At 35.1% G+C, this 72089-nt stretch overlaps 2 protein-coding genes and 4 long non-coding RNA genes across 6 annotated transcripts; all 6 read right to left on the bottom strand.

Moving 5' to 3' along the window:
• Window positions 1-6236: 6236 nt before the first annotated feature.
• LOC147492338 (uncharacterized) lies at window positions 6237-7682 on the bottom strand. The gene has a single exon (XM_086568534.1). The coding sequence runs from the start codon at window positions 7389-7391 to the stop codon at window positions 6444-6446; it is 948 nt and encodes a 315-aa protein (XP_086424660.1). The 5' UTR covers window positions 7392-7682; the 3' UTR covers window positions 6237-6443.
• A 4409-nt stretch (window positions 7683-12091) lies between these two features.
• Window positions 12092-14339, bottom strand: LOC147492339 (uncharacterized). Its single transcript, XR_015198917.1, has 2 exons — window positions 13792-14339; window positions 12092-12714 (listed from the first exon to the last, which is right to left on the bottom strand). It is a non-coding gene; the product is annotated as an uncharacterized LOC147492339 (long non-coding RNA).
• A 403-nt stretch (window positions 14340-14742) lies between these two features.
• LOC147492340 (uncharacterized) lies at window positions 14743-15438 on the bottom strand. The gene is made up of 3 exons (XR_015199378.1): window positions 15311-15438; window positions 15072-15239; window positions 14743-14917 (listed from the first exon to the last, which is right to left on the bottom strand). It is a non-coding gene; the product is annotated as an uncharacterized LOC147492340 (long non-coding RNA).
• A 20592-nt stretch (window positions 15439-36030) lies between these two features.
• On the bottom strand, window positions 36031-38058 carry LOC147492341 (uncharacterized). The gene is made up of 3 exons (XR_015200038.1): window positions 38031-38058; window positions 36685-36796; window positions 36031-36252 (listed from the first exon to the last, which is right to left on the bottom strand). It is a non-coding gene; the product is annotated as an uncharacterized LOC147492341 (long non-coding RNA).
• A 1773-nt stretch (window positions 38059-39831) lies between these two features.
• Window positions 39832-41928, bottom strand: LOC147492342 (uncharacterized). The gene is made up of 4 exons (XR_015199287.1): window positions 41813-41928; window positions 41675-41735; window positions 40976-41098; window positions 39832-40882 (listed from the first exon to the last, which is right to left on the bottom strand). It is a non-coding gene; the product is annotated as an uncharacterized LOC147492342 (long non-coding RNA).
• Window positions 41929-47539: 5611 nt separating this feature from the next.
• Window positions 47540-51361, bottom strand: LOC147492343 (uncharacterized). The gene is made up of 11 exons (XM_086566794.1): window positions 51222-51361; window positions 51034-51131; window positions 50771-50878; window positions 50553-50669; window positions 49859-50398; window positions 49421-49773; window positions 49233-49332; window positions 48999-49058; window positions 48383-48466; window positions 48130-48246; window positions 47540-47969 (listed from the first exon to the last, which is right to left on the bottom strand). The coding sequence occupies exons 2-11, from the start codon at window positions 51091-51093 to the stop codon at window positions 47679-47681; spliced, it is 1830 nt and encodes a 609-aa protein (XP_086422920.1). The 5' UTR covers window positions 51094-51131; window positions 51222-51361; the 3' UTR covers window positions 47540-47678.
• Between the last annotated feature and the right edge of the window lie 20728 nt (window positions 51362-72089).

The following is a 72089-nucleotide window of genomic DNA, read 5'->3' on the forward strand; positions in this document are numbered from 1 at the left end:
TATCGGGGTAGAGTATGCATAATAACACATGTCATATAACATCAAGTGCTTCTAATGTATACATAAAGTACTTAGAAGTGCTTTCTGAGCTCGATAAAGTAAATAGTACGCATGCATAAAATAGAAGAGCTATAGAGCTCAGTAAATAAATTGTATGTGAGCTACATAGCTCAATATTACAGATCCATAGAATAATTGTTTAAAAATAATTGTTTATGTGAATTATCAACTGAAAAGCTTATGAAGCAGGAGTAGAATCAAACTTCGGTTCACCATCAGTGCTTGTTGTTGCACCATCGTCAGGAACTCGTGTTTCACTCTCAAGAACAGACTGTGTGGTTAGATTAGCTGGAACCATAGCTAGTAATTCGCCGAATTATTCACGAATTATTCGCGAATTATAAGGTTTGGCGAATAAAACGAATAATTCGTGAATTTTTTGAATGATCTGGTTTAATTAGCGAATTGGTTGGGTCGGGCTTATAATTGCCGAATTATTCGCGAATTATTCACGAATTATAAGGTTTGGCGAATAAAATGACATTTGTATTATTTTTTCATGAATAAAATTGTAAAAATAAAAATAAAAACGTTATATACTTATATATCAAAATTTTAAATGTAAAATATATAACCAAATTTTAAAGAAATATATTAAGTATTATACGGTTTAAAACACGATATATCGTATTTTTACCGTTAGCGTTTTATTGGACCGAATATTTAAAAGTATTATTGTTGAAAATTTCGAATCTTAGGCGAATAATTGACGTATCGAACTTTTGTCGTCCACGAATTTACTAGCTATGCCTGGAACGGTTGAAGGCTGAACAAAACACTCACCTGAAAATGGAACTAGCAGAAAAAGAAGTTGAACAGAAGGCATGTCATCATCGGTGTCTTCTTCAGAGGATAAGGAGGCATTAGGCATAAGTTCTTCCTGGATAGATAAGATACTGGTGTCTAGATTAGGAAACAAGATGAGACATATCCAGTAGCCTCAATAGCCTCCTCAAACTTAACTTGTCTGGCAGCATCGAAAGACTCTCGAGAAACATCAAGTACTCTCAGAGCAAAGCAAATGGCATTTTCAGCTGACCTCTTCTTCACCTCCTTCACCACTTGATAATAGAACTCAGAGGTCTCCACCAAGAGGTCACCATCCTTCTTATAAGAGCGAAGACGTTTCTCTTTTAGAGCCCTCTCATAACCTGACATGACCTCATTTGCATGGGAAATAGCTTGCCCAAGGGTCCTCATCTCAGTGTTCCTACGGTTAAGTTCTCCTTGAACTTGGTCATGTTTTGCTTGCAGGGTAGTGAAGTAGCTTCACTTTCCAAGTGGCAGCATCAGCAGCTCCTTTTTAGGGTTTCTCCATAGAGCTCCGAAGGGTGGAGATAGTGTCTCTCATATTCTTGAAGCCAGTATCAGATTTCTTCTCTTTCACCAAGAGTTGGTCAACCTGGATCTGCAACTCCGCAGTTCTCTTCTCAGCAGCCTCTTTCGCCCAGATCAGCTCACCGGTAGCCATGGCATCAGTGGATGAATCGGCGGAGGCCGCAAAGATAGGTTCTTCCATAGCCAAAAAGTTATTCACTAACTGGAGAAGAATATAGGATGTGTAAGAAACACAATGAGAGAAACCGAACACTTAACAGAGAAAAAGTCTTACCTTGGCAAGGTGAACAAATAGTCGGCAAAAGGACATGTCTAAGGTCCCAACTATGTTGAATTTCGGCCTTGTCAATAGGAAGTCGGCGTAGCTTCGAACTCAAGTCGCGATATCAACATCTTTAATAGAGTGCTTGTTGGTAACAGTAGTTCATCGGTTCATCCCCAACGTCTCATCTCCACAATCATCTCCCTCCGGGGAATTTGGAGATCTTGGCAAAAGGGAATGTCGTCACTCACTCCCCTCCTATCACCGGATCGAAGAGGAGGAGAGTGACGATTACAACAATAGTTTCAACAATACCGCTTCCCGCTGCGATTATCGGGGGGAGGAAGGGTCAACAATCGAAAGACATTATCACTAGTTTGTTGAACACGTAGAAGGATCCGAACCGATAGGGTGCAACTACATTCTTACAAGACTTAACAGGGGGGGCAATACTAGCGGGGACCTTGAAAAATGTTTCTTCATTTACTGTGAGAGGATGAAATTTTATTTTCTTACCAGATGGGGCAACATCAGAAGTAGTATCAGATCTCTTCAATCTATAACGGTTGGACACACGCGCTCCCCTTTTAAAATTGCTAGCCGCCAGCAGTTCAGGGCCCCTCCCGCCAGTGATCACACAATCATCACTGACAGCAGGCTCCTAAACTAAACCCGACATCGCAGCATCACTGGAGACGGCCACCGAACTCTTCTCCTTGTGGTTTCCTCTTCTTCTAGTAATCAAAGAGGATTCATCCTGAAATGGAGGAGGAAGAAGTCCGACATCCTGATCAACGGGGAGGAGGAAGTGTTGTCTTTATATAATTCCATGATGCTTATCCCAAAAGGGGAAAAGCCAGGGACAAGTTGTAGCAATTCTTCAGTAGACAAGTTGAAATATTCAAAAAGACGGGTGGGATCAAGAGCTATCACTCAAGGCATCCTCTGTTCCTTGGGGATCGACTTGATAATGTCCACTATAGCAGCATCAGTTGCAGTTAGTTGATTCTAGGGAGAACAATCATCTAAGGAATAATAACATAAATATTCAGTGAAGACTCTTATATCAAGTTATAAAGTACTTGAGTAGGAAGACTTACTGGTTGGAGCATGGGTGTGTTTTCTGGGAACAGGAATTCCCATTGGCTGACCATCAGCATCGGAGGAGCGAACGTCCCACGCATCACCGAACACGCGAAGGTGGTGATCAGCCCAGCCTTTGTCACTCTACTTCCCCTCAAAAAAGACAATCGGAGAATTCTTATCTCTAGTCATAAGGTAATAGTACGATTGGTCTCGAATATACCGGACCTCATAAAAGTAACTGAACACCCAACGGTTTAGAGCAAATATATGTCTCTTGGCAAGAAGGGCAGAGTACATAACAGTTCTGTAAAACAAGGGTGTTTGCGACCAAAAGCAAGATTGAAGTGAATCGACACTCTCTTAGCAATGGGTGGAGGGGAACAAATGAGTCCGCCCCTAGTCGACCCGATGATGATGAGTGTCACCTCCTTGTAGGCTAACTCATCAGATAACCTCCCCCACTCCATGGCCATATATTCAGGGATGTGAAATTTCTCGCGGATCAGTTCCAGGAAGAAAAGATCTCCGAAGTTTACAAGTGACCAGTTGGGATTCATGATCGAAAAAGAGGAAAAGTTTCAAGCTTTGGTTAAACCCTAACGGGAGATCAAAAGGTTCAGTATGCATAAAAAGGTAGCAGAAGAGATAATGAACGTTCTCTCACCAGATCCCTTAAATATAGATACGATGGACGGTTAGGATGAGCCCCAGCAGTGCGTCTTTTTGGGATGGAACTTCCATCATTACCTTTTTCGGGAAACAACGTGTCTGTTCGAGCCGTCTTTTCAGAGCCTTAATTAGTTGGATACGTCAGCAGTTCCAATAACAATTTTGGAAAAGGATTCTCGCGCCAAAAGCAATGTCGCTTCAAGCGCCCACGTGCTAGCTGGCACGAGAGGAGGCATCTGTAGGGGGATTTCCCGTCATTGAACAGATGACACATGTATGGGAAATAACCTAAGACTATAAATGTCCAGAATGAGACAAGGACCATCGGATCAGTTCTGTGAATAAGTGATCTCGTGCTTAGCACGAGTGTTTAGTGGACATATGTCAGGCACATGACTGACCGCCTTCAAACATAACAGTTACCAATCGTTAGGAACTAATATAGACAGTTCCCAAATATAAAGAAACTGAAGATGGCGATCTTTGATGATAAGGAAGGAATCGTGATGACATATCTTAGGAGTTACCTTTTAGATATAATCTTCACATACACGATGGGACATTATGATCAGCAAGGAAACTTACCTCTCATAAGATATGGTCTAGATTCAGACTTCCATAAGAAGAGGAATCCTAATAGGAAGGCAGAGTCCAAAGATGGAAGGAAACTCACAAGCGGTGAGGATAGCCCTAATCCTAGGACTCTCGTCGCCCTTCCTATATAAACATAGGGATTTGCTCTTAGAAACTACGTAAAATAGGGTTTCATTCTCCAATAGAACAAAGGAGATATGTAAGGAGCCGTCAGACGGTTCAACCCCTGAACTCATCATCATCATCATCCCTTCTATTCAAAGAAAGGATTCCGGATCACAAGGCACAAAGGAAGATCGGGGGGATACTCGAATTTTCCCTCAGAGTTGTCTTTGTCGTCAACGATTTCGACATCTCATTTGCTTTCGACTAGTCGATCTTCTAGTTCTTCAACTTTTTCACCTTCACCTTCAACATTTTGTGCCACTTCTTCACTTTCAATATTTCTTCTATTTTCTCCTTCTCTAATTTGTTGTTACACCTCAAGCATTACCTCAAATGCTTCTTCTTCATCTTCGTATTCCATTTAGGATTTTTATTGGGTATTCTGTGTAGAGAAACTTGAGTATTCTATGTAAGGAGTAAGAATTTTGATGAAAAAAGGAATAATGAGTAAATGAGAAACTTGAGTATTCTATGTAGAGATATTTAAAATTTTGATATATTTCGAATAATTGAGTGAAATATGTTTGTAAAACCTAAACCCCAAACTAGTTTATTATTCACAATTGAAAAAAAAAATGGAAAATGCAAGTTTAGATATAAAACAAATTATTATTTTAGATTTGGATAATTGAGTGAAATATGTTTGAAATTAAATTTTTTTTATGTCGGTAAATTTGTAAACCCTGAATCCTAAACCTTAAACCCTAAACCCCAAACCCCAAACTAGTTTATGATTTACAATTTGAAAAAGAAAATGAAAAATAACAAGTTTAGATATAAAACAAATTATTATTTTAGATTTGGATAATTGAATGAAATATATTTGAAATTAAATTTTTTTTATGTCGGTACGAAATTTGTAAACCCTGAATCTTAAACCCCAAACCCCAAACTAGTTTATGATTCACAATTTGAAAAAGAAAATGGAAAATAACAAGTTTAGATATAAAACAAATTATTATTTCGAATAATTAAGTGAAATATGTTGGTACGAAATTTGTAAACCCTGAACCCTAAATCCTAAACCCCAAACTAGTTTATAATTCACAATTTGAAAAGAAAAATAAAAAATAACAAGTTTAGATATAAAACAAATTATTATTTCAAATAATTAAGTGAAATATGTTAGTACAAAATTTGTAAACCCTGAACCCTAAACCCCAAACTAGTTTATGATTCACAATTGAAAAAGAAAATGAAAAATAACAAGTTTAGATATAAAACAAATTATTATTTTAGATTTTGGCATGTTTGATTACACATTTTAACTTGGTTATATAGATACTATGTCATAACAGATAAATAGTGTTGAGTGCATGTAATTGTGTTGGTGCAACTAATTGTGTTGTTCCTAATCCAATTTTTTAAATCGGATCTCAATTTTGCTAATTCAATTGGGATGCATTGATAATTGATCATTACTAATTCAATTTGCATATTATTGTTTAAATAAATTATTGTACAATTATTATCAATTAATGATTTTGTATTATAAGAAAAGTGTTCGGTATTTATGTATAAGGAAAATGTAATTGATGTTTATGTAATCAATTTTTATTGGTTAATCAGGCTAATCATTGGTTAATCAGGAATTTCCTTGGTTAATCGAGCTAATCAATTATTTTAGTCCAAACGACTCACACAGGTTGCCCCATAGTAGCCCCAAATCCGACCCAAAACCGTGACGCTTTCATGTGATATCAAACGATTCACAAGTTAAGTCATTTTGAGTGTACACTCAAATGACATTTAAGTAGATCGTTTGAGTGTATCTATAAAACAATATGGGCGTATAGTGTACACTCAAACGACCCGAAGGTTTTGTTATGGCGAGACCGGTTGAATTGGTTGTCGGGTCTGGACTTTGATGGCAAATTTGTAAAAAAAAAAAAATTGGGGTTGCCCAATTCAATTTGATGATTACCCAATTAAACTACCTTAAAAAATTGCAAAATAAACTAATTTTTACTTGACACGGGGATCATATCTACAGATTTAAAGTTAGCATAAACAAAATTTTCTAAATGGATTAACCATCTGCTAATATATCAAATTCAGATACGTCCACGAGACCATTTACTTTTGTATAATAGGTGACATGGAAATTTTACAAATTCGAAGTCTTCATTTGTGATGACTGATTAGAATCTGTACAGGTAGTAGCACACAACAAAATAAGAAACGCATACAAAATGAATAAACATGATTAACGTATCTAATCCACAAGACCCCAAATTAATTAAATCTTAAGAGTAACAAAAACTTTTAATCATCCACGTTTGATAGAATTAAGACCTCTAGCTAGTCCATCAACACTTGGACTAAACCCCACACACCCTAACAACCCCTTTTTATATGGCAAAAATGTTTTCCTCTTCAACTCATTCTGAACCGCCCGGTTCGATGTATAATGCAATTCATGAGCCGAAAGTGGTCCTTTTCTCCTTGAACCAGATAGTGAACTAGAACCCGAACCTGAACCACTAGACCTGAAGCTAGCATTCCTGCTTACATCTTCATGTTTCTTCCACAAAGCTGTATGTTTCTTTAATGGATGATTCTTGTTCGTTGCACTACCTTCTGATGCACTTCTAAATAACAGCTTGAAACTCCACTTTGCGAAAAATGAAGTAGAAGTAGGTTTTGAATTTGAAGCAATGTCTTCTGTGCTTTGTTGTTGTTGTTCTTCCCATGCAAACTCAGATAACCTTAATGGTGAAAATGATCTAGTACTTCTATGCTTCGAACTTGAAGATGAAAAAACCGCTACCCTTTCTCTTCCTCGTCCTCTTTCTTCCTTTGTCGGTGAGGAAACGGGACTGTTATTTTGAGTTTCGGTTTGTGACCGAGATGGAATTTCTAGTGGACGAATTTTTCCACCATCAAAAAGTTCATCAGCTGTTAAAGAAGTCTTATCTAGCTGTCCACTGAAATCAAAAGCGAAATCTTCGTTGGTACAACGATGTGTATCGTTAGATTTCGGTTCTGTACCGATTTTTTCTTGCCAATCCAATGAAGAACCATCACAACTAGTTCTTTGAACAAACGATATATTGTTGAAATCTCGATATATTGCTGATATTCGTATTGGACTTGTCGGAGCACTGAAATATAACTCACCAAAAGGTTTCGGACTAGCTGGTGCACTGATGAATGGAGTAGAACATGCACTATCGAAATTGAAATCGGTGGGTAGTACCGATATTATAACTTCCATATCGGGTTGCACTTGTATTGTTTCGGGAAATGGAGCAGAATGGGTTGAATTGTAGACGCTGTGTGGCTTTTATAAGAGAGAGAGTAAAAGGAAATGATTGACTAGTCGGACCATGGATGGCCTCTGTACGAGAGAGCCGCCTCTTCTCTATTACTATTTTATTGATTATTGATTTTTTTTTTTTTTTGGGCACTCCTAAAAGCACATGTTTTCTTTGCTTATCTTGCTATGTGTACTTAATCGGTGAATGTAATTGTCATGATGTTCCTTACAGAAAAGAAGAAACTATTGAGTTTTTAACACTTTAATAGTTTATGAAATTATGATTGATCTTTCATTAAGGTGCAATTTTTTTCCATACTATGCTCCCATTTCATGGAATTTAAAACTAAAGTGCTGATGAATAAAATTTGGAGTTTGATACTTCGTAAAACACACTTGGTGATGGATCAAAAGACGAGTAATATGTCTTTACCAAAAAAATATATACGAGAAATATGTAGCCAATGCATCGGATCTGTACCAAGAATAAAGACGCCCGTCTCTCAGTTTAAGAAGGATGAGGGTCTGTGGGATGCATAACTATTGGCCGGATCGTTTGTAAAAGGGCTGTCGTTGACTTGTATAATGAGTTAATGACACAATAAATCAACTAATCAACCATACAGATAAGGGCCCCAACTTGTTGGATCGCGAGCCTTGCCCAGTGCATTATGGGCCCCAAATTTCCCAACCTCGTGATCTTGCAATCTACTATGTCAGAAGTCAGAACCTGTTTTGACAGTGGCAATTAAGCAATGCCTTAAGCAAATTGAATTTAACTTTGTGTCAAGGGTTAATCGATCACCGTGCAAAGCTTACAACTAACGTTATAATTGCTTTGAGAAAGTCAGACTGCGTGTTTATCGAAAAGAAAAAGCAGTTGATTCTACCCATTTCTACCCTGGTGTTAGCGGCTGGTGGATCATTCCCACATTCCTTCAATAGTGTAATGGACTCCGTACTTAATTCCCCCAAGTCTTCCTTTTTATGATGCAGGTCCACCAAAGTTTTTCATCATTTGCATGGGAGCGTGAGAATAATGTTTAAATGACTAATCTATGTGTAAGTTGCCTCAGTGTATCCTTTTATTCTTAATACTCTTTAAAAAACACTTTGAAACATTTTTTTTTTGCATAAATGCAAAGTCATTCCTCAATACATATTACATATATATACATTGAAAAACTCCTTCTTTCAAGTTTTGAAAAATGATATATTGTGGAAAAGCAAATCTGGAACTTCATACACCATTTAGCGCAATCATTACAATTTAGCTTGCATAATATAAAATGAGCAACATAGCAGCGCAATTTAAGTCCTGCCCCTTTATTTGAAAAGGTTTTTAGAACAACTGAAAGTCACAAATTCAACCTACCCTGACTGAGCTCTTGCTGTCACTCTCTTTTGTTGCTTATCACGTCTATTTATATTACCTGATCCAAACACCTAATCCGCATGCAAATGTATATACGCAATATGTTAAGGATCAGATCTGTGCTTATAATATATTAAGGAGGTCTGTGCTTTCAAGAACATCAGTATCATCACACCTAATAGTTTACAGGTGTGATGAACCCAAAAGAGTTGCTCAACAGTCATAGAGAGTTCATTTATTTGATTGGATTTTCTCATTTACTATATGACTACTTTTATAAAAAGTAAACATGAGAATGCATTTTTATAGTATTTCAAATCTTCAATACAAATCTACAGGTCAATGAGGATGCACTCTCATAAGTTCTTTTCAATGAGGTTACCCAGCCTCTTTAAATCGTAATAGGGATAAAATGTGGTGAGGATATTTTTCAGTTTGAAAATATTAGAAAAAAAAATTACTAAAAAAAAAGTTTGAAAATAGTCAAAATACTAGAGAAAACAATTTTTTTATGTTGAAATTATTGAAAAAAACAAAGTTGAAATAAATAAATAAAATATAGTAAGTCGCCAATAGTAGGCCCGAGGAGCAATGTTAATATAAAACAGAGTTTTTCTGTTGATAATTTGCATAAATCTATCTTCGAGAAACAAAAAACCCAACTAATTGATATATATTAGTATGGCGGCACGTTGATTTTAACCAATACATTGAATGTGGTCTTTGCAGCTAATTAACTAATTTGCAATTTCTCACAACCAAGTAACCCATCATAGACTCTTTGAATGCTCTAGAATCTTTGAGATATTGCAAAAAAGGCAAATCTTAGTTGCTTCAGACTCTTTGAATGCGATTCATATTTTATTGGACAAGGAAATGGCTCCTTGGTGTTGTTGGGATCTTCACGTTGCTATTAAAGATGTAGTTTCTAGGATGCTTCATGTAGATTTCACACATATATTTCGAGAATGTAATAGGGCTGCTAATTACTTGGCAGCTCTAGAATCTTTTAATAGCTGTACCTACTTTGTACTTCCCCTTGAAGCTAGACTGCAAGCCATTGTGGGTGAGGACAAAGCAGGTCATGTGTATTTCAGATTTTAAACTAATAAACAGGAGTATGTAACCTCAAGCTTTATTTTAAAAAAAACTAATTTGCCATTGAAAACAAAGACCTTTGAGAAATATCTTAACTCCATGTTAAAATGATGAGGTACTTTAGTTTAGAATATAAATAATCTATATGTGTTGACCTATTTGTGATTAATTTCCGGCTTTCAGCACTAATGAATCCCAAAAAACGTGGTTATTACTCATGCAAATATTTTTACTTGGCTGCTCAAAAGAAGAAATCTGGATCTATATTCACATTCCTGCAGGCCTGCTGGGTGCAATATGATTTATGGAGTAGTTACCAAAAATATATATATATGATTTATGGAGTGCAATATTGTGATATATTTTTTGTAATCCAAATTAGAACTTCAATTATAAGTTAATCAATGGGATTATGGGAAGGTAGATCTTGAATCATCAACAACATCCGACTCTTCAATGATGTGGGCAATGAGCAGCCATTACAGAATCTAATTGTCACGTATAATAGTTAAATTATCAGTTTATCACTCACCAATAAGAAAAATTAGATTTTATATCAATTAATTTTGTTGGTTTACATGCCATGTACTCATGTAGGGATATAACTATGTAAGTTGGGGGGCGGGCATCTCCAAGGCAGACCCAGGAGTTTTGTCGAGGGTATTCAAGTGAAAAATTCAATAACCAAATTTTTTTTTTAGTGTCATGTTAATAAAAAATAAAAATCACAGATAACACAAGTAATGAATAATTTTGTAAAATCTTGAGGACACAAAAAATAGAAAGTTCAATTCAAGTCAGAAATTCAACAACAAAAATTTATTTAGTATCATGATAAAAAAATCACATATTAACGAATAATTTCATTAAATCTTGAAGACACCAAAAATAGAAGGTTCAGTATAAACATACAAGTATCCTGCCCATAACAAAAATAAGAGATGGATTGAGAATCGAATCCTAGAAAAAGTCCAAATAAAATAGAAGGAAGAAAATTTGAAGAAGTGCTCTAGAAAGAAAAAGAATTACTAATTGGAGTAAAGCTGTAAAAGTGTGGAGTTGGGCCTAGAGTACAAAGTCCATAATTTAAAATGTTAAAAATGGGGAGAGCCTTCTATGTGCTAAAGACTAATGGGCCAAGTTAATTAGTAAGACTACTATTCTTTCTTTCTTTTTGGCAGACCCCTGGGCATCTCCATTTCTTGAGTTTACTTCCAATCCACATGCCTGCCTCCAACTCTGCCTAGAGAGAAATTTGGGCTTCCAATCCCCATACCGCCCAACTAAGGAATTTTATTGCGCTTAGAGCTAGCTCCACCACAACACCACTAGATTATGTGGGTAAGGGAGTGTGACTTTGGAGGTGGAGACCCCCGGCTATATTCGTCTCCACATAGTCACCTCCATACCCACCTCCAAATGGTTATCCACTGTAGAAAGTGATAGATTAGTTGATAACTTGGTGAGTGTTTCTGCTTTTTATTGTCTATCTATTTTCTTGGTTTTTTATGAGTCCAAGCCCAAGCCCAACCCCTCCCCCAGAACAATTGTATCTATTGTATAATTTCATGGACACCAACCAACCGGATGATAAAAGCTCAGCTCACAAAGCAGCCATTGTTGACCAAATCAACAATGATCCAGTACTCTTTCAAATTAACATTGTAAACTGCACATACTCTATAAAACTTTGGATTTGCCATGTCACAACTTGTGAAATACAATGATAGCCGTCGGATGGGGCCCGTACCGTAGAGCCCCACACCAAACTTTTTTATTAGATAGATAAATCTCTATTTTATACTAGCCATTTGATCCGGCCTATGGCCGGACTTGCTACATAGATAGGTAATGACTTAAAAGCTTAAAGTCCACTTGAATAAATAATATATGTATATTGATAGCTAATAATTCACTACATACTTTGTTTGAAGGGTTTATGTTTTTCTATTTTTTTTAAGAGATTACAATCAAAATACTATACAACTCCTTCAAATTAAGTCGACATGCCCATCGACTAACAGGCGGCCAAGAAATGCGTTTAGGACCTTCATTGTTCAGAAATATGATGTTCTCAGTATCAGAACTCTAAAATAGCTAATGGAGTTGGTGTGTAATCGCAGAGTTAAGTGAACTGATAGTCGGAACAAAACTTATTATATTAGGAGGCATACACAAAAACAACTCAGGTAAGAGTTTTTAACTTGCTAAAATGTAAGTATTAAAATTATTAAATTTTATGTAAGATACAACTCATAGTTAAAGGGCAATACATTCAAATTACAAAACAAACACCACATACAATCAATACAAAAACGGTAGAGAATCTTGTATGTTGTCTCCATGTCTTAGTAACAACCCATGGCCTGCAACATAGCGCTATCTTGTGAAGACTTGAGTCCCGCTCATCAGTAGTAGCATTGGCGGCTTTATCGTTAGTCTTTGCTCCATTCGTTTTCAGAATTCTATAGGGAACCCAACCTTGTAACCCACCACCTATTCCCTGTAAATCCTTATTCCATAATGATCAAAGGGTGAAATATTACTATTGCTACCATTATTTTGGTGTCCCTATTTCTTTGAGCCGAGCGGGGCGAAACAAATAAAGAAAAAACTGGTCATACCTCTGTCCCCTCCTGAATCTTTCTTTAACACCTTGGGAGAGGAATGAATGTGCTTCTACAATGTTAAGAGGTGACATTGAGCGAGAATTGTTTCTACTCCTGATGATATTTGTGGTTTCAACTCCTATAGCCGGCCATGAACTGTCTAGCCTTCTTTGTATGTGTATAGATGTTGTTATCGATACTGCATAGTTTGTCAATTGTCAACAAAAGCACATACAGATCATATGAAAAGCAAGAACTATGATCTTTTCAATGGTTTAAATTTGATAAACTAATTAGTTGATAGAGTTAGATTTTAAACAACCTTTTTTTCGTAGTGCATAAATAGAAAGCATAACATAACCTGATCTAATGTTGGAGAAAAAGCATGGTGAGCATAAAGAACCATAATATTGGTACCTCAAGTGGTTGAAGTTTGACCGCACTTGTTGAGAATTTTTAACGTCCTCGTTGTACATCAGGCTGGCACTTTGATTTTCTATTAGACACATTATGTGTTATCTTTTTCATTTGGATTAAACGCAAACTTTTACTGTACTACTATATCTTGTAGTAACTTCAAGTCTTTTGCGCACCCAAACATTTCCTATAGATCGACATCTTTGAAAACTAACCTTGTTATACTCTGAGCTAGCATGAATGAATGCATTTTGTTTTACTTTTATTCTATTGATACATCATATTAAATTGAATAATTCAGATCTAAATCAATTTGAATCATCAGCACGTGTATCCCAATCTAATCCATCTCTAAACATCACTCATATAGACATCAAGACAGGGTGCATAAGTGACAGGTTTTCGCTTGGATTGTCATTGCTCGCTTCAGACTAAGCATGACTAAGGGAAACTCAAAAAGAAATCTAAGTTAGTTTTGGTCCTCTAACCATCATCCAAAAGTAATTACATACATATAATATATGTGGATTTATTTGATTTAGTCTAACAGAATCAGTGACCTACACTTTCCTTCTTACCCAAATTTATAATAATTTGAATAAATAAATAGAATTCTAGGAGATTCAATAGTCTAGCAATAATAAGGGGGCTCCAGCTGACATCCAATGAAACATTTCTAGTTCTAAACAAAATAAGAGTATGTGCAAGCAAGTGGAATAGTTCCGGACAAATCAAGGATCCTGTATTTTAGATATATAATCTCAGCAAGAAAATCAAAGCACAGTGGACATGAAAATTTCTACCCAAAACTGATAAAGATCTTTAGTATGATGCATGGCTGAGATTATAATATGCAAACCTTTGTCTTTTCCAGCCTTCACCAAAATAAGCATCAATATAGTTATGCTCATAGCCCATTCGATACAGCAAGTATCTTAGACGCCTTCTTGTTCTCGAAAACTCATCATCCACTGCTTTATTTGTCCTTTTTCTCATCTTTCGTTTTTTGTTTCTTTCAACACTAACATTTGCAGAAATATCAGTAGGATCAGGAGCTTTACAAAGACCATTTTCTCTGGGCCGAAGAACTCTGGCACTTCCTAGGGAGGATCTCAAGACCAATTTTCTCTTTCTCGATCTTGATTGCATATTTGAATTTCGGAAAGATTCAGGATTTAGATTTCCAAGTGTCACATGTTCTTAATGTCAACAAACAAACAAAGCAAGTAATGTTGAGATATACATAAGAAGCAGTTGTATTATTGGTAGAAACTCTAATGGAAAAAGTAGGTTCTAGATTCAGTTTAACCAAATGCACCTTAAGGTCAAGTAACACCAAGCCTGGCAATTCTTAACATTCCAACATTCTCATCCTAACACATTTTCTAGCTAACAATAACACTACCATCCAATCTGGCTCCCTTATAAATGTACACACGAATAACAATCTTATAGATAACCAAATCATTCACCTTGACCTAGAAGGCCAACCAAGTAATACTCCTTTTACCCCTCTTACCTACTCAGATTACCAAAAGTAAATATTTTCAAAGTTAGCGGACTATTTACCTCGGTTTTTCTCGAATTGGCGAGTACTTGAGACACCGTATGTGCAAGACATTTGATCGGTGCATAGACGATAAATCAGATAGCATGGAATGAGAAGATATCATAATATCAAATGTTTGTTTCTCATAAATAATGCAGCCATTCTTATATGAAACAATAGGATGAAATTAGTGTAGCAGCCATTCTTATATGAAAGAGTTAATTGCATGAGTAGTAGAATTTACTTACTTTGGAAGTACTTATCCAGGAATCCAATGTCTTCAAAGCTTTTCCTGACAAATGTGTTTCACGGGCCAATGCGACTCCTTCAGCTAAGCTGTCGACATGCCCACTGGTGTTATTCTATCAGAACGTTTCACATTTTGCGGCAGAGTAGAGAGATTTGCTACAGAACCAAGTGCATTTACAATCTGAGGCTGAAAATAAAATAAAGGAGTGAGTCATCCCATACAGAAATGGTAGATTTGCTGTTTTCAGCATACAATATTCTTATATTCTCCATGTATATCTTTGTTCAATCAAAAAATAAAAATAATCAATAAATAAAATAATTAGAACAATCACAATCACCTTCATGCTGATTGGCTCAGAGGGGCCACGTGATCCTTCAAAAGTCCTACTCTCCAACATCCTTATCAAGCGTTGGCCATCCAAGTTGCCTAAGATCTTTATTCCATTATCGTTGGTTGTGACTGCCAATAACGAACCCTCTCTGTTAAATCTCAACTTAGGACTCGCCTGCAAGTAGTAAAGTAAGATGTTAAAGTCACATCAACAACATTGATAAGGAGTGGGTGGTTTGTACTAACAGGCAATCCTCCATCCGCTTCAGTGCTTGCTATTACGTGCTTAATTTGAAATTCATCACCGGCAGCCAAAAATCGATTCCTAGTTGTGTCGAACTGCACAACACCTAAAGAGCGCTTCCTAAATAGGTACTTTTGTGAAATAAACGGACTCTTAAAAAAAATTGTTCAGGAAATATGATGTTCTCAGTATCAGAACTCTAAAATAGCTAATGGAGTTGGTGTGTAATCGCAGAGTTAAGCGAACTGATAGTCGGTATCGGTTTCCCTTCAGCCTGCAACTTCTCTATCTTCATAAACTTTGACAATGCATTCTCAACATCCGTCAAAATTAAGCAGAATCACCACCTGTTTTATTTACTTTTTTTTTTTCTCATCATAAATTTCAAGAAAGATCTGTGGGTATTAAAAATTTGGGAAATTTTGGTTCCGCCTTTACTATTTCAAATGCTAAGAATCAATTCTATACCTGTAAACACGATATTAAATGTGAGATAAAGAGATTAAATCGAAAAGTTTAAAAAAGTATTACATAGATCAAAGCAACTGGCAACGGATTAGTATTATATATCATTGGAGAACAAACCAATTCATTCTAGGACAATTTCTTTGTTTAATTCTGGAAGAGGAGAGGTTTCGTTTTGTTTAAGAATGGAGATAAGATTTAAGAGTGGAGATGAGATAAGATTTAAGAAAGAGATTTTTATCTATTTATCTATTTTAGGTTTTTATGTATTTTGGGCTACGAACAATTGAAATCCCAAAAAAAAGGCGTATAATTCATTTTTTTAGATAAAATCTGATGTGTCATTCTGAGAGAAAAAAGGGGGGCTGACGTGTTTCACTGGGAGCATTCTCAACTACTCAGTATTAATGGTCTTTGATTTGTCTCTCGTTCACACCAACTTGGCATTTCACTTAATACCAAAAATGCCCTTATTTGGCTCCTTCATCTTCTTCCCAACAACCTAACACATTCTTCAAACTCAGTGAGAACCATTCTTTTCAATCACAACTCTTTATATATGTACAACCATTAACCATAGCAGAAACTCATGAACTACAAAATCCACCCCAATCTTAAGGAATACCATTATAATCAACAAAATGAGGTTTGCCCCTTCAATGATACAGATCTAAGTTCAGGGAACCTTTGAACCAAAATCTCATGACTTAATACATAACAATTTCAAATAAAAACTTCTTTTCGACAAAACTTATGGATCTCCCTAAATGAAATTAGTTTTTAGCTAATTATCAAATTAAATGGTTGTTTATACTATCTATTTTCATTGAAAATTGTACTGAGAAAATAATGGTTAGTGATGAGAGTTTATAGAATGTTCGTAGAGTGGCTGGGGAAGAAGATGAATTGAGCAAATAAAGTCTTTTTTGGCATTAAGTGAAATACTAAGATTTTTGTAACTAGGGAAAAACAAAATGGGTATTTATGTCTAATGAATCATTCAAGAGGGGGTTTAGTCTAATTAACCCTTATTTACCATTTTTTATCTAAAGTAACTAATCTCACTCTCTTATTATGTGTACATGGATAAGGTGTATGTTAACAATTCATTCAGAAATATTCAAAGACCGATAATCACTTTTAATATTATCAAGAAGAAGAATTTATCTATTGATAGGACAAAATATAATGAGACAAAGTGATACAAAAACAAATTCTGAAAGTAAGTTTTCAGTCAATTTAGCCATCTTAAGATATCCATTATAGCATTTATAGCGGCATCAAGTATCTAGCTACATATGTGATGGCAAATTTGTTATTTTGGATGTGGATGCGGCGCGACAGTGACAATATCGCACGACATTGCGAATGTCGTGTGTGTTAGGTCCTACTCCAAATTTATTGGAATTGTTTGAGAAAATTTATTGCTACTCCTAATTAACAGAGGTAATGTCGAGTGTGGTAGATTCTACTCCAAATTTGTGATCGACTGCGTTTTTTCCCCACCTAGAGTTAGTAATTGTTTACGGATTTTTGCTTCAAACTTGACACTTGATGCCTCCACCACCTAGAAATGCTCTAAGATATTTTATTTTAATTTTTTTGGACGTAAAGAGGGATTTTATATCAACACTCACCTTATTACTTACTAATATAAACCCACTAGCCAAAGAATTTGCACCCACTTTATCAATAAACCAACCATATTTTCAAAAGATAATATTAATGAAAATCACAAAGAAGACAATTGCTTGCTCAACGACTTCCAAGAATTCAATTTATCCAACAAAACAAGAACCCATTTACACAAAATTAACTCATTACATGATTCATTAATTATAAAATTCATATTATGATGAATATTTATTTATTTAGATTGAAAGTTATATCAAATTATAATCATATTTATTTATTTTTGTTAGCATAAAAAAAACCTCTTGCAGTGAAAAATTAAAACGTTAGATGAGGTGAGTGAATGGACGTGAGTGTGATCAACAATATACGGCGGCAATCTTGTCCAAACAAAATTACAAAACAAACACTATGGGTGTTGTGCGTAAGATAGTGGGTGTTGTGCGTAGGATAGCGGATTCATATAACACTACCCTTTATAAAATATGAAATGCCATGTAGGGGTTTTTTTTTGCACGCCAAGGAATTTTATAAGATAATGTTGTTATTGGCAACTCACAACGTTTGAAATGCCTGTCACCCCTCATGCCCTACCAGGACTAAAATATGGCCCAAACATGGTCCCAGATAGTCGGCCTTACAGTTGCGGACTTGCGGCTACAACTTAATTGGAAGTAAACCAAAAGCGCAAGCAAAATTAACGCAATTAAGATCTGTGAATGAAAACTGAAGTGATAAGGGTGATTGTTTGGGATGCTTCGGCCATGTGATTGTGCCTGAACTGCTAAAGGCCCAGCTTGCAAGGTCATGAGCCTATCTATTTAAAATTATAGGAACCCAATTGAGTTGGCGCAATTTAAAAAAAACCAAATTAGGTCATATGAAAATTCTCTACTTTGTATCCGTAAAACACAATTTTTTTTTAAGGATACGGATGCATGCAGATGCAAAGTCCAAAACCATTGGACTCATCCTAAAAGACATTGCCAATATCTATCCAATAAAACATAACAGAGTGGGCCTCCCACACCCACCTATTTACTCTTGAATCTAAAATATGATTTGGCAAATCTAAAAAATAGTGGGGGTGTAGACAGGTTATTAAAAAGCAATAAGAGTAGTGGATAAAAAGCAACAAAAATCAACAAAAACTGCTGTAGGTAGACTTCTATTGACGTGTTGGGCTGAAATTTAAATTGGGTCGGATGGGCTGAATTTTGAAACAGCGGGCATACACTAGTACTATATATACTTTACTTTGAAATCTTTGTCCAAATGGTTGACTAGCTAGCCATTTAGTTGCCTGCAAATCACTCTCTCACATCAATAATCAAGGGCACGCACACTCTTTTTGTCAGAAAAAAAAAAACGGGTATGGATATCTACATGGCTACATCAACGCTTGTGCACCTTTTCGTTTAGAAGTAGTTTGGCCGGTTATAATGTGTATTACACCTTGTGTGCAACAGCTAGATAGTTACAAAATGATCTCTGAATCTTAATATCTTTTGATGCCTTTATTACGTTTAATCTCTAAAATAGTAACTTACGCAGTTGGTAACAGAAGTCAGACTTAAGACCTATTATTGGAGAACCACTGAAACGAAAACTGTTAAAATAAGTTGTACACTTTTTTCTGAAGAGCCATTAAATTTTAACCTTCAGAAAACAATAACAACAATGTCCATAAATCTCATCTTTATTAGCATTTTAACAAGCATATCACCCAGCCATCCATCCATCCATCCATCGCTTTTCATCGTCAGTCTCTCTCATTTCTAGTGCAGATCGAAATCATTTCTTTAATTACGTCTTGCCCGTAAAACAAATACAAATTTGGTCATGGAGCCATTAGCGATGGTAGCAGTTACTGGGGGTGTCATTGGACAAATTGGGTTCATTATCCTTAGGTTTCGACCGGTTTTTAACTTTTTCAGTAGACTTATTGACTGTCTGCGACATCCCCGACCACCGCCTGCTCGTGCAGTCACAAGACAAGGAATCGCCGAGGCCGTAAGGCAACGATTTAATCCTTGAGTATATTAATTCATCCGGTGTAATCTTGGACCGTGTAACTTTGTTATAGCTCAAATTGATACATTCTATTCTTTTCGTATTTGTTTGGTTTTGTTTATGGATAAAGGCATCATTTTCTGGCCGTGTTCTAGACTTTTAGAAAGCATTTCCATGGATAAATAATCAAAACCATTGGCCATAAAATCCCCACTTCCCCAGTAGCACCAAGATCCAGAGTCAACATGTGGATCGTGTCAGAACGAAATTGTAGCACCAAGATCCAGAGTCAGCATGTGGATCGTGTCAAATTGTGTCCAGAGCCAAATTTAAGACCCTTTTAACAGCCCCATTGGAATGATTATTTAGTTTTTTGGGTGTTATATGATATTTAACAGCCTATATAGCACCCTAGTGGACTTGCTCTAAAGAGAATTGTAATTCTTCTTTTGCATGACTGCACCGATGCATGAACTTGGCTTAAAAGCATTTTAAAACTCTATAAGCAATATCTCATTATAAACGGAGATCTCCATTTCTAGATCCTTTTTTTTTTTTTTTCTAGTTAGAGATTGCATAAACATATTGTCAAATTAAAAGAAGAGTTAACTAGTATTACTCCCCACTAGATGAGCCAATTAGAACCCCCACCCCCACCAAAAATAAAAATAAAAAATACACTGAAAAAAAACCCAATTTGACTTGTTTTTTTTATGTGTATTTTGAAGGGAAGACCCTAATTTGCCATCTAATTTGGGGCAAATCCTAATTGGGACTCATCTAGTGGGGGTAATACTAGTTAACTCTTAAAAAAAGAGAAAGGGGCAGTAGTCATAGCTAGAATCATACATATACATTTAACATTACAATTAATAAGATACTACTTTAGATCTAAAAAGATTTGAATATATTACACAAACATCTTTTCTCACCTCATAATCATACAAAAAATCTATTTAGACTCCCTTAATAACTCCATAGGGACTCCATATCTTATGTGGCATCCAAATTATATTTCTCATTCCAATAATAAAATAAACAAAAAAATAACTAATAACTTACCCAATTAAATAACTAACACCTGAAATAAAAACAAATAAATAACAAAAATCTTGCCTATATTTTCACAACCAAATTAAACAAAAAAAATAAAATAAAAATAAAAGTTGGGCACCCAATAAGTTCATGCTCGTCATTCTCAATCCCCTCACTCTCTTTCTTGTCACAAAATTCTATTTTTTTTATCACTTTAGTTTACATTAATTTTGAATGGAGAAAAAAAAATCATATAATTATCTATCTATTGACTTAAACAAATGTTTGGATGATTATTTCAAAAAAAAAATATGATGATTTGTTTCACAAGTGCACACAATTCATATATATATATATATATATATATGGTTGATTTGTTTGTCGACATATAGGCAACTTTTTTATTTATTTGTTATTTTGGTTTTAATCAAATTCGGTATAGTGATTTTTTGCTCCCAGCGGGATTTGCTCCAAGAGCTCCAAGTGAAACAGGAACCAGCCACGTGTCCACTAAAAAGAGATTGACAGTTATCAAATTCCTTCTTATAACAAACTTACTGATTTGCCCCCACTAAAAATAGAGATAAATAAAAATAAAAATAATTAAAAAAATTTCATTGTAAAATATATAGGAGTTCTTCCCATCATTAGCTAAAGATTTTTTTTTTATTCTTTTTAGTTTGAAAGAAGTGCCACTAGTTCAGCACTTCAAATATTTTATTCCTTTTTTTTTTCCCAACAATTAAGAGCAACTTTAGCAGAGCTACCAAAAACACCAAACAACTTTAGGAGTAACATCAAAATTTCACCAAACAACTACGCGGTTTTGGCAAAACCGCCTCATATAGCCCACGCGGTTTTGCCAAAACTGTGCCACTAATGCCCAACTAACAGGCCCAAGCCTAAACGGTTTTTAGAAAACCGCGCTATGTACCGCACATAAACTTTTTTCTTTTTTTTCTTTCCCAATCTCTGGCGCGGTTTTGTGAAAACTGCGCCATATAAGCCCAATTAGATGCCCAAGCCCACGCGGTGTTGGGAAAACCGCGTGGTTTTGAGAAAACCGCGTGAGTGATTTAATACAGCATCAAACCTGGAACCAAATATTGGCTGATTTGGTGTTTGGTTTGGTATTTTTTTGGTGTTTTCATCAACATGTAGCTCTCCTGAAGTTGAAAAAACACCAATTTATTAGAAATTTGGTGTTTGGTGCTAGGTTGATATCTATTATCTATATACTAAAGCAGAGACCTCTAATTGAGGATTTTCTCTTTCCTATGTGGCACTCTAATATGAGAGAGTTAGTTTTTTTTCTTTCCTATGTGACACTATAATATGAAAGATAGTATTTTCTAATAGCCTACAATCTCACATACATAGAACCTCTTAGGAGAGTTTGAGTGTATTTCTAATTATTATATTTGGAGAGTTTGAGTGTATTTCCAATTCTTACATATTTGATCAAATAAAAAAAAATTGCTAAAAAATAGGTGATTTGTAAAAGGTAATTTCCTATTATGAATCAAACACTTTTAGTGTTCCAATTCTTATATATTTGATCAAATAAAAAAAAAATAGGTAATTTGTAAAATTCCTTATTACAAATCATACAATTTTAGTGTCTATGATAAAAACACCGACTTATTTCAAATATATTCTTAACACGACCTCAAAACATAGTTAAAAACAATTATACAAAAAAATAACATCACAAAATATATAATAGAAAATGAAAAAAAAAATAACGGCAAAGCAATAATGACAAATATTTTTTAAAATTTGCTAAAAAAATAGGTGATTTGTAAAAGTAATTTTCTATTACTTAATCAAACACTTTTAGTGTTCCAATTCTTATATATTTGATCAAATGAAAAAATTGCTAAAAATATGTAATTTGTATAAACTAATTCCTTACTACAAATCATACAATTTTAGTGTCTATGATAAAACACCGACTTATTTGAATATATCCTTAACATGGCCTCAAAACATAGTTAAAAACAATTATACAAAAAAATAACATCACAAAATATATAATAGAAAATTAAAAAAAAAAAAAAAAAAAACGGCAAAGCAATAATGACAAATATTTTAAAAATATATATAATAATTGAATGAAACTAACGTAAAAAAATTAATGGGGAACCGAAAAACTGGATGCAAATGTATCGAACTAACCTCAAATAGTATTTAATGGAAAATCGAACCTGGATGCAAATGCAAACATTAAACTAATCTTAAAAAGTAATTAATAGAAAATTGGAATATATATGGATACAACTTTAAACTAACCTCAAAAAATAATTAACGGAAAATCAAAACTTGGATGCAAATACATCAAACTAACATAAAAAAATAATTGTCGGCAAATCGAAACTGGATGCAAATGCATTGAGCTAACCCTCAAAGATTAAATTAATAGAAAATCAAAATGGATGCAATTGCATTGAATTAACATCAAAGAAAAATTAATTATTAATTGGAAACATGATGCAAATCGTGGAACTAATATTAAAAAATAATTAATGGGAAATCGGAAACCGGATGGAACTCGCTACCTAACTAATCTCAAAAATAAACCGGATGCAAATGCATTGAACTAACCTCAAGAAATAATTAATGGTAAATAGGAAACTGGATGCAAATTCATTGAACTAATCTCAAACAATAATTAATGAGAAATCGGAAACTAGATGCAAATGTAACTTTATCAAATAATAAACGAAAATCGAAACCGGATGCAAATGCATTAAACTAATCTCTCAGAATAATTAATGGAAAATCGAAACCCGGATGCAAATGTATTGAACCGACCTCAAAGAATAATTAATTGAGGAATTGGAAATTAGATGCAAATGTATTGAACTAATCAAAAGAATAATTAACAAGAAATCGAACCTGGATGCAACTGCGTTGAACCGATCTCAAAAAATAAATAACGGAATTGGAAATTGGATGCAAAATCAGATTGAACTAACCTCAAAATATAAATAACTGAAAAAATCGAAAACGGATGCAAATACATTAAACTAACCTCAAAACATAGTTGGGTTATATATTGTGGGAATGTCTCGGTAAGTATAATTTTGCATTTAAAATGATGTTTATCTTATCTCTTCCCGTATGATTGGGAACTCTTTGCTATTTAAGTAGCTACAATATATATGAACTTCACCTTATTAGGCAATCTCACAAAACTTCAATCAAACTTCTATTATTAAACAACAAAATGAAGTTGAAGGGTTTTATTAAAGGTACATGAGTTATTTTTTTTTTAATGGAGAATAAGGTTTTCACGTTATAAGAAATTTGGTTGAGTGATCAATATAATATTAATATATAAAAGTTTTGTATATTTATAAATATTTTTCAAAATAATTAATATAACAACACCCGTTCGTAGATAATCTTTGAAGATTCTACATAGTAAGTCATGCATAATTTAAAGAATAATTAATGGGAAATCGAACCCAAGAATGATCACACATAGTAAATCAAACATAATTGACTTTTTATGTCATGTTTGCAAGGACACTCTGAGATGGATCGATAGAAGTTGGTATTATACACCACATTGGATAATTAAAAGGAAATCGAATTTGGAAATTGGATTCAAATGCATAACTGAGCTCAAAAAGAGTAATTAACGGAAATTGGAAACTTTATGCAAATGCAATAAACTAAACTAAAAAAGTAATTAACTAGAAATTGAAAACTGGGTGCAATTGCATTAAACTAACGTCGGATAATAACTAAAGGGAAATTAGAAATTGTATACAAATCCTTGAAAAATATTTAATGGGAAATCGAAATTATGCAAATACATCAAACAAACCTCGGATAATAATTAATAGGCGAGAAATCGAAACCGAATGCAAATACATTGAACTAAACTCAAAAAATAATTAACATAAAATAAAAAACCGAATTCAACCGCATTAAACTAACCTCATAGAATAATTGGTGGGAAATCGGAAACTAAATGCAAATGCATTGAAATAATCTCAAAAATAATTAACGGGAAATCAGAAACCAGATATAATTGCATCGGACTAACTTCAAAGCATAAATAATCGGAGACTAGATGCATATGTATTGAACTAACCTTAAAGAGTTATTAACGGAAATCGAAAACTAGATCCAAATGCAATGAACTAATCTCAAAGACTAATTAACTTGAAACTACACTGAACTAACCTAAATGAATAATTATCGGGAAATTATAAATGTGATGTAACTGCATTGAACTAACCTCAAAAAATAATTAACGGGAAATCGAAAACTTGATACAAATGTATTGAACTAACCTCAAAGAACAATTAACATAAATTCGGAAATTGGATGCAACTGCATTGAACTAACCTCAAAGAATAATTAACAAAAAACCAAAAACTAGATGCAATTGCATTAAACTAAAATAAGATATTAACTAATGGGAAATCAGAAATTGGATGCAAATGCATTGAAATATCCTCAAAAAATAGTTAACTGAAAATCGAAAGTCGAATGTAACTGCATCGCACTGACCTAAAAGCATAAATGTCGGTTTTTTTAGCCTTCTCACATGAGTAATTACGAGTAATTAGAAACCCAAAATGAAAGTGAGTTTAAAAAAACAGACTCTTACATGTATGCAAACTATATAGAAATTGTAAACTATCGAACTAACCTAGAAAAACAATTAACAGGAAATCAGAAATTGGATGCAGATGTATTGAACTAACCTCAAAGAGTAATTAACGAGAGATTAGAACCTGGATGCAAATTCAATAAACTAATCTCAAATACTAATTAACGAAACATAAAAAACTGGATGCAAATCTGCATCTTGAATTAACCTTAATGAATAAGTAACGGATATCATAAAATGGATGCAATTGCACTTTAACCTTAAATAATAATTGATGGGAAATCGAAACTTGATGCAACTGCATTGAACTAACCTCAAAGAATAATTAATGAGAATTTGGAAACCCGGATGCAACGTACTACATTAAACTAACCTCAAAGAATAATTAATGAAAAATCATAAACTTGATGCAAATGCATTCAACTAATAACCCTAAAATATATTTGTATTATATGTAGGGGAATAAATGTCTCGACAAATATAGTTTTGCATTTTAAGTAATGTTTATCATACTTCTTTTATTGTGATTGGGAATGCCTTGCTATTCAAGTAGCTTAAATATTATCTTCACCAAATTGGACATTCTCAAAAACTTCAATCAAACTTCTATTGTTAAAACTAACAATGAAAAGAAGTCGATGAGTTTTATCAAAGTTTGATGCTTCCTTTTTATAGAGAATGGTGCAAGAAATTTAATTGAGTAATTAATATAATTTTCATATCTCATAGCTATGCATAGTTGCTAATATTTTTAGAATAATTTAATATAACGGCACCCGTTAAGGGACACGCTCATGTGATAAATCTTTTCAAGTGAGAGTGGTGTATTCTTTGAGGATATGGAAACAATCAATCTATTTTAGTGATTTGTACACATTAGTACGTAATTCTGGCGGTGATGATTTACCGTTAAATCACCATAAATCTAATAAAACTATTATACAAGCTAGATCGAGTTTAAGATAATTCTATTTGAAAATTACGGATTAATATCCTAAACCACAAAGTGAAGAGGCTATCTCAATTTGATCCCTTAGTTTCCAAGTACTTATACACCATAATGTTTTCGGCTATCTCAATTTGATCCCTTAGTTTCCAAGTACTTATGCACCATAATCACGCTGCTCATTAACATATTTCGGTTTATTTTCAATAAAAATATAATTTGATTCGAAAATTTTCTTAAATCACCATAAATCTAAAAAACACTATTATACAAGCTAGATCGAGTTTAAGATAATTTTATTTGAAAATTATGGATTAATATCCTAAACCATAAAGTGAAGATGCTATCTCAATTTGATCTCTTAATTTCTAAGTACTTATGCACCATAATCATTTGCTCATTAACATATTTCGATTTATTTTCAATAAAAATATATTCTGATTCGAAAATTTGTGTGAGACATTTTATAAAACCTTTTCAAAGACAAAAATATTTAATAGATCCCTATGCCGAAGCCCGTCCAAATCTAGTCACTCCTAAAGATGCTCTAAGACCAAAAACTAGATTTTGTAACTGGTTAAGGCTTTTTTTTTTTTTTTTTTTTTTTTTTTTTTAAGGTTGGGGGTAAATCAGGAAGCATATATTAAGGTGGAAATTTGATAACTGTTGACCCTTTTTCAGTGGACACTTGGTTAGTTCCTGTTTCCCTTGGAGCTCTTGGTGCAAATCCCGTTGGGAGCAAAAAATTATTTAGTATTAATTTATTTCTATGTTTGCTTTTTGAATTATGAAAAGAGAATAGGATTTTGATGCTACATAGGAAATAGATTCCCAAAGAAATTATTGAGAGTCTGAGAACTACCTCCATAATCATATCCACTTATTATAAAAGGTCTAATTCTTCGTCACATCATTGTGAAAAAACAACCGAAAACAGACATGGCTCTTCACAATTCTTTGGCTGCTCCCCTACTGATGTTATTGGTAGTCATTCATTCTTCGAATGCTAGTGTCAGTGTGGAAATTACTGTTTTCTTGATTAAGAGTGTTTGTTCAGCCACTCGAGATCCAAATTTATGCTTCAAGATATTAACAGAAGATCCGCGGACAAAGCTAGCTGATTTTAACGAACTTGCAAGTCGAACTTGCAAGTGCATCTCTCAATTTAGGATTAACGGATATGACGAACACAAGTAAATTCATCAATTCATTGTTTCAGAGTAGCCCTTACAAGGAACAACTCACAATTTGTTTGGAAAAATATCAAAATGCTATATCTCTTCTTAATAAAGCAATAGTATACTTGGCTCATCAGGTCTATTCGGACGTGATTGAGAAGGCTGATGCTGCTGGTAGTACTGTTTATACATGCTATGTTCTAGTCAATGGGCGTGAACAACAACTAACTCAAAAGACTCGTATTGATATTATTGTCACTGAAATCATTGCAGCGGTGGTTAAAAGGCTTCATGTGTTTGCATGATTTTGGTTTTTATTAATGTGGTAATAAAACATCACTTTTGGAACAAATTATTGCTATCTTATCCTAACAGTTCTTTTTGCAATTTATTTTCCAATTGTTTTAGTTAAAATCCGTATCTAAAAACAGGGAAAAATTGGGGGCAATGTGACATAGAGGCTATCAAGTAACAATTGCATTCGTTTCAGACCAGTTCCATTACGTTTCATATAACAACTCCAATTTTTAAACAACACAAATTACATTATTTGAATTGAAAATAACGATTATATTATGAAGTTTAGCTTGTTCTAGAATTTGTTTGGTTGTTGTTGATTTTTCAAAATTGTTTTTAATTGAATTGTTTGTTAGAATTTGTGTGGATATTTTAGAATCATTTTTTTGGACTTGAAAACATTGTTAAAATATACTCATTCATATAGGTATGAACCTTGGGTGTTTTTAGACCCATTTGAGGCCCATAGGTTAACTTAAACAGACTTAAAACTTTGAATAAAGAATATCTGCGAATTTCCTCTGTAAAAATCTTATTATTCAAAAACAAAACCCTAGTTTCCATTAAAAAGAATATTTTTTATTAAAAGAAATAAAAAGAAAAGAAATTGGAGAAAAGAAAGTATTGACATTCTTTTTGCAAATTCAATTTCAGGTGAGTAGTCTAAACCTTATTATTTTAAAATTTAATTGATTAGTTATCATATGAATTATATTAGTGATTACCTGAATTTATTTATTGGAAATTTGAAGTGAAAAATTATTATGTTGATCAAAGCCAAAAAAGAAAAAGAAAAGGGCATACTGTGTTAAGTTAATGACGTTGAGATTTCTTTTGATATAAATGTGTTTATATGGTCGATGATGTCTGCATCACTTATTTGTTTTTGAAGTGGCTTATAAATATGAGAATAAACATTTGAAGTGTCTATGAATTAGAAATGGCTTATATATATGTATGAGAACTAAGTAGTTGAAGCGTCTGTATGAATTATTTGCTACTGAAGTGTCTTATATGGTCGGTGATAATCTAAGGAATATTTGATTATAACAATTTGTGCTAACTTTCATGATATTTAAAATATGAAATAAGTGGTGATGATTACGTAGGAATATGTGGACTTAAATTCGGTAAGTCCAAGTAGGAACTGTTTTGACTACCTAGGAGGTACACCTTAACTTGTTGCTCACCTAGTTATAATAAGATTAAACTAAACTAAGTCAGACATTAATGTGCATGGGCCTTAACCTATATATTAGTTTTGAATCTCTTTAACTATTGTTATCTTTTGTATAATGAACCTACGAGTTAGACTTATACAAGGCTATAAGCCTAACCTTTACATCGGTTTTAAACTTATCTCTTAATTTTCTTTTGGTATAAAAGACCTACCTGAGCAATAAACCCTTCTATTAAATTAGATAAGTATTTAAATGAGCGTACACTTAGTTCCAATATTAATGTTGTTTTGTTCCTGATCTAGTTAGGAATTTTGTCTGATTTGGAGACGATTTTCAGTGTCTTTAGAAATTGATATAGATTTTTATTAAAATATGTAAAGTAAGTTTTAGCTGTCCTTTTCCAAACTCAAAAAGCCCCATAGCATTTCGGTTTACGTTGAAGGAGTTACACCCTTCGGAAGTTGGCACGTCAGAATTTTCTGACTGTAGAAATCTAGTCTGTGTCTGGTTTAGAATCGAGTTTTCACATAGTTAGTGTCAGATTCAAACTCTCGACAAAACATGAAAAAGTGAGTGTTCTGAGGCTTCTTTCCAACCCAATTGGCCTCGTCATATTCCGAGGTCTGTGGAGATAGATATAGTGTTTGGAAGTTTGGTTGACAGAAAATAGTGCGTTAGAAATCAGTTTATGTGCTCTGTGTTCAAGTCTAGTTTTAAAATAGTTAGGGTAAGAGTTATAATTTTTATAAAACATAAAAGAGTAAGATCTGAAAGTATGCTTTCTATTCCAATTGGCCTCATCACATTCGAAGGCCTGTGGAATTAATTATGATGTTTGGAAGTTTGACTGGCAGAAAATAGTGCTTCAGAAATCAGTTTCTGTGCACTGTGTTTTAACCTCATTTTCGTACACTTAGAATGAGATTGAGTATTTTTGTAAAACATAAAAAAGTAAGTTCTGTGTGTTAACTTTTCAACACAAAAAGCCTCGATGTATTTGGATACCTGTGGAAAGAGTTGTGCCATTCGGAAGATAGTCCGTCAGAAATCCAAATTGCTGAAATTAGGATTTTTACCGTTTTCAACCTAAGTTTTCTTTTAGATGGGCTGAGGTTGGGACTTTGAGTTCTACATGAAAAAGTATGTCTACATACCCTAGTTTCTAAATAATTAAGTTACATATCATTTGGATGAATGCAGAAAAAACTATTGCATTGACAAGTTGGCTAGAAAACCTACCATGTTATCTTTTATGTGTATGAACCTATTTTGGGAAATATGTCTAGTAATGAACTAAGAGTCTCTTAAAATCTTCTTGGGTATTTTATATAGTGTTTGTAGTCTACTTTTAGACTGTGGTTTTATTTGGAACCGACATGGTTCATAAGATCGTTTTTTTTTAGAATCAAAAGTAGAGAAATATCCATTTGTGAATTTTTGGATTTAAAGGTTCATAGTGTATCTCTAAGTATGAAATTTTACGTATATAATAGTGGGAGTATTTAAAACTTATTGTATGTGATTCTATATAGTATAAATTATTGTTTTTCTTAAAGGTACATACAAAAATGTTGATATTTATTGGTTAAGAGCTACGTAAAGCTTGATTCTAATCTTGAAAGATTAGATACGTAGGCAGCCTTATGTACAGGTGCAACCACTATATTATATATTATATATTATTTTTTGTGATAACTATATGTGTATAATGTTATCATTTAATTGTGTACATGATTTTGGCTGTTTGAATCGTATTTAATTGATGAGCATTCGTGTTGTGTTCCATGATATTTAAATGTGTGATTAATTTGCATTGAGGCGTGAAAATAACTATGCACGTGTGATCAATTGTTGTGTATGATTAATGCTAGTACAATGATAAGTGAGCTGAGAATAATATTTTCAATGAGTCGACCACACCTTTAGAACTCTCCACGCCTTAGGATTTGGTAATGATATATTATGACTTGAGATGTCATGTACGTGATAGGAAATTATTCATTGAATGTGTCATGAATGACCTGTTAGTGTTATGATGGGTATTCCTTAAATGTGGCGGGAATGACCCAAGGTATTCATTGAATGTGTCATAAATGACATGTTAATGTATGATGAGTATTCCTTGAATGTGGCAGGAATGACCCAAGATATTTATTAAATGTGCCATGAATGACCTGAGATATTGATTGCCCATAAGAGGCTGTGATTATGTGAATGGAAAGCCCAGAGATGACTGTGACTCACAAGTTACGAGTTTGCAAGATGTAAATATGTTCCTGGAGGTGTTATCCCCGCTTGGGACATATGTCTTGTAGTGGTACTCGGTGTGAGAGAGGCACACGGGTATGTGTGATTTGGTAAATGTGTGAAGTGCAAATCGTGGAGTAGGAACTAAAGGTGAGGTCAGTAAATAAATGATTAATAAACAAGATACATTGTGGAATTGCATGAACTAAAAGTATGTGAATTTGTGTAATGTTATGGATGTGAAGTGTGAGTGTGAATAATATTAGTGAATACAGGTGATTGCGAAATGACTATAACTTGATATGTTATTACGAAAATATTAATGACTTGTGATAGTCTGAGATCTATGGTTATGCACGCATAAACTTTATGACGTAATGATGTCATATGAATGACTACCCTTGATATAGGTATTATGATAAGTGGTATTCTCCGAATATGCGGGACAACCCAAGTTGTATAAATTAGACTTAAATGTCTTAAATGAGGTTTGATTATTTGACTGACTGAGATAAATCATTTTATTGTGATGTCTAACTCTATTTTGCAGGAGGGCAGGATCTATTAATCTTTTTTGCAGGGACGTAAATATCCTATCCTAAGACGACGTGTTGGATTAAAGGTAAGGTGTATCAAACTCATATTTAATTAGGTTATTATATGTGTATTTAATAAGTGGAATGTAAGTGGTATTTATGTTATGAGTTATTTTGGAAAGTAGGAATAATGAGTAATGTTATATGAGATTCTTGGAGTTTTATATGGGGGTGAAATCTTACTTGGGAAGAAACTACGTACATGCCGTTTTAAGAAAACGGAACTAACTTGTCTTCCAAGTTGAAATGATTGTAATAGTATATTCCTTTATTTGAAATATTGACCAGATTGTTTTTATATTTTTAGTCTTACTCATACCAGTAAATTTAATTTGCTGACCCATGTTTGCTTTGTTTTGCAATGTGAGTGTGTTCTTGGAAACATAGATGGTGGAGTGCAGTGGATGAGGACACGTGATTTGGATTTGCTTTTGGAGTCTTCTGGTTTAAGTTTTTCTGAAATGTACGGTTTTGTTTTGAGACAGATGTAATTAAGTTGGTTAGTTTCTTTGTAGTGTAGTAATGTGATTGAAGGATTGTTCCTTTTGGTTTTAAATTTGATCTCATATTTTAATATCGTGGTTGATAATATGTTATTAGGGTTTTATTTCATCGTGGGTTTTTAGATGATTGAATAGGGTGACGATTGAGATATTTATATCTTAGATAATTCCCTATTTTAAATTTTCTGAAAATTTGGGGTGTGACATTTCTCCACCCATATATTGGGTCCATCCATTTAGGGTACGAAACTCCACCTCGTAGCCTAGCAGCAGCACGAATTTTTGGTACTAATTTACTGTGTTATGCCTAACTCTAGAAGATGGGCATAGTGCTACCTGCTAAGCACCAAAGCGCAACCACATTTTGCACAAGAATAATTTGTCTAGTAAAAACTAAGTGTATGGGACTTGAACGCCATCTCTAGATAGAACGCACATTCAGTCGATCATGCCATTCCAATCCGTAAAGTGAAAAACTAACCATCTTTCTTTTCTTTTATTCTCTATCATATATTTTCCTTTTCTTGTTTTTTACTTTTAAGCGACGGAAATTTGTAACTGCTAGTTCAATTAGCGGTCTTAACAGAACTTCTATCAAGCTTTTTTACTGTTTGATTTTGTGGCATGCTATAAATGAAATGCTTCAATCTAAGATTTAGGTGGCAATGAGATCGACTTGCAAGTTGCAAGCTTAGTAATGCGCTGTTCAATATGAGCATCTCAGCATCACGTTATCCCTAAAACAACATATCACATACTGCTTGCAAATGCATAAGAGCATCATCAACGCATTTCCATTTTGCGTTATGACACCTTATCAGTTTTGGCAGTTCAAAATTTCTAAAACGAAGGGAAGAACCAGTGCAGTTTGTGTAAATTTGGGTAAAAAAATTTGGATGGGACTAGTTGTCCCGTGCGAATCCAAAGTTTTTTAAAACGAGAATTGTTGTCCTGTCACCTATTCCACACATTTTATTTAAAACGCGTGCACAAGCTTCCAGTAATATTCCCCACGAGAGCTTCAGCAAGATAACTGTATAAACTAGTATTACAACCTACAATCTCACAAGTCTCTCTAGTCTTTTCTCTTCCCCTTTCTCTTCTCTCTTCTGGATCTGTTGTTTCTTTCTTTCTTTTTTTCCTCTTCTCTCTCCCTCCCTTCCCTTTTTATCCCCCTCTCTCGTCCATGGTCTCTCCTCCTTCCACGTATCGCGGCAGTTACCTTGCAGTTATGGTTCCGCTCTCCATCTCTCCACGTCTCACAACAGTTCCAGAATGGTTGGGATACCGCGGATCTGATCCTATGCAACCTGTCTCCCCCAGCTATACCGCATCCGGTCCCATTGTTACCACTAACCTCCTATGTCATGTATACGTCCTATACAATAACTTAAAACCCAAATCTTCAATCACCAAATAAAAATTCGTTTTTCAACCAAATTTGTTTCTGTTTTTTGCATTGGATCAACGTCGTCGAGCTGGACGTAAGAAGACTATTATGCGTGACTCGGGGAGTTCAAATCCTTAGAAAAATGAGAGTGAACTCGTACCGGAAAATGATTTTAATTTTCCACGGAGATTGAGTATTGTTGATCATCCTATGTTGGCTCCCGATCCAGACAAGCATGTTTTGTGTTTATATAACACTGACGGAGTAAGTATGAGTTTATGAACATTGTTCAATTGATTTTGATTTAAAATCATGTTTAGAATTTAACGTATACTAACTGTTTGATTAAATGTCTCAACATGTAGAAAATGAGTTCGACGAAATAGAGATGCACAATGCCGAGTATTAAAGACTTCTGGAGTCATCTAGTGGAAAGAGGGGAGGAAATGGAGCACGTAAGAGCTCAAATTTTGGGAACACCTTTTGGTCTATTGATATCGTGTACGAGCATTCGAACTGATCTTCCACTGATATTTGCATTGGCAGAACGATGGTGGCACACCACGCACACTTTAATTTCACCTTCCATGTGGTGAGATTGGTATCACACCACTTGACTTTACAATGCTAACGGGTTTAAGTGTGGGCGAGAAGAAGCCAGTTTTATTTGATTTAAGTATTGAAGATGATTTTGAAAGGTTGAAGACTCTACTGCCTTCGTTGTTTGGTTTTGAAGGTAAACTTGTTCCAGGGAATATGGATGGCAGATACATTTTGAACCTGCACATCAGAGAAAAATTCATGCACCGATTAGATGTAGATTATTGTTTAGAACATGAAGTTGATGCCCTATATTTGGACCCAAACTCTGCGGAGGAGGATGAGTTTATCATGATTTTTTTGTTATATTTTTTGGGCCAAGTGGGTTTTACAACAGGAAAATCTGGGGTTCGGGCTGGTTGGTTAGCGTCTTTGGTAGACCTTGATAGCTTGGAAGATTTTGACTGGGGAGGTGCTTTCATGGCACATTTATATACAGGGTTTGATTTATTTGTACAAACAAATCAAATGGGGAAGCAATGCAACGGAATTACTTGGATACTACAGATAATTCAATAGGATTTAACTTTTAAGATATAAGCTTTTATTTTGTTAGTTAAATATTATATAATTTAAATTAATTAGATACACTTTCATTTGATTATTTCAGTTGTGGTGGTATGAGTATTTGGCTTGCTTAAACCCTATACTGAGAGAGGATTGGGATAAGGACTTATGGCCTCGCCCACAGGGATGGGCTGTAGACGGTCATGCTAGATTAAGGGATGAGGTCCATAATGATCTTCAAGCTGCTAGGATCTAAATAGAGATAAAAAGTATGAGATCTATTGTTTGGAGTCCGTGGCAAGGTTCTCAATTTGAGAATATGCATATATGTCAGCATAATATTCTAATGTCATTAAAAAGATTCATATTGCAAGCCCCTAATATACGTGTTTGGTTCCTTAGAGATAGGGTGACTATGCAAACCATTGGATATACATATATTCCTGCTCCCCCACCCACAGATATGCGTGCCATGGATGTTTCAGAGAATTTGATTGAACAGTATCGCGTTGAGAGTGTGTGGCCGTGTTTTACAGATTATGTTGATGTGAACTCCAGTCTTGATTATGAGACTTATTGGCGGAAAGTTTATAGGGGAAGCCTATCCACTACATCATAACAGCTTATTTGTAACAGATATACATCCGTTACAAAAAATATTAGTAACGGTTATCTTGTGTCGACACAAAAGCGTGACAAATATTAGTAACAGATATTTGTAACATTTATTATCCGTTACAAAATTTACTAACAGTTATAAAGTGTCATTAAAATTAATTTCAGTAACGGATACGTAACCGTTAGAAATTATTAGTAACAGTTACCAAATTTCTTTCATGATATAAACGTCACTTTGATTTTATGTTGCTAACGGTTCTATATCCGTTACTAATGAATTTTTATTGTATAAAAAAGAAATTGTTGCTAACGGTTTTCTATCCGTTACTAATGAATTTTCATTGTATAAAAAAAATTATGTTGCTAACGGTTCTGTATCCATTACTAACGAATTTTCATTGTATAAAAAAAAATATGGGACACCTGTACTGGTGCACATACCTATACCTGCACCTTTGTTTACTCCACAATGTAATTGATACTCTTAGAGAAATAAGAGAAGGAAGTTATATAAAATACCCGAGTTCAAACACAGCAACATCTAAGAGTTCTTAAGCAAAATAGAAAACACTGAAAATGCAAAAGGTCTTTCACTTGATCATTCTTCACTAGCATAAGGATTGTGCAGATTGAAACGAAAAGTATGCTTTCAAATGAAAGCCCAGTTCATGAACATGAAAGCCAAACAGTAATTGTTGTCATCCTCATTCAACACCTTCCATGCAATTGCTTGCTGATAAGAAACTGACCTCCCCATGCTGAACCGCACGCCAAATCCCCTCACCGTAAACGACAAAAGCCCTGCAAGAAGTTTCAATGCAAATTTTATTTAAAAACAGATGATACAGCAACACACGATGCAATAAGAAAGAAGCTAACTTGGAGATACAGGCTCTATGCCTAATACAAGTGCAATAAATCATACGGTAAGGGGATAATAGCTCTGTAAAGCTTACTTGTTGCATGATCTTGGAGAACTCAAAACACAAGGTCTTACGCCCAGCCTCATTGACAATTTTATCAAGCATTATATCTTGGAGAGCAACAAGAGTGGTCTCTAGCATGTCGAGCCCGGCCTGATTTGCAAAGGTGAAAACAGGAGAAGCCTGGTACAATAAATTACATCCACATCAGCTTATCTTGGAATGAGGAGTCCAAGACAACAAAAAAGAGCTCATCCTAAAGAAAAATCATGCACATGCCCCATCCACATTAGCTTATCTTGGAATAAGGGGTCCAAGACTACACAAAAGAGCTTATCTTAAAGAAAAATCATGCACATGCCCCCATGGCAAGAATCAACATTCTAAAGTAATCCCATCCAAGCATATGTAGACCAAACCTAGATGCTAATGTAGACGGTCAATTACCAACCTAAACCAAAAGAATAAATAGAACTCCTGCCTTAAATAGTTACAAATTCTTCTTGATGCATGTTCATTAAACAAAATGAAACTCAAGTATCAGGTTCTACAACTAAAAATTACAATGAACTGAGGACTAAGAGAGCATAAAAGATGGAAGAAAAAGCTAATTACATTTGTCTGAAGGGAACAACACATGATTGCATCATAATGGCGCCATAGTTGTTTCAACAAGGCGTCACCAGCTGACAGATCAACCTAAAGGAGCTCTATGCCAGTGAGAAATCTGGAAAGAAGGCACAAAGATTTTTTTTTTTAAAAACAAGAAGATTAATTCAAATAGTATATCACTATAGTAAACTTCAGAATAATTACAAGATTTGCATAATAACATCATGCTTCTACTATAGTATCCTTTTCTACTAGCTGACCTTCTTTTGATAAAATATTACAAAAACTAACATAATACATGAGATAAAAATGGTTATCAATAACATTTGCTATTATGCTGGCCCAGTTGCCATTTTCCAAGTTTACCAAGAAATTCAGCAGTTAATGACTTTCTGCATTGTGACCTTACTATACAGTGCAATAAAACTTTGTCGATCGCATGTAAGGTGTCTTGGGCTGTTGGGAGGTTGGTAGACACCATTATAAAATTCTTGATCCACATACAATAACCCCCCTACTAGGTAAAGGTTTGTGAGAATAACCATTATTCTCACTATCAGTAAGAGAGTCATACAAATATATCATAGCTAATCAGAACAAATGAAAGTGATCACCTAACTTTTAAATATCCTTCATTAAATGACGGAATCGTGTTCAAAGGGACCACATGTCACTTTGAAGAAAATTGGCACAACTTGCCTATTTGCATCAAAGACCCAATCTTTTTATTAGTATCTAAAGCCTTCAATTTTTAGCAGGCACCCATTTTGCACAATAGAAATTATAGATGAGATACTCATTTTTACTATTGCAATCCTCAAGTCATTTTTATATTCTTTTTCATGTTATAGTGGTCCGTTAAATATTTCGACTAGACCCAGGACTTTGTCAGTTAGCTAAGGTTTATCTGTTTATGTCATAATAAGATAAGGAGAAACAGTTGGAAGCATAGGCAACCATGATTTGTGCCTCTTATGTTTCTCCCTATGTCTAAGGAAGTATATTTCTCAGCAACTTTATCTGCTTCGAAACACATACTCATCCACAATTTGAAGGTTAAAAAATATTAACAGTTTTTCTGTAGCTGTGTCATTTGTAGTTACTATGAATGTGTACACACGTATATATGGTGCATATTATGAGTATCATTTCCAGGTATCAGGAGGCTGGTAAGAGTAGCATAAACTAGTTAAGTACTACATTGACACAATGTCAAACATAAACCTACATAGTAACTTTGCTACTTACTCTACACAGTGCTGCTTACTCTAGACGCATGAACCTACATTACCCAAGCCACAAATACATGTCAATGAAACATCCAGTGGTGGTGAGAAGTTATTACAAACCTGTAGCTCCTACAAATCCACCGTGCTAAGTGTGGATGACCTCGGAGACCCCAGGGCAATGTTTTTGGCTGGGAGCTCAGCCTGGATGGGGAAATAGCATTCACAACTCTCTGAACATAACCCATAACCTTACATATTGCCGAGCCATGGCTACCACACTATCTTGATAGTGGTTCTCAAAAGCGAACTTGAATGCAATGGTCAACACTGACCTTAGGCTATAGTTGTTCAATGTGGTTTCAGCAGACAGACGTCCTCCACTAGGACCCGATTCCAAGGAGGAAGCTAAATCCAGTGTACGGGCAGCTGCACTATCATCCTGCAGTACCACAAAAAAAATGTTAAGTAGCACAAAATATATTACAATCTGAATAACCATAAATTGAAGTTTAAGGCTGGTACTCAACTGTTTTAGGGTCCAATGGTATGGCACAGAAACTTGATGGTAGCAATGTTACGTTTTCAGCAAAAGATTCATCAAAAGGTGAAAAGACAAGTTGAGCAAAGGAAATGGTACCCATTATCCCAACATACACAAGCAAACCCCATAACACATACAAGTATCATAGCAATTATAGAATAACTTAGTAAGTTGTGTCTTGTCAACATCGTGAACAATTCAACGCTTATAGCAAAGCAAAGAAAACTTGCTCTAACCTCTCAAGACTCCACCACCAACTTCTTTCTCTGAATAGGCAAATACTAAATTGTTTCTGCAAGGTCTGCAACACCAAGCTCCATAAATAAGGCCTGGAAATGGTATTTTACAATGGTCACTTTACCTGTAGGAAATAACAAGAGTGTACAGTGTACATGAAGCAAGTCTACTAAAAATCTAAAAATCTAAGATGATAGTAATAATCTTCAAAGTTATTACCATCCTATTTTGACTCGTTAAATTTATGCGTATTAAATTTTTTTTGATAAATTGTTCTTAAATGAACCAATGACATGCAAATTAAATTTTTTGCACGTGACATGCTAAACTAACTTAGGCTTGTGTCAAGAGTGAACTTTCTACAAGCAAGCAAAATCATTACAGTAAGTAGTTTCACAAGATGTATAAGAACATCATGCAGATGAAAAAAAAAATGGTTTATCTTACTATAGATAATAAAATGGTCAAGATAGATGAAAACTCGATCAACTAGTTGTATGTCAATGAGCCAGAGAAGAAAATTCTACAATGGATGCCAATATAATGCTTCCAATTATTAGTACATGTGACATTGTAACAGTTAATTACTTTTACGATGTGCGACTACTCACCCCTATAGATAACTTGCAATTGAATACTCATATTTGGCTGCACGACTAAGAACCTCAGCTCTCCGTGTATCTAACTCAGCCATCGGACCAGCTCGAAGGAAAACCTTAGTTTTGCCTATCTGCAAGTCATTTGCAATTCTTCATTATGTAGAACAATCTTGCATTCACAAGATATAACTGAAAACATGATCATCAATAGAATGATACAAGTTTAAACATATGTAATAAGGAGTAGAACAACTACACCTCATGCCAAACACTCGATCCAATAAGCTAAAAAGTAGACCATAGTTAAAGTGTCCTCTTATTCATCTATAAATTTATACTATAATTAACCTATACTATAAGTAATTAAGATGGATCTAATAGTAGATAAGATAAAAATTGCTCACATCTTCAGCCAAGGGGTTCCAAACTTCCAAAAGTCCGTGTAATAAAAGCGGTGTGGGAATAACTTGTTTAAGAAAGTGTAATTGGAACCACTCAAAAAATCAATATATTCAAGCACTAACTACAAAATAGAACACACAAGTTTAATCTGTCACTTAAGTACAAATCATTCATCCTCACAATGTGATTCTTACATTGACTAGAATTTATGCTAATATACGTACTTTAAAAATGGAGGTGCATCAATTACATAACTAATGAAAACCAGTTTTGTACTTACGGGGCCTTGGCTTATAAAGATTGACATAGTAGGTTAAGGATAATGGGTCAAGTGATCATATATTCACTTAGTACAAGCTCTTTTAATAAACTGAGAAGTGTTAAGAATAGGAAAACCAAAAAATAGTACTACTTCAATCAAAGTAACAATTCATACTCACCACTTTTTAACGTCAACTCCTTTCTTTTGTTCTTTAAATACTCTTTTAACATCAATGCTTCCAAAGATATATATATTACAATGGTCAAAATGCCAAGCCAAATTAAGGCCAGAAACAGTGAATCAAAGATGAAAGAAACAACAAACAAAATAAAAGGCTAACACACGTAGCAAAGAAATCATTGAATCTAACCATATCAAATGCCGAGCAAAAAACTAGAAATAGTGGTAGTTGTATTAGCCCCTACAAAGTTCTCCTTAAATCCATGTTCTCCTTTGGCCTGCTTGCATGCTGTTCACATGTTGTTCACAATGGTGTTCATTGGGGTAGCACCAATTCCCATACCTATTGCCAAAACAACATCCCGACATAAAGAAATTAAATATCTTTCAGATTCACAAATTTGGCATTACAATATTCTAGCTAGACTAAGTGTATGTCTCATATCTTAGGGTGTTCCCTCCTTGCATCTAATCTGCTATAAAAAGTCCACTTTTCAGACAGTAGGTCACGTGCTTGACACACCTAAAGTAAATAGTAACAACAAAGGTTCTGAGAAACCCCAAATAATATTAATTTACTCACTATCAAGCTAACATATAATATTACAAGAATCCTCGCTGTATTAGAAATATGTAAATTCAAAATGGGGTGCCAAACCTTGTTCAACACTGTCTTAAGCTGCCTTGTCTACTCACAAAGGGTTTGTGCTAAGGTGAATGACTCTGAGGGTAGAAGTAGTTGAGGAGATGCCTGTTTTTCCATAACAAATTACCCAAAAATATAAGTATCTTATTTGGTGCTTGTACAACACGAAAAGGTAATTTTGAAGTATGTCGTTCACACCATTCAAGGAAACAAACCGCTGCATAATTGACGAACACGTACTGCTCGCTCTTGTATTTGAACCCTTGTGGTTTCTGGTTTGGAAATATGAAGTGCCAAGTCATTTTCGGTATACACAGCAACCTTTAACATAGAGGAAGCATAGAAATACGTTCTCAAGAAGGTCAAACAGTAACCAAAAAGAAAATTTCATACAAATTATACAATCAATAATGTATCTAAATGAGAACTTCATCAAGCTTAATCAGTTTTGGAGCAATAAGACCAACAATAACAATAGACTAGATCTATGCACCAACTGACCAACACAAGTATCCCATAATTTGAAAGAAATACCCGTCTCCAAAATCCAAAACTTCACTTCAAGAACAAAGTTTAGTACATAATTCAAAACCCAAAATGATGAGATTCAAAATATACAGCTTCATTAATTAAATAAACTATTAGCCTGAAATCAAAGTGAATGAAACAAACATGAGCAGATTTCTGAAAATGATGCACAATTCAACAAGAAAATCTATCATATAAAGATGCAACCTTTGGCCATGGTTGACATATTATACAAATCTATTGTTAACATACACCCTCATAAGTCATAATCTTATGTCTGGACAAACCCCAAAAGCTTATTCCTTTTTCGAAAAATGAAACACTGGAAACCGCAAGTAAAAGAGGATTCATCACTAAATAAAACGTTACCTTGACCAAAGAAGAAGTTTTCTTGAGTAGATTAAGCAGTTGCTTGTGTAGATGTAACACCCTAGCCAAAACCCTTACTGTTACAAAGGAAGAAGAAGAAAGAAGATAAAGAAAATGAAGGAGATGATGACGACTTACCTCAGTGGGAAACACAAGCAGCGGCGGCGGAGTCGGCAGCGGTTACATCTGCCCTAGCTTACCTCTTCATTTTTCTCTATTGTTATTACTGAAAGGGTTGGAGAGATGAGCACGAGAATGAAAAACATTCCCCCCGTAGTTTTCACCCAATTTATTTTGTTTTCAATATTTTTCTTTTGTTTTTTGCAATAAGTAACACTTCTATATCTGTCACAAAATATCGAGTAAATGTTACTAAATAAATCAAGTATTTGCCTACAAAATATGTGACGGTTGGTAGCATTTCTAACGGATCACATGTGTGGCAAATATTGTAACAGATGTATAAGTGTTAGCAATCAATTTTACTAAATATTGCAAATTCAGTGTTATGGTGTAGTGATCTGCGGGTCCACTGTATAGAGGTGCAAACATAGATGTCGCAACTAGTCAGAGTTTTAGGCGTGACGTCAAATTCCCAAAACCTGTAAGTTCCACAAGAACATCTGGAGTATATCATGGTTATACACCCCCACCTAGTGATCCATATGACCCATGGTCATACCGTGTTGTTAGTTCTCAGGGAATGGAGACCACATTTCACTTGGAGCGTTCGGTGCTTGTACCTGAGTTACAACAGTTTAATGAGGTATATTTATATTTCATTATGTTAATTTAAACACACTATGTATATTTAACTTAGATACAATATTGACACAATGCAGGAAACAGTGCATGCTCGATTATCAAATGAAATGCAAATCAACCAGGGGTTTTGAGCTGTTTAATTGAGCACACTCAACAATATTATGGCTATTTAGACGAAGAACGAATGCAAAGAGCAAACGTTGAGCGTAGGATGGCTGAGATGACAAACGAATTGGAAGCCTTGGTAAGTTTATTATATGTTTTACATTTTCATTTTTTTTTTATATATATCCAATTTTAGATTTTAATTGCATTGTGTTGATGTTTCAGAGAATTGCTACTGATATCATGCAGCAAAACAGTGCTCCTAATAAGAGAGGGTGAAAATGGAGAGGGAGTGGCCAGAGCAGTCAGGGCAGTGCTCCATAGTGCTATATTGCACTATTTTGTAATAATTTAGTGATGTCATTGTTGTTGTTGTTGTTGTTGTTGTTGTTGTTGTTGGTTGTTGTTGTTTTTTAGGGTTTCAACAGGTTTTTGAGAATCTTAACAGGTTTAGGTATATGAATTATGTTGATTAAACAAAGGAGGTTATGTCCAAATTTTTTATGCATTAAATTAATTATTACATCACGTTAATTTAAATTCAAGATATTTGGGGGCTAGTGAATCTATTTTTTGCGTTAATTATTACATTGTTTTAATTATTATAGCAAGTTTAGAATCTATACATGCTTTTTGTTATGTAGACAAAGAAATTCTCATGTGAACAATCAAGCTCATGTGAACGTGACTAATAAGCCCATGGGCCTCCAAGCCAAAACTGCATTGCATAATAAAGGAAAAATACACTAAAACAAAGGGATCAATTTATACGTTATACGTTGGCATTATTCCCAAGGAGGGATCAATTTATTATTCCTCTGATCAATTTATATCCGTTGGCATTATTCCCAAGGAGGGATCAATTTATATCTGTTGGCATTTATTCCCAACGGATATATTTTTATCCGTTGGAATTTATTCATAACGGATATATTTCTATCCGTTGGGCTTTTGCATATATATATATATATATATATATATATATATATATATATATATATATATATATATATATTCAAAAAGTTATTTTCATTCCTCACTTCAGCTTCTCATTTTCATTCTCTAATCTTTCTCAACTTCAATTTCTATCTCAACTTCAACTACCAATATGGGCGGATCAAATATTGTCCACATTTCTACACCTGAGATTTGTCAGTGGTGTAAGGAAGTTGGTCATCGCTACTTCATGCCCATACATTAACATCAAATGCCCAAAACCTGAATGCAACGACATGATAATAGTGGTCATAGCTAGCAATGATGATGGAACATTGGAAGACAAACTTCTAAAGTGTGATGTTGATGATTGTCCCTCAAATATCAACATCTATCATTCAAAAAAGGTTGACATACCTGTATGTCATTTTTGCAAGGAAGCAGTAGATTTCTGCCCTAGGTGTGGCTTGTGCGATCAATGCAATCCTTCAATGTGTGGTGGAGAAATAAGTCGTACCTCTTAGAATTTAAGTGTAGGATATGTAATATTTGTATTTTGTTTAATTCCGTAATGTATTGTCTTTAATTGTTTTGTATGTGTTTTTAATTGATGTTTTGTGTTTTTATTTCAAATTAAGTTGTAATGTTTTTCATTTCTAGTTGAGTTGATTTGTTTTTAATTTCAACTTATAAACAAACACATTTTTTCAAGAAAATATACCTTCATTAAAACAAAATACAATTTTATTTAAAGAAAAACATACACGTAAACAATAAAAAACAGATTACAACATAAAATTTAAATAAATTAGTACGCTAAAACATAATCTAATACCACCCAAGTACACGTTCAGGCCCAACGGTACAATTTTTGCAAATCCTCTTAAATCGTTCAGGCCCAACAGTACAAAAGCCCAACGGTACAATTTTTGCAAATCTTCTAAAATCGTTCAAGCCCAACAGTACAAAAGCTCAATGTTACTAAAGCCCAACAGTACAAAATCGAGAAAGTTTACTTTTTTATTAAAAAAAAGAAAAAAATGATGGACGGCAAAAGTAGTCCCGTCCCACTCTTGGGCGGGTCAAGTTGTCCCGTGCACACCATTTCTATATTCTTCACCATTTTGGTTCCAATTTTAACAATTCTTAAAATCAAAACGACGATTTGACAACGCGTTGGTGACGAAAATTGCTAAATAAATTGTTAATTGTCACATTGAAAATGAAAAATAACAGTGCGTTGATGATGCTCTAAGTGTTTCTATAAATAGAACTAACGTAGTGATGAACATAAATGTCTTATTGATAGGGTATTTGTTTCAAGCTGGTGGTATGTGAGGATGTGACACGATTACACGAAATTATTGTTGGATGCTCTATTTGGTTTTGTTCCTTTCTTCAAATTGGAAAAGCCACCTTGTTCTTTTCTCAAGTATGAAAAATCTGTAATGGGACTATATTGGACGGTGGAACATGTAGGAAACTTATTCCAAAAATATATTTATTGCTAAGTAAACAAGAAAATGAAATTGATATAACAAATATATCATGAACAAATCTTTTAGTTCAACTAATGAACTTAATTTACCAATAATTAAATCCGAGCCTAGTGAAGATTCACTATGTCCTCCCCCTCACGGTGCTTGAAGGTTGATCGAAAACTGTCTCCCAAGATAGAACGAATTTCCTTCTATAGAAAACTAGCACTTCAATTCTATAGAATCAATGAACACAACATAGTATTTGACTAAGAACAGGGGGATAAGAGAAATATCAGAACTCTGTGTGATCTGGTGTCTTTCTCTCTAAATTCATCCACTATTTATAGGTAAGTAGTGCTTCTTTGAAACAACACAGTAACTCTTGAAAAAAAGTAAACAACTTTTTGAAAAGTCACATGTTTCGAAAGGACACACAATTTCGGCATAAAACAATGTTTCGAACCAGTGCCTATTTCGAAATATCACACTTTTTCGACATGATCCACTGTTTCGAACCAATGCACATTTCGAAAGATCGCACATTTTCGGCATAATACACTGTTTCGAACCAGTGCACACTTTCGAAAAGGTTTTTCTCACGTTAAGTTTTATTTCAAAGGAAACTCATTTTATCTCAATTTGAGATAACTTGGGAGACAAATTATTTATTCATATCTCAATGGATTTGTGCAAATCCATTTGTCTAACAGAACACTCAAGCATTTGTCTCTTTCTCGAGTAGAACAAAGTTGGATTTTATCGGTGCACGCATTATCGTCTTCACATACAAGCTCACTCGATCTGCTTTATAGTCATTAGAAAGTCTATTACAAACATTCCTGAAAGTGAAATGCTAACAGCTTGAGTTGCTCAACCGGATCATATTCTTACATGAAGTCATTCAAAGATCGACGCTATTCCATCATGGATATTTTCCAAAACTTCAAATCTCTTTTACTCTAACTGAAGCATTGACAGAACCCGGATTGTAGTTTCTTACCTACCATTTGGTATTACTTCATAACTAAGAATCTGAGATTCCTTAAACCACTTCCATGTGAACAAATTATTGAAGCATTTGGTAAGTGAAGTTTGGAGTTGATTTACACTTCCATCATTTCCATGTCATGTAGGATACAACTTACAGGCAATAATGCATACAGTCATACACTATGGAGCTACATGAATTATAGAAAGAATTCACGAAAGCCTATCGTAAGTGACCAAGTACCAAATAATGTTAATGAAAGTGTACATTGGAGTCATTACACTGATGCCTTATCCTGTGGTCCACATGTGATGGGTCTTCAAACAAGGACTTTACAGATCAAACATAATGATAGCAACAGAATTTTAGGGGGTGTTTGGATCCTATTTATTTATTGCTAAAAAGTGTTTATTAGTGAAAAAACATTTTTTGAAAAAATAAATGTGTTTGTTTTCTATTTAAAAAAAAAATAGTTTTTCATCCAAAAAACATTTTTTGGTCCCAAAAACTTGTTTTATGATAATTAGGTAAAATTTGTTTTTTAAGTTAAAAAACTATTTTTCTTTGAACGAAACACTTTTGGAGCTAAAGGCAAATGAACTCCCCGGATATTTTAGACTTTTAGTGATTTATCTTGTGATATCTTGAAAATATATCGAGAAACATAGTGTAAAATCTGATTTGATAAAATAGCTTTTAAAAAAAGTCACAACCAAATATGTTTATTGAAAAACTGTTTTTAGAATAAATACTTTTTCATAAAAGTGTTTTTTAAGAAAAAATACTTTTTTGAAAAAATGAGAACCAAACACCCACTAAGTGTACAACAAATCCAATTAGCTGTCAATAAGTTTTCTTTGTGGAACTCTTTTGCTACCTTCTGTTTCACTGTCAATCTTGAGTCTTGTACTTAAAAACAGCTAAGCGAAAGAGTACTGGTTCTAATACAGGTAGACAAAACAGCGAAAGCAATACCTGTCTACTACGAAGAGCAGAGTGAAATTTACTATGAAGTAATGAATCAGTTCTGGATGATGCAGAAATGGAGCAAAATAGAACATAGGCGCATTTGGACATTCCAAATGTTTGCCACAAACCATATTTACCGGTTACTGTTGGCATACAATGTCTGTGTTAATTGCTAAGCATTCAAAGCTTGTGTGAAAAATATTACTGTCCACAATTGTCATGTCAAGCTTAATCTGCAGGCATAGACCTCCTGATTTCCAGTTTCTTGTGAAATCCTCTCGAGTGTAACAAATAAATGAAATAATGACCACAATAGCTATTCATATCTAAGTGAAGCAACACGAAGCTATATAAGTCAGCAGGGTTGCACTCCGGTTCATCAACATCAAAAACATTGATCGGATCATTAGTTTGGAGTTGACAAAATTGAAGTAGCCTATATATGTAGCAGTTCATATTTTTTATAGTGGCAATTTTGACATCATCTGCAATTTGTACACATTTTTTGTAAAGAAAGTACATTTTCAGGTTCTATCAGCGTTTTACTATAGCAACTAGTAATATTATCCAAATATAAAGCTCTTCCCTGTAAAACTATCCATAAAAACAACTACAACCCCAAACTCCAAAAACCTTATATTAGAAACAACATTGCTTACGCAAATACATATACACATGGATCTCTTTTATATATCTTTCTACAATTATTTCTATAGTTGTGTACAAATTTCCATTTCAACACCCTAACGAAGAAAGCATTTTATGAGTGTAAAAGGTACCTGAATTGGAACTCATATGGAAAGACACCTACCAATTCTTCAGTTCTTCCTTTCTCGAGATACCTAACTGCTTCAGTTCTTAGTTCACTAGGTAGCTGTAAGCATATCCAATCCAGCAAGTAACTCAGGTCCTTTGCAAAGTCGAGTAGATACCAATCTAATAGCTTGGGGATCGCAATCTTTGATTTTGAAAAACCAACTGCAGCTTGTAAGTAGTCTCTCTTTGCTGCTTCTAGCTCATTTTCAACCTGAGATGCCGAGTACACTCTCACCTGCATTTAAGAATATTTATTTCAGTAATTGGCGTGGTTAATGTAACAACTTATGCTTTTGTGTAGAATTTCCACTCCAGTACGAGTGGAGGTACCAGAGAGATTATACTAGGGGAGGACAACTTTATAAATCTACAGAAAAATCATGAGGCAAACTCACAGCAGGAGAGGACCAGCTTCCACATGAGAGGGCAAATGTAACCAAAGGTTCAGACCACTCCAGCCCAAAGATGCTCCGTGCTGCTAGCTCATCATTCTTTGCACCTTTTGAGCAGGTCTAATGGGAAAAAAAATATATTAATGAGTGTTTGGTTAGAATTGCATGAAAAAGAGAGTTGTGGCTTCTGCTCTGCATCGACTACATTCCACCACATGAGTACAGGAAAACAAAAGGGTGACAGTAACCAACTTACGTATTTTAAATGATAAGGTAGTCTTAAAATGAAATGCTCTATTGTCATTGCAGTCAGTGAATGTCCACCAACATTAATTATTCCCTGCATAGGGGAATTCAGGATTAGATTAATTACTAAACTCTTACAAAGATATATATTATATGCTACGGTCTTTGCGTTACTAATATAAAAAATCTACGATTTCTGTTCTTGATCTTAATGTAGTGTAACAAACACAAGGACACATGCTATTTTTGTGTGCATATTGTGGGTTCTGCACTCTTATTCAACATGAGAAAAATGATTATAACCACACTGCAAAGAGAATATCATATCTTTCAGAGTTATGATGATTCAATAAGATAGAGTTTCAACTGGCAGTGATCTCATGAACAATGCACGATGGGGTGATATTTACTAATGTGGCATATACTATCTTCAACTCCTTCCTACAGGGAAGATCAATTAATTCAATCCACAAAACAGCCTCAATATCATCTCATAAAAGCAAAGAATGCAGGAATTTTCATGTCATTTTGTAGATGATAAAAAACAGAACCAGTAGTACGATTGAACTTTTATAGAAGAATACACTAGTCTAACACGAAATTTGAATATCTAAGTTTCCATGTACCTTCTGCATCAGTGCCACGATCATTTGAGGACTTTCGGGGATCCCATGCTCTAGGAATGCCTGGAAGAACATTGAACAATCATTTGAAAAATAGGAAGTAAAATGGAACATTTCATGAAGGCGACAGATGATCGACCTAACATGAAGTCCATTGGAAATAAACAGAAAAAGTTCAAAGTTCAAACATCTAGTCAAATTTGAAAAAGTAATGTCATAGAAAGATTTCACTCATACATTCATCACACAGGAATTATAAATGTTGATCCAGAATGCTAGCTTTTGCTGTGGAGTAAGACCCTGTAGGTCAGCCAATGCAAGCTTCACGAGTAGAAGCCTGGCAATTTAAGAAAAATGTTATTATAAGCAGTAGGATATGTAAATGTGAGAGCAAGCAATTCAAATTTTGAAATCAAAAGACTTACTTCAGTCTCCTTAAGAGAAAGAAAGAGCTTGTTCTTTGTCTAGGAGCAATAGAACTTGCATCAACTGCATGAAGATGCTTATATGGGCCAATATCTCTCTTCCCGAATTCCTTACAGATACCATATGGATCTCGAAATTCTGTCTCTTCACAATTTTCATCTGTATTCAATCCAAATAAGGAAGGAGACAAATCTGACTGCATTCCTTTGTTCTTCGATGTACTCATCCTTAAAAAAATGCTTGACAAGCACTTCAGTACATCCTCTGATAGTTTGTTCGGGCTGCTGCTTTCTCCTTCAGATACTCTTTCGATGGGAACAGCCGAGAAGTTATCTTCTGATCTTCCCTCAAGCTGGAATTGTAAAAACCATGAACAACATCACAAAAAATAATAAATAGAAAAACTTCCGAAGAGGTTATCAACATTCGATTGGCACCTCTAATTTATGAAGCTTTAAATGTTTTCTTATCAATCTAGGCTCTGTAGAAGGCTTCTTCACTGGAGTTCTGATTCTTGATCTTGGCTCTTTTGGAGATTGTTTATGGTTCCTTGTAGAGTTAGGGTAGGATTTATTCTCTTTCCCCCTTCCATCTTCTGAAGATGATGAACTGGAACTGGGCTTTTCGGGGGACTTCTTCCCAACCACTGGTCTATCAGAACAATCCCCAATTCGATCCAAAATGGGCGCGGAAGACAATTGCACTGAACATGAAGGATCTTTCGTTGTAGTAGGTAGAGCTCTTGCAGTAGAGGTTGCTAAATTGCCTTCAACTTGCAAGGACGATTTGTGTTGGCTCTCTTTGGAATTTCTACATTGGTATGAGGCAGGAATATCTGCTTCGTTGTTCATGGTTCTCTTGGATGATGAAACGTTGACAGCTTCCTGATAAAGGCCATGTCTGAAATTTACAACCTGTTCTTCAAGCCTAACAACTTCCTCTTCCAAAACAGCTACTTCGGCAAGAAGCTCTAATGTCTTCAATAAAGCAAATGAAACAACATTAGATTCTTATAGCAAAAATAGTCAACATCCTCATCTTCTCATTATGATTAAAATTGCAAATCAATCATACAGAACTGAAAGAAATAACAAGTAAATTATTGAATTAATAAGATGCAGTGAGACTAACATTGTGAGGAAGATATGGAGGAAGACGAGGTAAAGCGCCCAATGGTCTAGTAAAAGCTCTCTCCAAGGCTCTATGTACATTCTCTTCATGTCTAAGCTTCTTCTTTAACTTATCAACCTATTCAATAGAAATTAAAACAAAACATGTTAAATTGTTAATCGAAACAGACTCTAAAAGCAAATCAAATTACAGAACATATAAGGAAAGAAAATGCTTACATCTTGCGCTAATGCCATTTTCCTATCTCTGCTTGATTTTTGTCGATTCGTTGTTGATTTCTCGGCATCAATGAATCTATTGTTCTCCTTCTTCTCCATCTTCTCCTTCTAAAAAAAAACCAATATTTCAGATCAACATCAAAATTCCATTACACAATTCAACTGATACCCATTACAGAATTTGACCGTGTTAATCACAATTCAGACAAATTTTCCAACAAAAAAAAAACACCGGAATCGAAACACGGTCAAAAGAAGCCTACTTTTGCATGTATCAAGGGAGCTTTCATAGTCTGCAACGTAGTTCTAGCTCTGGTGTTCATAACTACTGATCACTGGAAAGAAACGAGGTAACATAACACTGCAACAAAACATAAGAAATATAGTATTAGGAAAAAAGTTTCGTATTGGTTGATAACCATTCGAAGAGTTAGAAGAAACAGAGGCAAACCTTCATTCATTCTTTTGTATAGAGCGGGAAAAATGAATGCAACTTAAAAAGACTAGTTGATATTTTCTGCATTTCTTGATTTGCGTGTGAAGTAAAACAAAAGAGACCCATTTCACTACACGACGAGATTTCCAAGTGGAAGAAGATAAATGAATAGATAACGAGGCTCTGAATCAAATTTAGAGAAGAAAATGCTTGCACACACACTCTTCTATTGCTTATTTTGGGGATATTTTTGGATTACCCTTGCTTGTTTGAAAATTAATAGGCCCCACTAATTCAATGTCAAATGATGTTGACGACTTACTTCATAATTTAATTTTGACAAGAATAATCAATTCTACATTATAATGGGGCGTAGATGTTTGAGCCGGTTCCGTGGCAAACACAACAAACCAACAATTTTTTTTTTTTAAAGATTTTTATCTATTGTGTGGGCTCTATATATTTAATTTTTTTTATTTTTCTTTCTGTATTGTTAAAGTCAAATATCTTTCGCACCACACTTCTTTCAAGTTTTTATATCTTATTTAAAAAACAACGTGCCTAGGCCAGAAACCAGTCGAATATAATTTATTACGACAAATGCATTTGCTTGCGTTGCCTTAGGTGGGTGTGGTTGTTTGAACTTTTAAGTTTGCTCGTCCTTTATATTCTTATTATTCTTCTTTTCAATCTATATAATAAAAAGCAATAATGTGGGGCCCATAGGGTCTTCATATAGTGGTTGTCATTGTCTTTTAGGACATGGCCGATCCAAGTGTTTGGAGGGTATGTATAATTTTGTTAAGTGTAATCAATACCATGACATCTGTCCAAAAATCAACCAAAAGTCAACAATTCATGGTGCTGGGCTTTATAAATTGTAGGGTTAGCCCATAAACTGTTGGGCTTATAGATAATGGGCAATTGGGATGGCCTTGTGGCTGGGCTTATAAATTGAGTTGTTGTGTCGAATATTTTTACTTTAAGATCGCGCCTTCTTGTTTGAAGCGTGACAATTAGTCGACGAGTGTGGCGGTAAGTACGAGAAGCGGATCGAGGCCTCCTATGGTCAGTAGGCACGGGCATACCCTAGTAGTAAATAATATTCCATGCATATACTCATCAATAGTATTAGTTAAGTGGCACGCGTCTACGCCCAGTGGCGGAGTCAGAGGCCCCAAGGTACAACTTGGCGTACCTTCAACATTCTATACAAAAAATTATAAATAGTTATTATCACTACTTATGTCACACTCCGAATTTCGACAGAATTCGAAAAAACAATATTTGTTCCCAACTCTTCGATCTTCGAGGTGTGACGCACTCTCCACTTCCAAAAACACATAAACAGTTTAAATATGCAGATAATTAAAAACCAATAAAAATTTCAATTAAACAAAAGTCATCATCATTACAAAAATTCACAAATAAGATTAGGTTACAAATCTCTTTTCAATAACTCTTTATTTAAAATTACAAATGAAAATACAAATAACATTGTCTCAACTGAAAATCTATTACACCTTAAGGGAAAACAAAACATATCATGAATGCGACGCTAATACAAACCACAAGCAGCAACCAACCTTCTTCAACACTAAACCTGTCAAGACTTATCAACTATGTTCATTTAATGAACACACCCGATAAGCAAACATGCAAATCGGGTTGATTATAAAAATCTTGGTGTGAGTAGCTCTAGAATACAACATATACTTATACATACACATACACATTCATAAGGCGCTTAGTTCCTCCACCGGGTGCCTTAACTTCCAACAACTAATACGACATTCTTAACTACAATAAGTAAAGGCGGATAGTTCCTCCAATTTGAGAGCGCCTTAACTTCCCACTAACCACACAACAAACCATACGCATAATAAAAGGCATTTAGTTCCTCCACAAGGCTTTTAGTTCAAACTAAATTAATAACCCGATGCATATTCTATACTTACCCGTATTTCATGCTCAATGGACAGTGGGGTCATCTCGCTTGAGTAATTAGTTTGACCCACTACTTCGCGAAAACCATATGCAATCATCTATCTAAAGATACATCATTAACCAACACATTACCATAATTATATTATTTAAGGCTTTCTTTGCATGTCCCTAAAATCACGTCGTATCTATGTCTTACCTAGTTTCCCTGGCTACCACAATCGCTTCCCAACACCGAATATGTACATCCACATGCCTCCCCTCACATAATGAACCACTACCCTGAGCGGGATGCCGCACACCAGGTAACCCTCACACGAAAGCCATTATGTAAGTACTGCCACTATTCGGCATAAAATATCGCAGCGTCTCGTTCTAATTTTGCGAACGGAATAATCAAGTCACCGTTCGGCTACGCCAAAAAGGTCATTCAGCTTCACTGAAACACCAGAAGGGCCAATCACATTACTTACGCCAGAAGGGCCATTCAGATTCACTGAAATGCCCGAAGGGCCAATCATATCACATACGCCCATCACTAGGGCCAAATCACATGAGTTGTGGTAGCTAGGTTCTAGGATTTTCGTTACGTAATTTATTCAAGTGTCATACATATATATCTCAGAATAATTCTTATTCTATCCCATACCAGTATACTTAATTGTACTGAAGCTCAATGTTTCTCGTTATAATACAATTCACATTATCACGTGCCAATACTATTCATTACACGATATCCAAATATCTCTATATCAAATCTCGAAACTTATTATTTCCCGTGCCAATTATATATTGCACTACACCATATGGAATATCTCAGCCTTCATACATACTACAATTCATTTAAGTAGCAACTCATAATAATAATCAATCATGAAATCTATTCGTTCAATATATTTATGTGAACTTAAGTCACCCTCAAAGCCCAATACTAAAGTCTATGAATCTAAGTCCATCTTTAGTTTAATTCTCCTAAACGTATATATCTAAGTCTTATAAGAATTTCCCTCTTGTTACATGTCAATCTTATATTCTTTACACACTACTCACATCAAATCTTAATTAGATAATGACAAACAAAGTTATACAATATCCGACAATATTTTATTACTACATTTGTCCATATTCTTAAATATGTGAAAAACTGGAAAAAATCAACATTCCACAGTCAACGGTCAAAGTCAACAGTCAAAGTCAAAGTCAACACGTCATTATCAAATTCAAACTGTCGTTTCCATGTTCAACAGGTTCATGGTCATAGCCATGGTTCGTGGCTAAGGTTAAAGGTGCATGGCTCATGGGCTCGTGACTAAGGCAATGGTTCGGACCCAACTAGCCAAGCCAAACCCAAACCTTAGAACCCGGCCATAAAAGTCTAAACATTTAAAGACCCAAATAGATCTATTTTATGTTATATGGACCGGTCCGAACAAAGATAGAACTGGCCCAAACAAAAGATATGAAACTGGCTCAAAACACAAATAGATTCACCACAGAGAATTAAACTGAAACCGGCCCAACACTTAAACTAAAACTAGTCCACAACTTAAACTAAACTGGTCCTAAACAAAAGATTAATCCGGTCCAACAACTAACTAGTGTTTAGGCCCAAAAACTTATATTAAAACCGGCCCAACCAAAACAAAATAACATCGGGCCCCAAATAAACCAAAGCTTTAAAGCCCAAGCCCAAATAGGGTCATCTTCTCCATCAGTTCTCTTCCTCCACCGCCAGATCGACCACCGTCAACCATCCACCGGCACTACTCAACAAACCGAAACAGTTCGGTTTTGCAACCCCATTAAAACCCAACATTTCGATACCCTCAAACTCGATTTCCCCCACTCTCACTAGCGCACTAGCCACCAAATCGGCCACCACCAGTTCCGATCGCCACCACTCCCAACATACTGAAATGAAGAGGGTAAAAACCCCTACCACTTTAATAAACGCGAAATCCTCAATTCTTAAATTCCCAATCTTCACCAAAACTAGATCTGGGAAATTTCTGGCCACCATTAATGGCTTCTACACCTCAAACGGACACCATTAACATCCCCCACACACACACTACATTACCCCATCACCAACGATCCCTTCCAAGCCGACGAATTTAGAATCAAAACAACATGATTTCAAACCGCATCAGGACAGACGACGCCTTTACTGCCGGATACAAAGCTTCGACAGCCCCATCCAATTTTAACATTCAAACCTCCCACTCCGACCAATCCTATTAGAACCAATCCTACGTCCAACCAACCCACCACATATAAAACATAATAAAAGCTCAACCAGTATACAGAGACGACTTCTCTGTCTCGCGCCGCCATTGGCAACTTCTTCCGAGTTCCAACAGTTCGGACAGTTTCAATAATAACCAAAACAATATACTAATATCTAACCAGTTTAATAATAACAAGACATGACGAAGAAGAATGAACAGTAAAACTGAGTGAAAACATTGGGCAGTAAAACTGTTTCTGTATACCGGTGAAGTAGAAAAACTAACTACTCACCTGTATTAACAGCTCCTACGAATTCCTCCTAGTCCGAGTCGTCGCGCTCCAACGATCGAGCAAACAAGCCACCTCCATTTTTATTATTTTATTATCTAAGAACCCTATTCTCCATAACAATACGAATATATACTTGGGTTTGAAACCCAAGCCCAACATAGACTCGGGCCCAGAAACCAGGCCCACATATCCCAAATCCAATCCAACCAATTTTAAATAAATAAATAAATTAATTAATAAATAAATAAATACGTATTTTAAATATGGGCGTTACAACTTATTATTTAATATTTAATCACTGTACCAACAATCTCCTTTGCTAGATTTTGCTCAGCCCCACCCCCACCCCCACCCCCAAAAAAAATACACACACACAACAATTTGTCATTGATCACTCTATATTTTCTCACTAAGCCACTAGTCTACTCGGGTGTTTTTTTTCAAATAATTAACATCCTTACACAATTTTATTTTCAATTTTTTTTTCATCTCAGTCAAGATTTTTTTGTCGTGAATTATATTCTTACTGAATGGGTCATTACAACACGTAATAACTAATAGGGCCACAATCTATTAGCATATATACTATGTCACACCCCGAATTTCGACAGAATTCGGAAAAACATTATTTGTTCCCGACTCTTCGATTTTCGAGGTGTGACGCACTCTCCACTTCCAAAAAAACCCATAAACAGTTTAAATATGCGGATAATTAAAAACCAATAAAAATTTTAACTTAAACAAGAGTCCTCTTCATTACAAAAATTAACAAATAAAAATGCAAATAACCTTATCTCAACTGAAAATCTATATCACCTCAAAGGAAAACAAAGCCTATCTTGAAATGCAACGCTAACGCAAACCACAAGTAGCAACCAATCTTCTTCAACACTAAACCTGTCAAAACTTATCAACTATGCTCATTTAATGAACACACCCGATAAGCAAACATGTAAATCGAGTCAGCATTATAAAAATGATGGTGTGAGTAGCTCTAAAATACAACATATACTTATACATATATTTACACAATCTATCAGGCAGTTAGTTCCTGAGGCGCCTTAACTCCTAACAACTAATACGACATTCTTAACTACAATAGGTAAGGCAGGTAGTTCCTCCACTGAGGCGCCTTAACTTCCAACAACTAATACAACATACCATACACATAATAAAAAGGCATTTAATTCCTCCACGAGGCGCCTTAGGTTCTAACTAAACTACTAACCAGCTAAACATATACAATCATCTATTTAAAGATATATCATTTACCAACATATTACCATAATTATACTAATTAAGGCTTTCTTTGTGTGTCCCTAAAATTCACATCGTATCTATGTCTTACCTAGTTTTCCTGGCAACCACAATCGCTACCCAACGCCGAACATGTACATCCACATGCCTCCCCTTACATAATGTACCACTCCGTGCGTAACTACCCTGAGCGGGATGCCGCACACCAGGTAACCCTCACACGGAAGTCATTATGTAAGTACTGCCACTATTCGGCATAAAATATCGTGCGTCTCGTTCTATTTTTCGCGAACGGAATAATCAAGCTACACTATTCGGCTCGCCCGGAAAAGGGCCATTCAGATTCAGCGAAACGCGCCCGGAAGGGCCAATCACATTACTTAACCCGAAGGCCATTCAAATTCAACTGAAAACGCCCCGGAAGGGCCAATCACATTACTTAACCCCCGGCCATTCAGATTCAATTTGAAACGCCGGAAGGGCCAATCTTACGATTCCGATTCACCGAAGGCCATAAGGGCCCATTTCGATTCACCGAAACGCCGGAAGGGCCAATCACATTATGCTTACCGAAGGCCATTCAAATTCACCAAACGCCGGAAGGGCCAATCACATTACTTACGCCCGAGGCCATTCAGATTCATTCAAAACGCCGGAAGGGCCAATCACATTACTTACGCCCGAAGGCCATTCAGATTCACTGAAACGCCAGAAGGGCCAATCACATGAGTTGTGGTAGCTAGGTTCTAGAATTTTCGTTACGTAATTTATTCAAATGTCATACATTTATGACTTATAATAATTCCACTATATCATGTGCAGGTCAAATACCTTATTACATTAAACCACAATATTTAGAAATATCTTAATTATATCTCATAACCACTTTCATTCTTTCACGTGCCAATATATTATTGCACTACGCCACAATATTTAAAAATATCTTAATTATATCTCATAATCACTTTCATTCTGTCACGTGCCAATATATTATTGCACTACACCACAATCCCGTGGAAAATATCCACAAATACTCTACTAGCATCTCACAGATAAAATAATGGAGTGTTTATATATTTATGTCTCCAAAACTATTGCATTCAATATATATATCCCACATATTATATAATGTCACAATATCAACGTCAAATCTTAATTAGATAATGACCACCAAATTTATACAAGCTTCCACAGCATTTTGGCATTTGATTTGTCCATACAAGGTACAACATAAAATGTAGCACAATTAAACAGTCCACAGTCCACAGTCCACAATCAAAGCCCAATATATATATGCTTTACACACTACTCATGTCAAATCTTAATTAGATAATAACAAACAACGTTATATAATTTTCGACAATATTTTATTACTATATTTGTCCATATTCTTAAATATGAGAAAAACTGGAAAAAAAGTCAACATTCCACAGTCAACGATCAAAGGTCAAAGTCAACAGTCAATAGTCAACGGTCAAAGTCAAAGTTGACACGTCATGGCCAAAGTCAACACATCATGGTCGAAGTCAAACTGTCATTGTCAAAGTCAAACTATCGTTTCTATGTTCAACAGGTTCATGGTCATAGCCATGGTTCACGGCTAAGGTCAAAGGTGCATGGCTCATGGGTTCATGACCAAGGTAATGGTTCGGACCCAACTGGCCAAGCCCAAACCTTAAAACCCGGCCCCAAAAGTCTAAACCAACTTATTATTCAACCTGACCCAATTGGGGACCAACCTATATAAATTAGAAACCGGCCCAAAGAAAACTAGTTGGAAAAGGCCCAAACAAAACTTAATTAAACTGGTCCAAAATACAAAACAAATAGAAAAGGGCCCAAACAAAACACTCTAAACTAGCTAAGGCCCAACCACTTAAATTAGATTTCGGTCCAGCAAGAAATAGAACCGGCCCAACATAAATATAAAGTTTTGGCCCAACCAATTTAAACTTGCTAAGGCCCAAGCCCAAACCCCAGGCCCAGTCGGTCAACAGTGTCATCTTCTTCCCCAATTCTCTCCTCCACCAGCCACCAAATCGCCACCACCTCTCACCTCCTCCTTTTAACCCACTGATTTTTCTCCTTAAGAGAACCCCTACAACTTTTACAAAAGCCAAAAACTCAATTCTTAAATTTAAAATCTTCAACCAAAACTAGATCTGGAATCTTCATGCCGCCATTAACGCCCATCGAAGCTTCCAACAGCCCCTATTCGACCGCCCTCACCTACTCAAACACCACTAACCAACATCACAACACATCACCACAAAACACAACAACCAATTAAACAAAAAAAAACAGCCCAACCACCGGTTCGGCCACCACCATTCTCGCGTCCTTGAAGTTTCAATCAACGCCCAAACTCCCCACTACCACCGACAGTTCAACCACCCATTTCAATCCCAACGTCCATTCTCTAAACTCCCGACATCGACCAAAACAAAAACAACCCACGCACAACAGTAAAACGAGTTCAATACAAAGGTTAGTTTGGGCGTGGGCGCCGCCCTTAACAACTTGTCGATCTCCGAGTCTCAACAGAGTTTCAAAAATACAGTTTAACCAATTTTTAACAGTATGAGCAGGACGAATGCTAATAACAGTATGAGCAGGACAAAATACAATCTCAACAGTATGAACAGTATGAGTTTCAAAACAGGATGAATGCTAATAACAAAATAATGAACCGAAAATATGAGCAGAAACTTTTTAACGGATATCGGGAACTAAACTATAAATTCGGTGAAATAGCAAAAATAGCTACTCACCTTTACTAACAGCTCGACGAATCGTCGCGCTCCAACGCTCTAGCAAACGAGTTTCTATCTCTGCCTCCATTTTTAATATATTTTATTCTCCATGAACCCTATTTTCCATAATAATGTTATTATCACTACAACAAAAGGGGTCTTTTGCAGCGCACCCTTTTGCAACGACAAAAAATTGTTGTTAAAGGTCACCTATTGAAACGCCATATGGGGCTGCTAAAGGTTTGTCGTGCTATTAGCTTAACTGTACATAAATTTATTTATTGTGACACCTCTTGCGTGGCAAATAGTTATAATTTTTTTTTTCAAAAAACAGAAAATGCAATTTTTATAGAGGGCTTTATCATTTACCACGCCATTGTTCTTTGTCATTAAAGTTAACTCAATCATTTGTGACGCCACTTTCGTTGTAAAAACCTTTTGTAGTACACCATAACAGCATATTTGTGACACTGGGCATTTTCTAATTGTGACGCCATATTGGTGTCAGAAATTTTGTGAAGGCATTTTGGCGTTAGAAATTGATAATTATTGTCACAAAAATACAGAAATTTACATAATTTAATTCTGGCATTTATTCTAAAACATACTGATGGCCAAATGGCGTCAGAAATAAGGCACGTGTTAGTTCACGCAACTTCACAGGGCAGCTCTCGTAAATTTGTTACAAAGTTTTATCGATCTCACCTCTTCCATCAAAAGTGTTCTTCATCTTCTTCTCCATTTGCGAGATTTGTAAGTTTTCTGACAGTAATAAGCAACAAGCAAAAGGTTGCCTTTCAAACAGTAACGAGCCAACAAACGTAATAAAATTTCTCTCTCGCTCCGTTTTTTTTTCCCTTCATCTTAAAATCCGATTCCCAATTCTCGCCTCGGATCTCACGCGCGCCAAAGGTATAATTTCTCCTTCCATTTATCATTTTAATTATATATATGTAGATCTGCAATTGTAAGTTTCAAATAGATCTCGATTCAGTTTAGAAAAAGTTTCGATATATCGACTCCATTTCAGTTTAAAATGAATTCTTTTCATCTTGGATTCTTAATTCTAGTGAATTTGATGATCAGAGTATTGATTTTATAGTGTGTGAAAATTTAACACTATGTTTGATCACAGTGTGTAAAATTACAGTCATTTTGATTAGTTTTAACTAATGTAAAGTTTCAAGATTAATTTTTTATGTTGAATTTCTAGATTGATTGCTGCAAATTTTCGTAATGTTTGTTGTGAGTCCCTCAATTGAAAATTGGGAGTAAAATAAGACGTAAAAGCGGTTTTTGGTGTTGAGGTTTTGTGATGATGTATAGGATTTGTGTTTTATGTTCTTGCTACCGTCCGTTGTATCATTGTTAACTCTGTTTGAATACTATGATTAACGTAGTCTTTCTTCATTCTGGCATTTTCGTTAAGAGCTCTTGCAGTTGGGAGCTGCTGTGATTTCTTCCGACATTCCCCGAGCCTTCTATTGATGACTTGGCGGATCAAGTTGTTGAAGTTCTCAACTTCTTTGGGTAATATACTACTACATTACATATATATATCTTTTAAATCCCGTGATTAATCTTGTGTATGTAAGCAACAGATCATTGTTTGGAATTTTGTGGACAATGACAACCTGGATCCCGGAGTAGCCTAGCCATTTTAGGCACGATTGTAAAGAGAGATCTGTTTCTTCAGCAGCAGATGATGGATGTTCATGGTTTTTCTTCATTGGTCATTGCACTGAAAAAACAAGTTTTATGCTACTCTTCTTAATGCTTCACTATTTTCTTTTCGGGCTTGGTGTAGTGATGTGTGCAAGGGGTTACGGGCGTGGTGCTTACGTCCTTACCCTATTTGCCGTATGTTGGATCCCTATATGAGATTGTTCATTATTACTTTTTAGGATGGTTTTGAATATTTTTTCCTTTCTATTTATGTGCGGATAAAAAGTATAGGCAGTGTCCCTTGGTGCCGGTTTGTTTCATTTCGGCTTCCAAATCTTCACCTCTCTCGTCTTTGGTTTGTTTCTTTAACTATTTTTTCAATTCAATCTACATTTCTCAATAACATAGGGAAGATTTATAATAATTGATTATTGTTATTGTGTAGAAGGAGAGCAGTTGCAGCCGCAACAACTACTTCATTCGGGGAAAAGCACTCTTTGTCGCCTCGTTTTATGGAAGAACAGAGTCGAGGAATGTGCCCAACGGATGGCTCTCGGACTGCTTTCGCCCTTCTTTCTGCAGGTTTACATTTATATATATTTATTTATTTTTGGGTGTTTGGTTGTTTAATTGATGATGGGCTGTTTTATTTTGGTTAAAATAGTGAAGAAGAAGCGAAAAGATGCTATAATTTATAGTTATAAGGTTGCTGCTAGTGGATTTTCTGCTAAACTTACTCCTGAACAAGTTTCTCAGATCTCAAGTATGTTATTTTGTTTCTTTCTGTTTTGTACTTTCAATTAAAGCTTGGGATTGGTATGGTTGTTGCAATTTGTGATTGAATTGAAGAGTTTAGGTTGTTTAAATAATGCTAGTTATAATGATTTGTTGGATTGAGTTGTTTTTATTGGTCCATGAATTTGATGAAAATAGATTTTATAGGGTGTCATTATTGGAGCTCATTCGAATATGAAAGTCATTAATTGGCACACCACCATTACGAGATCCTTGACTACACGGAAATGATTAATTGAAATGAAGAAATAATGAGTCCTTTCGTCTTGTGCCCCTTGGAGAGCCATTTACTGACAGTAAGAATTTAGCTTTGAAAACGGGTTTAGATCCAAGAAGCTTAAAAGAAGCATAAAACACTGATAATCATTTATAATCATTGTTTAAAGTAAAAGGAGATTATGTATTGAGTAGATGATGTTCTGGGCAAAATGAAGAGGGCCCCTGTCCTTGTTGGAGTTATAGCAATGTGACATTCGCAACCTCTTCAACATAAACTATATATCATATAAGTATAGTGGGTCGGAATAAAAGGCGTGGGATGCATTCTAAATTTGGATGATATTCTAGACTTCTCCCGACATTTATATACATTACTCCCTGAACTATATACTCATCTTTTCACTACCATTATTTCCTGCAGTGATCAAACCTTTCTACTAATCCTTTCATTTCATTTTTGGAATTTGTACACAGTCGATATGATTAACACATCTTATATTTGTCTTTTCAACTTGTGCATATTTAGCACTGAGCTCTCTTAGGTGCTATGCTTGATTTCTGAAATTTAACTTCTCATTTTGTCTCTTTTGAGTTCCATGATGTGCAATTAAGCCAATAATTAATTTCAAAGAGACATGTTAACAATTACAAATCCTTTTTACGTTTTTACTAAAACATTCGTTTTTGGGTAAATTGAATTGCAATCTATACGCTACACCAGTTCATGTAACTAAAGTCTCTGTACTTTTGATGAACTGATCAAATCATCTCACTTGGTTTCTTTCATTTGGATGATCTGTTATGAAATGGTTCACAATCAAAGTCATTTTAACCCCAACAGTTAATATTGGACTAGGAGCATTCATTGCTTTTTGTATCAGAAGCTGTTGCTAACTTGCTATCAATTAATACCTTCCATTTTTTTCGATTTCAAAATACTTAAGTCAATTGAACACAAATGATGAAGTATGAATTATATAATTAGATAGAAAATATATTGACTTTATATACTGAAAACAGTATTCTTATTTTTTGAGCTTTTAGCAGCCATAATTCTTTATCATAGTTGTTGTGCACTCGCCTAGGCTATGATCTAGTACCTAAGGGTGGAATTTGAGCCGAGGGCTCGGAGCTCGGCTTGGGCTTGGCTCGTTTAAGCTCGGCTAGAGCTCACTCGTTTACTATATGAGCCAAGCTCGAGCTCAAATAAAAGCTCGTGTAACAAATGAGCTTGATGAAGCTCGGCTCGTTTAGTTCAAATAGCATATTTATAGTGTAAAATAACCGAGGGCTTGGAGCTCGGCTTGGGCTTGGCTCGTTTAAGCTCGGCTCGAGCTCACTCGTTTAACTATATGAGCCGAGCTCGAGCTCAATTTAAAGCTTGTGTAATTAGCGAGCCGAGCTTGAGCATGGTAAAGCTCGGCTTGTTTGGCTCGAATTCCACCCTTACTAGTACCTAGGCTCAAAGCTAAGTTACATTGAACAGATAAATGTAGTGACTGACATGGCGAAATATAAAAAATTGAGGTATATTACATGCTTTGTGTCCGACACGAACATGTGGATAAGTTGACGACATGGATTACCTTCATAATATGTCGTGTCCATGTAACATAGCCTCAAACCCTGGCTAATGTCTTGTCATTGTGATTTAAAAAAGCGAACTATGTGACTTAATTAGAAAATCCTGTTTTGTTCATTTCTGATTCTGAATTAATGGTCTATTCTTGTAGTTTACATGCTTAAGGAGCAGGATGTATATGCTGCAGAGGTATGAACTACTCTAGATGAATCTTCTCTGGGCTGCACACTTTTTGTTATACTGTTTGTTAACATCCATTTGCACTTTGTTTATTCAGATGGAGCACACTTTTATTGCAATTAAACCTGATGGAGTGCAGAGAGGTTTGGTAAGTCTCTAGACATATTTTATTTTGCAGACCACCTAAGTCGGCGATCAGATACACTAGCCACCTTTTCCAAAGGACTAGATCGTTTCTATTAGCTTGGATTTTGCATTTGAGTATGGCACATTATTAGAAATATCTCTTCTATCCCTCTCCATCAACCCAATTTGTTTTGTCGAACTCATCACTTGAAAACTTCGAGAAATCGTCCTTTCTTGGAGTCGATTATTGGGTTTCCCTTTTACTGCTTCTCTTTTCATTCTTGGACACGCGTCTTAAACATTTTCATTTTTGACCGGATCGCAGAAATTATGTCACGTTTTGAGCGCAAAAGGTTTTAAATTAGTGGCTGTTAAGGTCGGTGGTTCCTAACAAGGAGTTCATTTGAGAAACATTACCACGATCCGAAGGAGAGGCCTTTCTTTAGCGGTCTCTATGACTTCCTTAGCTATGGACTGTGCTTGCCATGGTTAGGATCACAAACATTCCCTTGCTTCATGACAAACTCTTCTCCTTTGCAAGTCCGGGTTAAGTATTTAAATGTATATAGGTCCAGGGAAGGCGAAGGAGTTATAAAATATGGGAGGAAACTTATTGGAGCTCTGGACCCACGTAAATCGAGCCAGGAACTATATGTGGTGATCTTGCGGTTGTGGTTGGGAGGTAGATAATTCTTACCTGAAGACAACTTTAGTTTTGTTCCCTTCATTTTATTCCCTTCATGTCTTATGGTTTGTTTCATCTGTACGGACATTGTTCAAGTTCTCTAAGTATCTCTCTTAAGTATTTGGTTTATGTGGATTTGGAATAGGGGTAGAAGTTGAAAGTTGCAAGTTTTTTTTTTTTTTTTTTTTTTTGACAATCAATATCATTTTGTAGCATCCTTATGTTTATGGGCTGTTCTTGACAACCCACTCCTACTTGCCAGTGTGTCCCACTAACCGCCTTCCCCATAATGAGAGGTGAGGTTTTCCTTGAAAGCTCAGTAATGAGTAGATGCCATAACCGTAACCACGTCTCTTGTAGGAACCTAGGCGATGTGGGACTAAAATACTTTCACCATGTGTGCTAGGGGCTTTTCCAACACAACCCGTGTGTAGTATGACATCCTCTTCCGTAAAGTAGCTTTCTTACCTAATTACCGGCTGCTGGTAGGCGATACACCCTATTTATGGTTATGATTTGAATTTGTATATTTAAAGCCGGAAGGAACATTTGTGTGGTTGCTTCGTAATTGGTTCCAAATACTTGGCTTTGCTTTTTGCATTATAATGACCATGTTCAGATATTAACCACGAATACTTATTTTTTCTTTCCTTTTATTTGTTTTTTGTTTTTATAACGGATGGCGGTTATCTGCTTGAACTCCTCGGGGGGCATGGATGGTGAGGCCCGCAATTGGGATTGTTGAGCTTTCTCAAAGTGTCATTCAGTCTTCTGTTTTGGAAGGACTAGTTACTACAGTTTCCTTTTGTACTAGATCGGGCAATTCATCCAGTATCACGCTTACTTCCTTGCTTACAAAATGGTCACAAAATGCAAATTTACTCTTTGCATATTCGTACTCTTACAATAATTGGTTCTTTTGTTAACCTGATACTTAAAATCAGCCTTTATTGATAAGAAATATTGAAGGGGTGTGAGGGAATCTCATCACAACAGAAACAAAGAGGCAACAAAACTATGCAAAATTAAATGCAAGTTACACCGGATATCCCTGGTCCCCAATCTGCCGTTACTATATCCAAAGAATAGCCCCTCTCAATTTACATAGAAGTTCACAGCCATATGGTGGCCTTAGTGTTTCGTATTGTCAGATGCAGGGAAGAAGTTTCTTTGTACAGTTTGTTGCACATATACAATATACTTTATAGTGTTGAACCCTACTGTCATATAGCTGGTCTCTAACATTCTTTTTTTGAGCGGTTTTCCTCTTAGTGCAAGAAAGGGATCTGGCGGATCAACCGAAGGCAGTGCACCATTTTTGCAGCTGCCACATTTTAGTGAAGTCATTTTGAAAAAGATTGCACGCAAGGTAAGTTCATCCAATTACATTTGGTATTCTACTTCAAGAGAAAGGTGTTATTGGCTGCGTAAAGAGTATCATCTGATAAGGTTGTTAGACCTACCAGAATCCTTGAATGGTTTTTCGAGGATGTGACTGAAATTCTTTTTGGCTGTGGTATATTGAATCAAAAAGATGTTAATAGTGGACCAAGCTATTCTTTAAAGCATGCAATCGACAGAGTCCATATAGGTGCCTGCTTTATAAGTCAGTACACTATATCACAGGCCCGAGCTACTTGTACAACTACAAACTTGTCAATCATTTGTATCTGGCGTATACCGCATTGAATATTTGTAATGATCAGACCTGCACATGGAAACATGTAAAAGCTGGCCAAAAAAGTATAAGCATGAAATTTCAGGCAAGAGCATCCCACTACATGTCCGTACTCCGTACTATAATTGTTGATGCTATTGTCATCTACTCTTCTCCATAGAGCTCAAGCATCATAGGTGTCTAAGTCATGTTGAGTGGTGGGATAGCACATTCAACGATCGTTCTTAGTTTACCGCGAAAATCATTCTTTTTTTCTTGATAGTAGTATACTACTATTGTTAGATCTTATTCTATTTTTTTCGAGGGACACAGGTCCACTGGTATTCTACTATTCTGTTTCTTTGTGCATCTAGGCGTGAATTTGGCATTTCCAACCCCCTCTTTAAGTACGAGAAAGATTTTGTTTGATTTTGAGATTTGGTCATGGGCACATTAAATTTGATAGATGTAGACCTAGGAATTTGGTGTGTTGTGCCTGGAAGTGGCATCTGGGAAGTGACCTCCTAATTATGGCACACAACTTGCACTTTAAGGAGCCTAGTAGGCCACTGATTACTGAGAGTTCTCAAGTGAACAAATTAAGTCTGGATCAACCATGACTGCTCCCCGCAACTTGTCTACCTTTAGTTCGTTGCTCAAAGTTAATATTGTTTTATTTAATATTTAGTGACAAGTTTCAGTTTATCTTATAAATGTATTTTGGTAGATTTTCTCCCGTTTATATGTTTAATCTTAGTAATACAACCACCAGGGCCATGACTAGTTGAGCTACTAGACACTTGACAATCACACACCACAACATGCAGACTCACTCATAGTTAGGCTTTCACTTGACAATCAAGTGTTACTATTTAAAATATGGATATTCAAACGTGATTAATTGCGTTCTTGATTTATATCGGTTGATCATTGTTATGTGTATACCTTCACTTTGTCCTAGCTTTCTTATAGATTGTTATGATTATTTTAGGTTACGGAGGAGATTAGATTGGGTTTAGAGTTGAACGACATTATAGTTTTCAACAAAGGCGCATTGCACATATCGTTTCTTGGGGAGCTCTACAACTATGAGCATATAGATTCCTCTGTTATTTTTAAAACACTATATCTGATTCTCGCTTTTGGCCATGGGACATCGGAGGTATGAAATTGTAAATTTTCTTCTGATAAACTTCTTTGAGTAGAACTTGGTACTTTTAAAATAGTTGCAAAGGATAGAAGGAATAGCCGAAGGATAAAGGTTAGGACAAAGAATATTCCGCTCCTGTTAAACAGTAGCAAGGGATAGAAGGAATAGCCGAAGGCAGGACTTCCTGACTCCTAAATCATAGGTAGGGGGTTAAAAATCTCATTATAGGTTGGTTGATACCTTTACATCTGACTCTGCCATATGTTGGAACTGCTTTTTGTAGTTGAGCTTGTTTGCTTGATTTACTTGATGTTTAGCCTTGCTTATTTTATTGTTTCATTGGTGATAACTTTATGACACGAGGTTTTTAATGGTTTGGCATTTACATGTACAATTTAGTTCAAAATCTATTAGTTTTTTACTATTTTTGTCTTCTTATTTGATCTGTACCTTCATGAATGTGATCGAGTTATAACTTTGATAAGTTCTTTCTAAGCTTTTGGCCATGGGCACCAATTTACGCATATAGGAGGTGCATAGTTTCACATGCATTGCCAAATTGAGTGTATATTAGGTTTATTAATGTTTCTAATAAATTTACTTACGTGATTTTTTTTTTTTTGTTTGTTGTGCGGTTGGTGCGAGTAGTAGTAGAATCAAGAAGAAGCTCAGTGGATCTTTGCTCAAATTAGCATGTTATAGACATTATTTGTGGAATTTTAGTTTTGAATAATTAATCTAAATTTAGTTGAGCGTTGTTAAGATTATGTGAGGCGATGTTTTTCACAAAAAAAATAGTTATGTGAATTCTTTAAGATCTTTTGTATTGAATGATTTAGTAATGAAATTCATTTTGTTATGATTTGTGGTGAATTGTTATAGGGTTATTGTGTTCTATAAAAATTGTTTTGGGGCAGGATTATGTAAATGGAAATGTACGGTATATATGTATGAATTGCACCATTTGCAATGTTAAATCGTCCCAAATAAAGCACAGGAGTTTATATCATTCGCAACAATTTTGGTGTAGCTAAAAGCTTTGATTTTACAGTAACGTAGACATCTTTTGCCACGCTTGGTGTGTGGCTAAAATTTTGGACGTCTTTTGCCACGCCAAATGTTCAGCTAAATATTTAAATTTCCCGCACTATGTAGGCAAATATTTAAACTTTCCGCAACTGAAATAGTGTTGCAAAAGGTTGCCTTTTGCGACGCCTAGTTGTGTAGCTAAAGGTATCACTTTTGCAACGCCATCCTAGTTGTTACAAGCTCTCTTTTGTGACGCCATGCGCTGCAAATAGTTTCAATAAAATTTGCAATTAATTTAATTTTAATAAATGAAGTAGCAACGGAATTAGTGTATTAGCAGCACCCTCAGGCGTCGCAATAAACTAGGAACATTTGCCACGCCACCTTTGGTGTTGCATTTGAGTATTTGAGACACACTTTTTAGCCACGCCTTTGCAACGCCATCTGGTGCGTTGCGACAGATCTTTTGCCACGCTCAAAGGCACCTTTAGCGATGGAGTATGGCGCTGCTAAAACCATGCTCTGTTGTAGTGTATATACTTGGGTTTGAAACCCATGCCCAACATAGACTCGGGCCCAGAAATCAGGCCCGCGTATCCCAAATCCAATCTAGCCGATTTTCAAATAAATAATTTAATTAATTAATAAATAGAAAAATACGTATTTTAAATACGGGTGTTACATACTATATTTGTGAAAACAGTTTCAGGTTTTGAAGTCTATTTTAATGAGAATCTATCTTATTTGGATGTGTTGGTCGTGGCATTTCATATGTAAATTTTTTTAATCTATATGCATGATTGTTATTCTCAGGTGATCTCAAGTTTGGTGTATATAACCTCAGCTTGTATTAATCCAAGCTTACTTAGAGCAAATCCAATAGAGAGCTGCTAAATTGGGCTGCTAAAAGTGTCACATAAGTACCACATAGGCCTTTTAGCTTGCCCAACCAAATTTGGCTCCCCAAAATAAAAAAACCAGTCCAATCATTTTTTTTTTTGTTTTGAAGTGCTAAATGATACGGACTGTATAGTTTCTGCCGTCCATCCATTATTTTGTAACTTAGATTGAATTTTTTTTGGACGGACGGCACAGTTTCTACCGTTCGTCGAAATTTAACACACGGACGACAGAAATTATGTCGTTCGTCTCCCGAACTTATTATAGCAGCTGCTAACGAAGGTTTTAACTTTGGCTGGATTTTTGATTCCTTCCAAATTTAAGACCCTTTTAGCAGTCCCATTGGAATGACATTTTTGTGGTTGGGGTGTTATATTTGCCTTTAGCAGCCCATATACCCCCCACTGGACTTGCTCTTACTGTTAGTTAGTTTATTCTTTTCAGTTGGATATTTAGATTCCTCCAAAGTACTAATTATACAACTTAAACACTGAAGCTGTTTTCATTTAAAGGGAAACATAACTGAATTTTATTATTGTTGTTTATGTAGGCAGGTGAAGCATGTTAGATATTACATGCAATGAGCTGTATCAGAAACTAATTAACTTTTGAAATTAGGATTTTGTGCATCCGTGTATAGCAAATTAAGCTTATTTGGTCTTGAGAAGTAATAATTTTTTTTTAAAGGGTTGATAATATTGATCATATTATAATTCTCATTTTTTTTAGTCATATATATGGTTCTCTAGGTGTGATTGTGTTGGACAAGGAATGTAAATGGGGTTGGTCGGGGTTGGCTCACCCTCACTCAATTTTCTGGCTCCGCCATTGCCTACGCCACGTGTGCGGTCAGTTGGTTTGGGTTGGGCAGCACAAAAATCTAATTTTTGGTCAGTGGCAATCTCATAATTGTTTGTAAAATTGAGAACAATGTGATAAATCAAGAGAGACACGTCTGAATTTTACTGTACAAATGGACGATTTTATCCCTCCTTCACATATGTTATTACAAACTTCGGTTATAATATGACCGTAATAATCGAAACCGAATAGAGATATAATTGGAAATATCAAATATCTACTGTTCACCGAACCATTCTTTTTATCTATTGGCGCATGCCAGTGAGCCGTTTGCCATGGCAAATTCCGTTCGCACCAATTCAGACGATTATACCCCCAGTTTCTATCTTAAAATACAAAAGAGTCAGCTAAATACAAATGTAATAGTTGATTTATTTAGGGGCTAAACGGTAAAAGACGAAACTTACTTTATTGATGGCGTGGGCTAACTTTCTTGATTGAGTTGTCTCTGTCAATACAAATTATTGGACGATTCTGTCCTTATTTTGCATCTTCAATTACAAGATAATTGTTTTTATATTATTTTAATATTTGTTATGTTTTAGGGGCAAAAATATATTAAGAATTTTTTTGAAAAAATTGGTCGGTGCAAATTGTGGCAGAGAGTGGCGTAGCCACGTGCTCAAAACTAGTAGTAAGATAAAAACTATTTGTACGTGGTAAGTCAAAGGTGTTAGTCCACAAAATAGTGGGTTATACTAATTTCATTAACCTTCAAGGGTTAAGAAATAAAAATCAGGAAGTTACTCGAGAGAATTCGAAATAGAGATCTCTTCGAAATAACGTTTTGCATCTGGCGCACTTTAAGACCACTCCGCTCTCTCATAATAATGAACAAACAGGCGCTCTTCCTTTTCTCTCTTCAAGCGCCGCTGTCGTTACTCTTTCTCATTTCCTTTTTCACTGATATTCCACTAAAGCCCTTCATGTTAAAACGGATTTAATTTTAAACACATGAAAATGTCCTTGATTTGGAGTTAATTACAGTATAGGTCTGCCTCGTGAACCGTATTGGCCATTTAGTTAACTTTGTCTTTTGGACACAAGTGGGAAAAAAGGACAAGTAACTAAAACATAGGTGGTGATGTTTCACGGCAAAAGCTGCCAAAATTCACATGGTTACGAGTGGGACTTCTCTACGCGTGTGGGTTTCTGGTGAGAGGATTATTTCGTCATTAGGTCGGTCTTTAGTATTTAGTTATTTACACAATTACACATTATATTTGTTTATATACTAGTACTAGTTTGTATCGGACATACGCACATACTCTTTTGAAAACATTTAGATTTTTTTTAGAAAATTGAGATTACCGTTTTAGTTACTTAATCCGTTTTAATTTTCTAACAAATTATTTTAAATGAAATTTTAATTAAATTTTAAAAACCCATTTTTTCAATTGGTAGAGAGATCATGTTTTAATAGAAGAATAATTTCTATTTTAATTAAATATGCTATATATATATATTTTTTAATAGGAGATGAATTTCCATTTTAAAAGGAGAATGATTTCCACTTTAATTAGAAGTGTTAGAATTTATTTTAATAGGAGAATTCCCGTT

This window comes from Coptis chinensis, chromosome 6 (genome assembly GCF_015680905.1).
Source record: "Coptis chinensis isolate HL-2020 chromosome 6, ASM1568090v1, whole genome shotgun sequence".
Classification (NCBI taxonomy): Eukaryota; Viridiplantae; Streptophyta; class Magnoliopsida; order Ranunculales; family Ranunculaceae; genus Coptis; species Coptis chinensis.

What these genes read in the sequence shown, in the direction of transcription:
- LOC147492338 (XM_086568534.1), bottom strand. Translation starts at nt 7,391, where the DNA reads ATGGAAGTTATAATATCGGTACTACCCACCGATTTCAATTTCGATAGT.
- LOC147492343 (XM_086566794.1), bottom strand. Translation starts at nt 51,093, where the DNA reads ATGAACACCAGAGCTAGAACTACGTTGCAGACTATGAAAGCTCCCTTG. An exon ending in AAATGGCATTAGCGCAAGAT is followed by an intron (nt 50,670 to 50,770) that starts GTAAGCATTTTC and finishes TCTATTGAATAG; the next exon opens with GTTGATAAGTTAAAGAAGAA. An exon ending in TACCTTATCATTTAAAATAC is followed by an intron (nt 48,247 to 48,382) that starts GTAAGTTGGTTA and finishes TTTTCCCATTAG; the next exon opens with ACCTGCTCAAAAGGTGCAAA.